Source organism: Pistacia vera, unplaced genomic scaffold (assembly GCF_008641045.1).
Source record: "Pistacia vera cultivar Batoury unplaced genomic scaffold, PisVer_v2 Contig603, whole genome shotgun sequence".
NCBI lineage: Eukaryota > Viridiplantae > Streptophyta > Magnoliopsida > Sapindales > Anacardiaceae > Pistacia > Pistacia vera.
Window position 1 is genome coordinate 135,840 of NW_022196450.1, and position 71,867 is coordinate 207,706.

At 35.2% G+C, this 71,867-nt stretch overlaps 6 protein-coding genes across 6 annotated transcripts; 3 read left to right on the forward strand and 3 right to left on the reverse strand.

Annotated features, from left to right (window-relative positions):
* The first annotated feature begins 5,706 nt into the window (after window positions 1-5,706).
* Window positions 5,707-8,827, forward strand: LOC116110490 (GDSL esterase/lipase At5g03820-like). Its single transcript, XM_031396703.1, has 5 exons — window positions 5,707-6,854; window positions 6,943-7,073; window positions 7,171-7,404; window positions 7,633-7,888; window positions 8,315-8,827. Exons 1-5 carry the CDS (start codon window positions 6,614-6,616, stop codon window positions 8,506-8,508), a joined length of 1,056 nt encoding a protein of 351 aa, XP_031252563.1. The 5' UTR covers window positions 5,707-6,613; the 3' UTR covers window positions 8,509-8,827.
* On the reverse strand, window positions 7,768-16,634 carry LOC116110479 (E3 ubiquitin-protein ligase UPL7). The gene is made up of 12 exons (XM_031396695.1): window positions 16,026-16,634; window positions 14,835-15,818; window positions 14,425-14,759; window positions 13,403-13,681; window positions 13,032-13,284; window positions 12,204-12,374; window positions 11,992-12,084; window positions 10,454-10,561; window positions 9,933-10,049; window positions 9,473-9,562; window positions 9,232-9,339; window positions 7,768-7,901 (listed from the first exon to the last, which is right to left on the reverse strand). Exons 1-11 carry the CDS (start codon window positions 16,632-16,634, stop codon window positions 9,256-9,258), a joined length of 3,123 nt encoding a protein of 1,040 aa, XP_031252555.1. The 3' UTR covers window positions 7,768-7,901; window positions 9,232-9,255.
* Window positions 16,635-18,160: 1,526 nt separating this feature from the next.
* LOC116110480 (E3 ubiquitin-protein ligase UPL7-like) lies at window positions 18,161-26,144 on the reverse strand. Its single transcript, XM_031396697.1, has 10 exons — window positions 26,031-26,144; window positions 25,802-25,924; window positions 24,739-24,979; window positions 22,222-22,814; window positions 21,031-22,014; window positions 20,621-20,955; window positions 19,599-19,877; window positions 19,228-19,480; window positions 18,400-18,570; window positions 18,161-18,280 (listed from the first exon to the last, which is right to left on the reverse strand). The coding sequence occupies exons 1-10, from the start codon at window positions 26,052-26,054 to the stop codon at window positions 18,161-18,163; spliced, it is 3,123 nt and encodes a 1,040-aa protein (XP_031252557.1). The 5' UTR covers window positions 26,055-26,144.
* Window positions 26,145-40,991: 14,847 nt separating this feature from the next.
* LOC116110474 (pentatricopeptide repeat-containing protein At5g03800-like) lies at window positions 40,992-44,073 on the forward strand. The gene has a single exon (XM_031396690.1). It carries the CDS (start codon window positions 41,012-41,014, stop codon window positions 43,676-43,678), a length of 2,667 nt encoding a protein of 888 aa, XP_031252550.1. The 5' UTR covers window positions 40,992-41,011; the 3' UTR covers window positions 43,679-44,073.
* A 2,062-nt stretch (window positions 44,074-46,135) lies between these two features.
* Window positions 46,136-51,138, reverse strand: LOC116110493 (beta-galactosidase 15-like). The gene is made up of 18 exons (XM_031396705.1): window positions 51,132-51,138; window positions 49,915-50,012; window positions 49,731-49,826; window positions 49,527-49,639; window positions 49,356-49,422; window positions 49,142-49,234; window positions 48,905-49,048; window positions 48,733-48,821; window positions 48,531-48,636; window positions 48,245-48,451; window positions 47,999-48,160; window positions 47,707-47,915; window positions 47,502-47,605; window positions 47,302-47,411; window positions 47,000-47,221; window positions 46,712-46,923; window positions 46,344-46,620; window positions 46,136-46,243 (listed from the first exon to the last, which is right to left on the reverse strand). Exons 2-18 carry the CDS (start codon window positions 49,978-49,980, stop codon window positions 46,136-46,138), a joined length of 2,385 nt encoding a protein of 794 aa, XP_031252565.1. The 5' UTR covers window positions 49,981-50,012; window positions 51,132-51,138.
* Window positions 51,139-57,031: 5,893 nt separating this feature from the next.
* LOC116110470 (probable glycosyltransferase At5g03795) lies at window positions 57,032-60,085 on the forward strand. The gene is made up of 4 exons (XM_031396685.1): window positions 57,032-57,394; window positions 57,611-57,867; window positions 58,665-59,013; window positions 59,402-60,085. Exons 1-4 carry the CDS (start codon window positions 57,032-57,034, stop codon window positions 60,083-60,085), a joined length of 1,653 nt encoding a protein of 550 aa, XP_031252545.1.
* The last annotated feature ends 11,782 nt before the right edge of the window (window positions 60,086-71,867 follow it).

Consider the following 71,867-nt stretch of genomic DNA (forward strand, 5'->3'; position numbering starts at 1 on the left):
AAAAATTTCAAATCTCATTACACCTAACTTTTACTAAGTTATAACAATAATATAGCAAAAAACAACATTATACCAAAATTTCCTTAAATTGTTCTCATTTCTATTTTGATATTAAAATATTATTGATTTTTGATAATTTGATTGAGTACTTGGGTTTTGCAAATGAAAAACAGAGATAGGATAAATATTTCAAAATTGCAATAAATTAAAAAACAAAAAAATATCATTAATCTAAAAGTACAAAGTGTTGGGATAGGTGCACTAGAGCCAATAATATTAGGACATTTATAATAATATTATTGAATATCAATACAGGCATAACTTCTATATCATAACATTCATTTATATCCTCGTATATATATTGATATATGTCCTTAGAATTGTTGAACCGTGATGAGGGAATTAAGTATTTTAAATCTTAATTGTGAGAACCCTATGATCACATATGGTGTTCATTCTAGAATTGTCCATAGCCTCAATATTAATTTGACAAAGGACACAGATTATACGGTAAGACTATCATAGCGTTGAACAACCCTACCATAAGGTAGTGATAGTTCTCACATGTCAAGATTGTTAGGTGACAACTTGGTGTGACGCATGGGTGTTTGTTAATGACAAGTTCACTGGACCGAGTCACCAGAGGATTCCACACAAGATGGTAACGCTAGTGTCTGTGGAATATATCCTCCAACAGATGGTGATGCATGTGATCTCTCGACTTGAGATCACCAGAGCACAATGTGTAATTATTGATGTGATTTGACACTAGCCTAATGTAATCCTATTTAGGGTTATCAGTACAGTAGTCATTGGTTACATAGAGAAGTACACTATGGCTATGGTGGATCAATAAAGGATTCATCACTCCTGGTTACAAGAGAAACTATCTCGTTGAGATATTCGGTTAGGAACTACGAACGCAAAATCTGTGACCACAGTGGAATCGAGTCGGTACTCGAATCCAATTTATATGGTCGTTGATTCGATAACCGAATATAAACATATCAAGATACATTCATTGAAGTTGACACTACTTCTGTACTTCAGACCTTGATGAGATAAATGATGATGAAATGATTGGAATTGCATGGTAACCATACTGTTGAAAGGTAGCCATTTGGCTGAATCTTTATTTGTTAGGTAATCATGATGCCTTGCTAGAGGTCAATCTTGATTGGTGTACAAAACACTAATTAATTTATGCTCAATTATAAATTCGATCATTGCCAACATAATAAAGAGCCTACGGGTCACACACATTAAAGGCAATTTTATTGAGAATGAAAAATAAAGGGTAATTTCGTCTTTGGATGACAAGGGTATTTTGGTAATTTTGTTGTGGAATTAAATTCGCTAAAGATCGTAGCCAACATTCAATATTTATATTGAAGTTAATTTAGCAAAGTTGTAATTATATTAATATTAATATGGATTAAATTTATATCCCATCAATTAAATATATGGATAAATAAATATTCATATTTATTTATTAGGAATATATATTTAAATTGGGAATTATCGTATTGCAAAATAGGAATATATATTTAATTGGAAAATATATCCTATTGCAAAAATAGGAATACATATTTGATTGGGAAATATCCTCTTCCAAAATAGGAATAGAAATAATTATATTCTTAATGGGGAATATTTTATTCCCACTATAAAAGAAAAGGAATGGGAGAATTAAATCATAAGTTCATTATTTTCTCCCAAGCAAAAACCCTAGCCGCCTATTGCTTTTGAGAGAGAATTTCTTTCTCTCAATTGTGTGTTGTCTCTTCTTGCACCCAACGATTCTAGCAAACTTCCTTGTGTGTGGATTAGCCTCCCTACCTTTGTGTGGACTTCTCAAAAGTGATTTCATCTTGAATCGACAAGCAAAAAGTAAATCACATAAACCTGAAGAAGCCTTCAAACGCAGATAATAACAACAAACCTTGTATGGGTTGTTTTATTTTTTAAACAGATTGCATATATCAATCTGGATCATGGGATTTACAGGTTAAATTGAATAAATTTTTGTTTTATATTCCTCGTATTATTCAACCATAACCCTACACAAAGGTCCTAAAGTTGAAATCATTATTTTCTATTTTTAATCGAAAAATATATATCATTTCTTTTTTGAGATTTTATTTAATAAGAAAAGATATAAAAAGAATCATAAAATAAAGAATTTCATAAATTTTTTATTACAAAATCTGCATACTTACATAAATGTTCTTAGGGTTCGATTGATACAACTTCTTCGAGTAGAACTAATGACAGAAGAGCTTATTTGAAAAGACTTCATAAGAGTGGAGCTTTCGTGAACAATTTGTTAGTTGGTTAGTCAAGAAATTGTCAAAAAGCTTTCTCGTAGTATTTTACCGAAAATGGTTTTGATATACTAGAATAGATTAAGTCAAATATATAAAATATGTAAGGATATTTTTGAAATATAAATATTTTATATACACTCAAAAAGAGTTTATGGTAAAAACTCCAAATTTAAGTTTCTCCTATTAGTCTGAAAATAGCTTTTTTATAATCCTATAAAATTAAAATAAAAATAAAAAAATACCTAAAAAAATTTCAAATTTGCTTATAGATTTAAATAAGCTTTTTGAGTTAGTAGATAAGTCCAACCAAACAAGCTCTTAATAGTAAAGTTGTGGAAATCTGGTTAACTAAACCGGATTTCTCCCTTTTTGAACCGAACTGATTTTTCAATTCAAGGGGTAATCCAAATCGAAACCAGACCGGATTACCTCTTGAATAAGTTTCTAACCGACCTAAATTATTGGTTCGGTTGATTAACTGATTTATGAACCCCTTTTTTTTTTTTTTTTTAAAATCCCTAAACCTAATTCTAAAAATAATTTTTCTAAAACGAATCAGAGACAAACACATCTAAAACAAATCAAATCAAATAAGAAAAGCCTTCTTCTTCAACTTCTTAGCCTCTATAGTGTGCTTGTATAGAGTAGGTTGCTCTAATCCCGTTGGGGATTCAATAATAGGGCGCTTCACAGGTTCCTTAGACTCAGAAAGCTTAGTATCAGACTTCTCTTTCTCATATTCTTCTCTATCTCCTCCTTATTCATATTATCTTCGATTTTTAGATCTATAAACTCTTTATCTTTACCACCTAAGTCACTTACAAACTTAGGTTTTGTGTTTACCCAAACATTGTTTTCATCATAGACAGGCTCCCTTTTGGTATTCTTGGTGAAGAAACAAAAGATTACCTTTTTTCTTTCACTATTCTTTACTTGTGCTTTGACTGAGAAGTCAATAGGAGGTCACGATCTCTAACAGAGATAGACCGAGATCCGACGATGATAGATGTTGAAGATCGGCGACGACAACGGTGAATGGTGATTACGATTGCGAATTTGCGATTTGAGGGAGGAGTAAAGAAGTTTTGGGGTTTAGAGATTTAGTTTAGGAGTTAGAGTTACATGGTTAGACTTGGATTACAATTAGAATTTGGAAAAAAAAAAACCGGTTTGTAGAAAAGGCTGAACCGTTAACTGAACCAATTTTTCGATTCTTTTAATTTTGTAAACTGGAACCGAACCGGTTACTCCAAAAAAACCTGTTTCAGTTTGGTTTTCTAGTTCGGCTCGGCTTTTGTATTATTTTTCGCAGCCCTACTTAGTAGCTTTAAATACAAAAATGACTTTTTAATTAAAAAAATTAAAATCTTTATATTCAATCTTAAGGCAGCCAAATTAAAACTAAAATGATATATTACTTAATAAATTTTCATAAGGGAAGCGATTTTTAGCCTCCAACAAATTGATCAATACTCCCATTGTTAAACACATCTCTACTAATATTTATAAAAAAAAAAAAAAAAAAAAAAAAAAAAAAAAAAAAAAAAACTCTTTAAACCCTATTTAATATTGAAAATAACTTTGCCTAATTAAGATTTTTGTTTGCACCTCTTGTCCCCAATTTCAACTTAATTGGGGTTTTTCTTTATACTTTCTCAATTTCAAAGCTTAATTAAACTTTCCCCAATTTCTTAATTAACAGAAAACTATTTTTTTCCCAATTTTAAATTCAAAATTTATTTTTTCTTCTTCAAATTCAAATTTATCTATAATTATTTTCTCCATAATTAGTAATATATTTTCAACGAACAAAGAAATATTTGAAATAAAGAAAAAAATTAATCAAAGATTTAGAAGATTTAGAGTTAGTTTTATGATTAAGAATTAAAGTAAAAACTAAAAGAAAAATATAAAAAAGAATATGAGTGTATTTAGAAACTATTGTATCATTTTTAATAATTTGAATTAAGGTTAAACTTTTCAAAACTAAAAAAAAATCAAAAGTGGAATATATTAATTTGATGAGAGCTTAAATCACTTATAATTACATTTAATTTGATGAGGCACGGGTTGGCTCCACCGCTGAACCTGGCCACCTGGCCCCTGGGTATAGCCGAGGCCAGATTTTCCATCAACAATTAGCTGGACTCAGACCAGTCAGATATTTTTGACATCCCTATCAATAATAAAAATAACTATGCTAGATTAAAAATTAAAAAATCAGTATACGTCTGGTTGCCTACATTGCAATTTTTTTTTTCTCTGAATCAATTAGTTTTTCAAGGTGGAGGACAATCAAATTTGAGATCTTCTACAGCCTCACACAAAAGGGCTAAACAATTTAAGCTGTATTCAAACTTTCTCATTTTAAATAATGTATATTTTCATATAGATAGATAAATAATAAATTAATATGATATTATAGAAAATAACTCACCACGTTACATGGAAAATTTTGAAATAAGTTTTAGTAAAATATAACATTAATTACCTATAAAACTTTACACGTAAGGCTTCCGGTACAAGAAATTGGAATTGGAAGAATATTTTAAGTACTAGAAAAGCTTCATGACCATTTTCTTTAACACAATTTATTTTGCGAAAAGAGGAAAAGAGAAAGCAAACAATGAATCATCCCTAATGCCAATTTAGAAAACTATAGTTAAGAAGATGGATAATTGATCTAATCTAAGCTAGCTTTGACAGTGGTGGTGGGTTTTTGGCAGGGCTCAAAAATGGCAACTGGTTCAGTTGGACACCTCGATTATTTTTTTTATTTGAATAATATTTACACATAAAATTGTGGCGTAATTCTTATACCGCCAAATTATTTAGCAAAACTACATTTAGCGACCCACATAAAAGGCTTGATATATTATTTTTCTTAGGTCATTAACATACCCGATATTTGCAGCAGTGTATAAATAGAGTACCTATTTTTTCATTAAAACTTTCTACTGAAGTGGGTGGTCCTTCATAAAGATTTATGTTCATTGCTCCCCAGACATGACACTGAGAAATTGCCAGAAAAATGCAAGTTTAGAGTGTGTGACTTAACTGAAGGTAGATATTCACATAAAAGGTTGAAGTAATTACACTGACTGATGTTCAGGCTACCATCAATGATACCATTGAATTCAAAGGCATAAGAATATCAAAATTTTGGTTGGGGAGAATAAAATTCATAACTGTTTATTATTTACATTTATGTTAGAATTCTAACATAATAAGTGGATTAAAGGCATTAAAATGACAACTTAAAGGGTCCCTTTTAGGTAACCTGCTAAATTTGGCGTAGGGTTAAAAACATACACACCCCTGAGGTTTGCTGAAAGGAACTTCCCCATAATTAATTATGGAGACTTACAGTTACACCGACACACCCAAAGCCCTTTGATCCTAAACTTCCATTTGCAGTTAACTAACTTTGACCTACCCTTACCCTTTTAGCAAAATTCCAGTTTTACCCCTTCCCTTTTGGGTTATGAAATAATTGACCAGCTTTGACCAACAAAATTCCAGTTCTATCCTTACCCTTACGAATGATTATTCCTGCAAAGCGTGTATGTTGAAATGAAGCTGCAGATGAAGTGTCAAATATTTTTATGTCTAGCACATACAAATGCACATCTGAGCTGACAGTCGCACCACAACAGAAAGCTAAATAATTATGTAACCCATTTACCACAAAGTTAAGAAGTATGTAATGCTTTCTTTAATGGTGTATTGGGTTTGTTATCTCATTTCTCCGTTGCCATTTGCCGCCACCATACCCAAAGATAGCAAATGCGAAAATACCACCTCTCTCTCAGATATTTAATAATTATCTAAAACTATGGGGGTCTTGAAATATTTCCGATTCAACGAATCCTTGGATTTAGATGGCAACGTACAACTTGTTCAAGGCACGATACTTTAGCACATTATGTAAAACGTGAGAGATGCTATTGAAAAGGAACTAACCTCTTGAGAAAGTAACCGAAGCTTTAACTAAATCCTTTTGTCATCTCCTCCAAAGCAAATTCAGTATCCATAAACATAAACAATAACAAAAAAAATTACACTTTTGGTTAGCCTAATAAAGATAAGAGTAACAAAGAGGACAAAAATCATGGGGTGCTAAACATGCATGCTTTACAGGAAAGGTTCAGCTTTATTGGAACCATACTCACCCAGACAGTTTTATCAATTTGACCAGAGCTCCACCTATTAAATTCATCCCCATCTGCCTCCCTTCACTTCATTCACTATAGCCTGTGAGAGGTTTTGGTTTTTCAACAGAGAAAATGAAGTTCTCAAGTAAGTTTCTGGGTTGGTTTGTGTTTCTTGTTATGGTAATCACATTTGCTAATGGGCAGCCTCTTGTTCCTGCACTCATCATTTTTGGGGACTCAATTGTTGATGTGGGGAATAACAATAACCTCAATACACTTATCAAGGCAAATTTCCCTCCTTATGGAAGAGACTTTGTTACACACAGACCAACAGGAAGATTCTGCAATGGAAAGTTAGCCACAGACTTCACTGGTAAAACTTTTTGAAGACCTCACTTTCTCTCCTTTTTCAACACCAACTTTTCTTTCTCTAATGATATGTTTGATTCATTGATTCACAGCTGAGTTCCTTGGATTCACCACATACCCACCACCTTACCTTAGCCAAGAAGCGCAAGGGAATATACTCTTGACTGGAGTCAACTTCGCGTCTGCTGCTTCTGGCTTATCTGACACTACAGCTCAGTTATATGTAAGAAATAAGATCCAAAACTCTCTCTGATATAATGCAAGGTTCTAATATTACTACTTTCTCTACCTTAAACATTATACTTTTGTTGGTTTTGCAGAATAGCATTTCATTGACTCAGCAACTTAGATACTACCGGGAGTATCAAACAAAAATAGTGAATCTGGTAGGAAAAGAAAAGGCCAATCCCATTTTCTCTGGTGCAATCCATCTGTTCAGTGCAGGAAGTAGTGATTTTATTCAGAATTACTACATTAATCCCCTCATTAACAGAATCTACTCACCTGCCCGATTCTCAGACATGCTCATGAATTCCTACTCTACTTTTGTTCAGGTATCTCCATGCTATGTGCTCGACTCATAAACAGGTGTCTAGGCCTTTGTATTTGTGAAACAATATCTCCAGAGTGGATAATCTTCATGACTTTAATATACACATGTGATTTCTCTAAGTAATGAATTTATACAGAAGCTCAAGTTAAGTGCTTAAGATGTAAAAAAAAAAAAAAAAAAAGAAATTTGCGCCAATCATTATTCTCTTTGGTTTTCTTCTTTCTGGCAGAATCTATATGGACTAGGAGTAAGGAGGCTAGGAGTAACAAATCTACCTCCAATAGGGTGTCTGCCAGCAGCCATCACTCTGTATGGAGCAGGAAGCAATCAGTGCGTCGCAAGGTTAAACCAAGATGCCACTTCATACAACACGAAACTGAACAGTACATCTCAGAGCCTTGTTAATAAGCTCCCCGGTCTCAAACTTGTAGTATTTGATATCTACCAGCCTCTCTTGGACATGATCAATAGCCCTAGTGACAGTGGTATGTGCCCATTCTGCAAGTAGTTAGTCAATGTGTCACCATAAAAAATGCACATTTACTTGTGAAATAAGAACTTTAAACCATAATTTATTTATGATAATGGTGGCAGAATGTGTGAATCGAAAATCTACAAAATATTGTCTTGAATTTTATTTTCTTTCATATATTTTTTTCCATTATAATTAAGTAAAAGATCCCCTCCTCTTTCTTCCTCAAGCAAAAAACTTTTTCCTTTAGAGTAAATGCATGTACAGAAATTTATTGGTGATCTTTTCTCCATCCAAAGTCCAAAAGACAAACACAGATCAAACAGCATCAAAGCATCCATTAATCATGAAAGGCATGAATAAAATCATATTCATACATCGACTATGCAGAGACTGATATCAGTGTTTGTTCAATGTAAAACTGTACTTACTACTACAGGATTCTTTGAGTCGAGAAGGGCTTGCTGTGGGACAGGTACCCTAGAAACATCTGTGCTTTGTAATTCCAGGTCTATAGGGACATGTTCCAATGCCACAAATTATGTGTTTTGGGACGGATTCCATCCATCTGAAGCTGCCAACAAAGTCTTGGCTGGGGATCTACTTGTACAGGGAATTGACCTCATCTCTTGAAAGTTACTTATTACTATTTCAGCGCTCTATTTTTCGTATAAACGTATTATATATGTTATAGAAACAGATATGAACTTCAGCAGTTTTAGTAAGACAGATTTGGAACCCCATGTTGGGATATTTGTAAAGCCTCCTTGGTTAATCAAGTGACACGGGCTGCTTGTTACTTCTCCTACACTTTTATGTAGGATCAATAAGATAATCATGCTTAGCTTTCTAAGTAATTTATATATTTAATTTATGTTATGATTGCAACTGGATGCAAATCACGAGATGTAATGACAATTATGACTGATCTATTCTATTAATGTCCTAATTTGCACACAGCTTTTACAATGAGTTTGTAACCTTATTTCTCCTTATAAATTATTTTGTGAAATTCACAAATTTTAAGAAATGTAAGAAAACCTTTTATTGTCCCAAACAAGCATTACTTTTCATGATATTCATCTTATTCTCCTGATTGTAAGGTCCTGTTTTTCCACCACAAGGCAGTTTCAATACTTCTATAGAACAGCATGGATACGAAAATAAATGATGGCTGTGCTTTGTGGCAATCCAATAGCATAACTAGAAGTTTAAATGGGTAACAATCACAACCATTCTTTCTTGCTTTTGGGGGGGGGGGGGGGGCTGTGGGTTGTTGTTCAGTAATCAGAACCACTTTCATTCAGGGTAGAATTAAGGATTTAGTAAGACAAATGAGAAACAAATCAAATTCACCTGAAGCAGAAATATGTCAGATCCCTAAGAAAGTTCAAATCCCGCATTGGAATTGATTGCATAAAGAAGCTTTGTTCTCAAAGTGCTTGAACGTTTGTATGTTGGAAGCTGCAAGCACCCAACAGAACAAAAAACATGCATGTGATTTATGGGTAAGATGAGAGATGAAAGAGGCAATCAGAAATATCAATGTACTTGGTTTTAAGTTCTGCAAAATATGTTACATCACGACTAACAGTACCTTGAGAGTATTGTAGCATGTAGAAGCTGATGGAAGCCGCTCCACGTCCTGTCCTCCAATTGCTGCCCAAAGAGAGGAATCACATGCAACCTGAATAATCCAACCAAACTGGATATTGTTAAAGTGAGTGAGAGAGAGAGCGAGAGAGAGAGAGAGAGAATTGGCAATAACTCATTGCCTTAAAAAACAATTCAGTGTACAATGCTTAAAATGGATAAGACGACTAATGGGCAATTTAATCTATAATCCATTTGTATTGCTCGGTGAAATTACATCTTACCTTAGATGTCAAGAAACAATCAAATTCTTATATCATTTGAAGCTTTTCTATATATAGGAGGAACTTTACTGGCAGGGGCAATGACCAATCACAGAGATGCCAAAGAAGAGCCAGATTGTACTCATCTTAAGAAATAAAATAAACAACTTTTCTGAAGAAGCAGCACAATCAAGAGCATACCTTATGAATGGTAAAAGATGGCTGCAAGTGTTTGAATCCAAGCAATGGAGCTCGAGAACAACTGGTTACAAATTTAAGCAACATACAGCGTTCTTTAGGTTCAAATCCCTCAATAACCTGCATTAAACAACCAGAAAAACTGATTGGAAACTTTAAATCAAGATGAGGAACTTTAAGTAAATTGTCCAAAATCAAATGGTCTTTATATTTGTACCAAGGGGGTGACAGGATGTTAAACAAACTAGAAAGCCAGATGCCAATGATGGTAAACATTTACATCTCAACAGAATAATACAAGTCTTCATGTATAAATTGCCGATACACAGAGAAGATATTAGAGGCATGAAAAGGTTTCAAACTAGCTTATACAAGAATTGGAAAGATGAATTAATCACTAGACTGGTGCACAGAAGATGAGTCCATGCCAAACCTAGCCAATGGATTTCTTTTCCTTATGGTAGAAAAGAGCCCATGCACAAAAAGAATTGGATCGTTAAACTTCTGCAAAGTGGGTGCAATACCTCCCAAAAGAGTTTAACAGTCCGACTCCCTTCAGAATAGCCGCCAGTGTACCTTGTGTTATTTCTCAAATCATCTACGTCAATGTCATGTTTGCCGCCTGAAAGTAACTGAAAAGAGCAATGTGCATCAGCATTTGACCAACATGACAAATTAATGCAAAAGATTAGTCAAACAAAATTTAGCACCACCAGAAAGAGAAATCCTAAAGACAAGGAATCATGATCATTATACCAATCCAATCACACTCAGAGTTATATAAGTACTATAAACTGTTCAAAGATGGCAGATTTCTAATTACCAAGGAATGAAACCCCTTTCCATTTGACTAAAGTAGGCATTAAGCAGTGTATGCTTAAGCAACATGCCCATTGCACAATCAATATGCTTTATTCCCCAGTAACCAAATGCATAATTGATTTTAACTTCCTAATGTAATTAAAGGCACGTGAACCAATCAAGTATATCTTGATTAGAAAATGCTGCAAGTGAGCTGCCAAATTGAACACAGGAGAATTAGCTCTCAGTCTGCTGCAGAAAGTTTGAAGGTCAAATTGACATTGGATTTTCTTTTCAAGATCCAACAAGCATGTAACTCTTTTGGCTTGAAAGGATTCTGTACAAATTCATGAGTTACTACGTCCATTATGCAATAAGACCTGATAATTCAAGTGCTGGATGGCAACTGCAAGGGAGAATACTTGAAAGCTTGAACCTAGTGAACAATACACCATTTCAAAATCATAGTCCACCCACACTTACCAAATAATAATAACGAGTCTTTTGCTATAACCTTTACAAAATAAAGAGAAAACATTCTACGTACAAGTACAACAAGGAACAAAGAAAGAAATTAAAATACAAGTCACAAAATTGAGTTACTGATTATGATTTCCTAAAAAATGTGATTACATGCCCAAAAGAGGAAGTAGCAGGTATTAGATTTATATAATTTTTTTTTTTCTCAAAAAGAGTACATGGGGTCAGTAAATATAATAGTATAAGGTTTATTAGTATTAAAAAAGCCACTTAAGACTCCCAACAGAAATCCTGATCTTACATAAAATGAAAGATTTGAAATTTGTTACACACAAGGAATATTTTTATTTTATGTTTGAAGCTGGAATTCTCTCTAAAATAACGACTAAATAATATATGCGACATAGGAGAACAAAGTTTAGGTTCATTAGTCAAAATAAAAGATACCTTTCTATCTGCACTTGGCACAGAGCACACTAATCTAAGGACAAACATGCCACATATCTGTTTCTAAAACTTCCATCCCTTTTCCGTCACCACACGAGTACACCACCCAAAATGTTGGAAGTAATAAAGTAAGACCAGACCAGAAAACTAATCAATATGAATGTCGTTTCCTCTTAACTTCCGATATTGACATCATTGTCATATTGACAAACAAAATTAGTGGTAAATGAGGTGAGTAAATTCAGTTTTTATTTATAAGCAACTGCACCAATGCTTCAATGTTATTGACAGATAAGAGAAAGAAACACTAAATGCATGCATAAAGGGAAAATACCTGATTGAATTCACTTGCATTAAATAACTTTAACCAAGATGGTTGTATGAGATCAGTCAACCCTCTGTAAAATGCATTGGAGAAAGGCAGTATCTGCAATTACACATTAGTAAAAGAAGGAAATCTAATTATTACACAAGTAATTCATTTCCATATCCTAGTGTCAGAGCAAATGAAGAAACATTCTTAAGATTTCAGAACTAATTAGAGACCTGACGGTTGAGTTTATAATCTGCCATTGCATGTACATACTGCATCTTGTTCTCATTTGTCACAGACGTATCCTTGCCACCAGGTTTAAGCGGAATAACATGGTGTTTACCAAATGATTCTTCTGTAACTGTGAAATCCAGACAGAGTTCCTTGATATCGCCTTCATAATGCTGTAGTAACAGAACCAATAAACTGTCACAATTTAAGGAACTTTTAAAGTAATCAAAATGCATATACAATTAAACAAGTGCAAAATTTAAACCGCAGAACAAATCCATATATTAAAGGAAAAAATGCAAGACTAAATAAAACACTCACAACGAATCAAACAAGCAAGCTAGAGGATAAAATTTCAAACAATCCAGTTCATGATGCAAAATTGAATTTACACAAATTTTTGAAGAGTGTTCATAATATGTAAGCTATCTTGCTAGTTCTTTTTTTTTTTTCTAATGATAAACTACCGAACTAGCTGGTCCTGTTAGTATATCATGGAAGATTACTGCAGTATCCTTATTTCAAAGGTATTTAGGATTTAAAATGGGAGCTTGAGTCTCTGTTATTAGTATGTGGTGATAATGTGATAGAGATCACCGTCCTGTCAAAGCATCTCACGATAATAGATGGTTTGGAGTACAAATGGCACCTTTAACGTCATCAGCATACTTCCACCTTTACCACTGACATTAACCTTATAGAGTTCAATGCGTATTTGTAAATTAACTAGTAATGCCATATCAGCGATTCAATGAATAGTAAACAAGAATATGAAGAATAAGCAAGTCAATACACATACAATCACAAAAGTATCCATCACAAGGGGTTACCTTGACATACATGAGATTCCTGTACAGCTCTGGATCTAGTGTTGATAGTTCATCAAGAAAGCTATATCGACCTAAAAGCTTTTGTACGAAGACATGTGAAAAGGAGTAATCAAGTAATATTCCTTCGTAGAGAGCTTTTCCAACAACTCTTCCAAGGAATTCAAACATCCGGATACCATTCTCTAAATATCTTGCAGCTGCATTAGGTACCAGAAGTCTGTCGGAAGTTGAGGTTTGAGAAAATAGCCCGTACCTTAGACAATAGTATTAAGAAAAATAAGCTCATGAATAAATAATCAACATATATGTTCTGAATGAGCAAATGGAAATATTGAAAATCCAAAATAACAAAACCATCTTGTAAAACTTACTCAGGAGCAAAAGCTGACTTTGATATATCAGTTAAAAACTCTTTTGATAGTCCACCATAGTCCAGGCCAGCCTCTGGAAGGCCACATTCACTAACAAATGAAACGTGAATGGATGACTTCAATCTTGATCCAAGGGAATTTAATTGTCTAAAGCCATCTTCAACAATATGACCTCTCCGAACTACAATCTCAATCGACCGAGAACCAGGTCCAGTTACTTCTCCAGCCATTTTACGGGAGACTTTATCCATATTGATGAACTCTCGAAACATCTCAACTCTGTTAACGAATAAATTTAACTCAAAAACAGTATTTTGCTAGTCTAAACAAAACTAAAATAGATATCAAATAACTTAAATCAGCTTGAAAGTTTCAAAAATAATCCACTTAAAAGAAATAAAAAGGAATGTCACCTCTTATTTTCAAGATAATCAGGCAGCAAGATTTTAGTCTCATTATTCTAATATCAACAGATAATAGGCACAAATCTCCAAGGTAAAATGAAAAGAAGCTAATAATTAACAAAATTTGGTATAAACAAAAAATTGCCATATACACAAGTAAAAAAGTGATCATGGCTCACAGCCCACAAGAAGCACATGTATTCTGCATTGTTTGCATTAGTAAAGACACAGATGGAGAATTCACTGTTGCAAGGTCCACTAACATCTGCTCCAGTCAAAAAGAAATATGAGTTATGTTTCCTTCGCACTCGCTACAACACATTCTTTACCGCAGATGTCATACAGATGTTCTGAGTGATCCTTGGAAGTACATTATGTACAAGAGAAGTTTATAGATCTCACTGCATCATGCATTAGGACACCAAAGCTGATTCAGAGGTAAGTAGTAAGCTGAAGTTTTTTTTTCATAAAACTTGGTCCCTTAGAACAAAGAATATTAGGAATGCGTATCTAAAGAATACCCTGCTTAAAGGTTACATAATTACATTTTCACTTGCAACTCTGTGGTGAGTCAGAGCAATAGAGAGGTATTGAAGATCTTAAGCTTGATATACTAACCTTTCTTCAAATGGAAATACATGGGGAGTAGTAGTGATAACAGAACCCATGCTTGAAACAGTGGAGACATCATCTGATCTCGTGTTAGCAGACAAAATTTCATGAGTTCTTGCAGCAACTGCAATTGGAAGCCTGCTTTCTTTAGCAGGCGATAGCCACAAAACAGGTGGGCAAAACCGGTGCCTGCAATCCCTTTCATACATCAGATGCAAGCATCTGATTGCAGAATCCATAAGGGGCCTATTCTGATGACCGATACTTTGGTTCAAGCCATTATAAACCAGTGTATTAAGCATAGATGCAATTCTTCGCTGCTGCTCCAGCGTGAATGGAACCTAACCCAAGTCATGAAATGCTAAATAAGTAACACAATAACTCCAAATGGCTAGAAAAACCTATAACTGGTTTACCTGTTTCTCATAGAACTCTATGTCATCAAGAACTAGCAGCAGGTGTGAATAGGTGGCACAGAACAGATGAAGCAGACATGACATATCTTTTGAAATTCCTGGTGGCCCGTGTTTCAAAGGTTTTACATCCCAGACATCAGAAGATTCCTCATCTACCTGTACTGTCTTAGGTCGACCATCAACATTATCTGTATAATTAACCCCTGTCTGTGACTTCCCAGTAAGTTTATGCAGTGCATTTACAAATTTATTAGAAGCGTCCTTATTGATTTGTTTTTGTTTTCTCTCCAAAACCCCATCTTTCTTGTTTCCTGAGCTTCTACTTGTAGAAACATAATTATCTTCAGTAAAGTGACCATTTCCAGGGAAAAGGGAATTTTCAAGTTGTCCCCATAGATCCACAAGATATCCAGGTGTAAAAGATAGCAAGTTAAGAACAGGCAAAGACCCAACTACAGGATTGAAGAGAGAAAATATTCTAAGCATGTAAGAGTAAAAATATGCAATGTCGAGCAACTCCAACTTCACAATGTACTTTGAACCTTTCGTTGGTAGTGTCTCAGTCCCATGAAAGCTAGCATCTGTTTTTGCAATTTCCAGAAGCTTTACAAGATGCCACCGCTGGCAGACAGGTCTAAACAGGTCCATAAATGTCATCTTTGAGGACCCACAGAATGTCTCACTCCCATGTAAAACTGCACCAATGCTTGCTGCGGAAGTTTCAATATTACCTTGAAGATCTTGAATCTCATTTTTAATCCATCCAACACTGTCAAACCAAGTTAATAAATTCTCTGCAAGAGTGATAACAACCTGGACATAGGATGCATAGTCAACAGAATTCACAAAGTCATTCTCACTTCCTGTAGCTAGACACATAATGTTTGCAAGAGCCCAACCAACAGGTGGAATTTCTTCTGAAGAAAGGTGTTTTTGCAACTGACCCATCTCCTGCATCTCTTTGAAGATCTTATCTCTCAGAATCTGCCATCACCTGCCACAGTTTGATAAGTCTCCACATGTTTTGAAACATCAAAGTGAACATTGAAATCTTAGTACCTAGAGAACGAACTAATAGAAAATATGCACTAACATCCCATCAAAAAATTACAACCATGAGAAAATATTTTATCAGAACTTTAAATTAGAAAAGATTGCTAAAGAGTTTTGTTCAAATTTAATGAGCCTTACCAGCAAAACCTGGAAGCATGGAGACATAATAGACTTATGCTTCAGAGCAGGTATAAAAACAGCAGGTAGACGTTGAAGAAGCCAAGGAATAGTCAGTAGAAACAAACAGTACTGCTCAGCTGCAAAATGCACATCCACTGGGCGAGGGCTAACAACACTATAGTCAATCAAATGAAATGGCCTTACAGCTAAAGTTACAGCACTTGCAGTAATCAAGAACCGATCATCTTTCTGGATAATACTGTTTATTTGAGAAGAAGAAGGAACACTTAATTTGTCAAAGTATCTTCTAATAGATATGTACAGACCACTATGACAGCTTCCCATAAACCAAACTAAATCCTTTACTGCCATGTCTGCTTCCTGAAGAGTATCATTACTAATGCTCTTCCAGCCTTTCACATCAGTTAAGACAACAACGAGACGCAATGCAATGGAGGTGAGAACAACAATACATTGATTCCCTGAATGGGATTTATCACACTCTGAAAGAATAAATGAGCAGAGAGAAATCAGCTTCTTTGCTTGATAAGTCCATGTAATTCTCTCTTCAAGTGTACCCACTGCCAGGGAGCAAAAATTCTTCCTTGAATCTACGCTTAAAAACATAAGATCAATAAATTAGTTATTTGTCAAGGGATAGGATAAAATTAAAGATAAATTACTAAAAATGCACGGTATGAAGCAGGTGCTTCAAAGAAATTAAACAGAACAGACAACATCAAGCAGCTCTATGCTCTGTAGTTTTCTTCTATAGTTTCTCTCACAAAAAATTTAACTCAAAAAAGTATTTTGCTAGTCTAAACAAAACTAAAATATATACAAATAACTTAAATCAGCTTGAAAGTTTCAAAAAATATCCACTTAAAAGAAATAAAAAGGAATGTCACTCTTATTTCAAGATAATCAGCAGCAAGATTTTAGTCTCATTATTCTAATATCAACAGATAATAGGCACAATCTCCAAGGTAAAATGAAAGAGCTAATAATTAACAAATTTGGTATAAACAAAAAATTGCCATATACACAAGTAAAAAAGTGATCATGGCTCACAGCCCACAAGAAGCACATTATCTGCATTGTTGCATTAGTAAAGACACAGATGGAGAATTCACTGTTGCAAGGTCCACTAAATCTGCTCCAGTCAAAAGAAATATGAGTTATGTTTCCTTCGCATCGCTACAACACATTCTTTACCGCAGATGTCATACAGATGTTTGAGTGATCCTTGGAAGTACATTATGTACAAGAGAAGTTTATAGATCTCACTGCATCATGCATTAGGACACCAAAGCTGATTCAGAGGTAAGTAGTAAGCTGAAGTTTTTTTTTCATAAAACTTGGTCCCTTAGAACAAAGAATATTAGAATGCGTACTAAGAATAAATAATAATAACGAGTCTTTTGCTATAACCTTTACAAAATAAAGAGAAAACATTCTACGTACAAGTACAACAAGGAACAAAGAAAGAAATTAAAATACAAGTCACAAAATTGAGTTACTGATTATGATTTCCTAAAAAATGTGATTACATGCCCAAAAGAGGAAGTAGCAGGTATTAGATTTATATAATTTTTTTTTTTTTCTCAAAAAGAGTACATGGGGTCAGTAAATATAATAGTATAAGGTTTATTAGTATTAAAAAAGCCACTTAAGACTCCCAACAGAAATCCTGATCTTACATAAAATGAAAGATTTGAAATTTGTTACACACAAGGAATATTTTTATTTTATGTTTGAAGCTGGAATTCTCTCTAAAATAACGACTAAATAATATATGCGACATAGGAGAACAAAGTTTAGGTTCATTAGTCAAAATAAAAGATACCTTTCTATCTGCACTTGGCACACAGCACACTAATCTAAGGACAAACATGCCACATATCTGTTTCTAAAACTTCCATCCCTTTTCCGTCACCACACGAGTACACCACCCAAAATGTTGGAAGTAATAAAGTAAGACCAGACCAGAAAACTAATCAATATGAATGTCGTTTCCTCTTAACTTCCGATATTGACATCATTGTCATATTGACAAACAAAATTAGTGGTAAATGAGGTGAGTAAATTCAGTTTTTATTTATAAGCAACTGCACCAATGCTTCAATGTTATTGACAGATAAGAGAAAGAAACACTAAATGCATGCATAAAGGGAAAATACCTGATTGAATTCACTTGCATTAAATAACTTTAACCAAGATGGTTGTATGAGATCAGTCAACCCTCTGTAAAATGCATTGGAGAAAGGCAGTATCTGCAATTACACATTAGAAAAAGAAGGAAATCTAATTATTACACAAGTAATTCATTTCCATATCCTAGTGTCAGAGCAAATGAAGAAACATTCTTAAGATTTCAGAACTAATTAGAGACCTGACGGTTGAGTTTATAATCTGCCATTGCATGTACATACTGCATCTTGTTCTCATTTGTCACAGACGTATCCTTGCCACCAGGTTTAAGCGGAATAACATGGTGTTTACCAAATGATTCTTCTGTAACTGTGAAATCCAGACAGAGTTCCTTGATATCGCCTTCATAATGCTGTAGTAACAAAACCAATAAACTGTCACAATTTAAGGAACTTTTAAAGTAATCAAAATGCATATACAATTAAACAAGTGCAAAATTTAAACTGCAGAACAAATCCATATATTAAAGGAAAAAATGCAAGACTAAATAAAACACTCACAACGAATCAAACAAGCAAGCTAGAGGATATAATTTCAACCAATCCAGTTCATGATGCAAAATTGAATTTACACAAATTTTGGAAGAGTGTTCATAATATGTAAGCCATCTTGCTAGTTCTTTTTTTTTTTTCTAATGATAAACTACCGAACTTGCTGGTCCTGTTAGTATATTATGGAAGATTACTGCAGTATCCTTATTTCAAAGGTATTTAGGATTTAAAATGGGAGCTTGAGTCTCTGTTATTAGTATGTGGTGATAATGTGATAGAGATCACCGTCCTGTCAAAGCATCTCACGATAATAGATGGTTTGGAGTACAAATGGCACCTTTAACGTCATCAGCATACTTCCACCTTTACCACTGACATTAACCTTATAGAGTTCAATGCGTATTTGTAAATTAACTAGTAATGCCATATCAGCGATTCAATGAATAGTAAACAAGAATATGAAGAATAAGCAAGTCAATACACATACAATCACAAAAGTATCCATCACAAGGGGTTACCTTGACATACATGAGATTCCTGTACAGCTCTGGATCAAGTGTTGATAGTTCATCAAGAAAGCTATATCGACCTAAAAGCTTTTGTACGAAGACATGTGAAAAGGAGTAATCAAGTAATATTCCTTCGTAGAGAGCTTTTCCAACAACTCTTCCAAGGAATTCAAACATCCGGATACCATTCTCTAAATATCTTGCAGCTGCATTAGGTACCAGAAGTCTGTCGGAAGTTGAGGTTTGAGAAAATAGCCCGTACCTTAGACAATAGTATTAAGAAAAATAAGCTCATGAATAAATAATCAACATATATGTTCTGAATGAGCAAATGGAAATATTGAAAATCCAAAATAACAAAACCATCTTGTAAAACTTACTCAGGAGCAAAAGCTGACTTTGATATATCAGTTAAAAACTCTTTTGATAGTCCACCATAGTCCAGGCCAGCCTCTGGAAGGCCACATTCACTAACAAATGAAACGTGAATGGATGACTTCAATCTTGATCCAAGGGAATTTAATTGTCTAAAGCCATCTTCAACAATATGACCTCTCCGAACTACAATCTCAATCGACCGAGAACCAGGTCCAGTTACTTCTCCAGCCATTTTACGGGAGACTTTATCCATATTGATGAACTCTCGAAACATCTCAACTCTGTTAACGAATAAATTTAACTCAAAAACAGTATTTTGCTAGTCTAAACAAAACTAAAATAGATATCAAATAACTTAAATCAGCTTGAAAGTTTCAAAAATAATCCACTTAAAAGAAATAAAAAGGAATGTCACCTCTTATTTTCAAGATAATCAGGCAGCAAGATTTTAGTCTCATTATTCTAATATCAACAGATAATAGGCACAAATCTCCAAGGTAAAATGAAAAGAAGCTAATAATTAACAAAATTTGGTATAAACAAAAAATTGCCATATACACAAGTAAAAAAGTGATCATGGCTCACAGCCCACAAGAAGCACATGTATTCTGCATTGTTTGCATTAGTAAAGACACAGATGGAGAATTCACTGTTGCAAGGTCCACTAATATCTGCTCCAGTCAAAAAGAAATATGAGTTATGTTTCCTTCGCACTCGCTACAACACATTCTTTACGGCAGATGTCATACAGATGTTCTGAGTGATCCTTGGAAGTACATTATGTACAAGAGAAATTTATAGATCTCACTGCATCATGCATTAGGACACCAAAGCTGATTCAGAGGTAAGTAGTAAGCTGAAGTTTTTTTTTCATAAAACTTGGTCCCTTAGAACAAAGAATATTAGGAATGCGTATCTAAAGAATACCCTGCTTAAAGGTTACATAATTACATTTTCACTTGCAACTCTGTGGTGAGTCAGAGCAATAGAGAGGTATTGAAGATCTTAAGCTTGATATACTAACCTTTCTTCAAATGGAAATACATGGGGAGTAGTAGTGATAACAGAACCCATGCTTGAAACAGTGGAGACATCATCTGATCTCGTGTTAGCAGACAAAATTTCATGAGTTCTTGCAGCAACAGCAATTGGAAGCCTGCTTTCTTTAGCAGGTGATAGCCACAAAACAGGCGGGCAAAACCGGTGCCTGCAATCCCTTTCATACATCAGATGCAAGCATCTGATTGCAGAATCCATAAGGGGCCTATTCTGATGACCGATACTTTGGTTCAAGCCATTATAAACCAGTGTATTAAGCATAGATGCAATTCTTCGCTGCTGCTCCAGCGTGAATGGAACCTAACCCAAGTCATGAAATGCTAAATAAGTAACACAATAACTCCAAATGGCTAGAAAAACCTATAACCAGTTTACCTGTTTCTCATAGAACTCTATGTCATCAAGAACTAGCAGCAGGTGTGAATAGGTAGCACAGAACAGATGAAGCAGACATGACATATCTTTTGAAATTCCTGGTGGCCCGTGTTTCAAAGGTTTTACATCCCAGACATCAGAAGATTCCTCATCTACCTGTACTGTCTTAGGTCGACCATCAACATTATCTGTATAATTAATCCCTGTCTGTGACTTCCCAGTAAGTTTATGCAGTGCATTTACAAATTTATTAGAAGCATCCTTATTGATTTGTTTTTGTTTTCTCTCCAAAACCCCATCTTTCTTGTTTCCTGCGCTTCTACTTGTAGAAACATAATTATCTTCAGTAAAGTGACCATTTCCAGGGAAAAGGGAATTTTCAAGTTGTCCCCATAGATCCACAAGATATCCAGGTGTAAAAGATAGCAAGTTAAGAACAGGCAAAGACCCAACTACAGGATTGAAGAGAGAAAATATTCTAAGCATGTAAGAGTAAAAATATGCAATGTCGAGCAACTCCAACTTCACAATGTACTTTGAACCTTTCGTTGGTAGTGTCTCAGTCCCATGAAAGCTAGCATCTTTTTTTGCAATTTCCAGAAGCTTTACAAGATGCCACCGCTGGCAGACAGGTCTAAACAGGTCCATAAATGTCATCTTTGAGGACCCACAGAATGTCTCACTCCCATGTAAAACTGCACCAATGCTTGCTGCGGAAGTTTCAATATTACCTTGAAGATCTTGAATCTCATTTTTAATCCATCCAACACTGTCAAACCAAGTTAATAAATTCTCTGCAAGAGTGATAACAACCTGGACATAGGATGCATAGTCAACAGAATTCACAAAGTCATTCTCACTTCCTGTAGCTAGACACATAATGTTTGCAAGAGCCCAACCAACAGGTGGAATTTCTTCTGAAGAAAGGTGTTTTTGCAACTGACCCATCTCCTGCATCTCTTTGAAGATCTTATCTCTCAGAATCTGCCATCACCTGCCACAGTTTGATAAGTCTCCACATGTTTTGAAACATCAAAGTGAACATTGAAATCTTAGTACCTAGAGAACGAACTAATAGAAAATATGCACTAACATCCCATCAAAAAATTACAACCATGAGAAAATATTTTATCAGAACTTTAAATTAGAAAAGATTGCTAAAGAGTTTTGTTCAAATTTAATGAGCCTTACCAGCAAAACCTGGAAGCATGGAGACATAATAGACTTATGCTTCAGAGCAGGTATAAAAAGAGCAGGTAGACGTTGAAGAAGCCAAGGAATAGTCAGTAGAAACAAACAGTACTGCTCAGCTGCAAAATGCACATCCACTGGGCTAGGGCTAACAACACTATAGTCAATCAAATGAAATGGCCTTACAGCTAAAGTTACGGCACTTGCAGTAATCAAGAACCGATCATCTTTCTGGATAATACTGTTTATTTGAGAAGAAGAAGGAACACTTAATTTGTCAAAGTATCTTCTAATAGATATGTACAGACCACTATGACAGCTTCCCATAAACCAAACTAAATCCTTTACTGCCATGTCTGCTTCCTGAAGAGTATCATTACTAATGCTCTTCCAGCCTTTCACATCAGTTAAGACAACAACGAGACGCAATGCAATGGAGGTGAGAATAACAATACATTGATTCCCTGAATGGGATTTATCACACTCTGAAAGAATAAATGAGCAGAGAGAGATCAGCTTCTTTGCTTGATAAGTCCATGTAATTCTCTCTTCAAGTGTACCCACTGCCAGGGAGCAAAAATTCTTCCTTGAATCTATGCTTAAAAACATAAGATCAATAAATTAGTTATTTGTCAAGGGATAGGATAAAATTAAAGATAAATTACTAAAAATGCACGGTATGAAGCAGGTGCTTCAAAGAAATTAAACAGAACAGACAACATCAAGCAGCTCTATGCTCTGTAGTTTTCTTCTATAGTTTCTCTCACAGAGGTTTCCTCCAATATATATATATATATATATTTTTTAATCATGCTAGTAAACAAAGAAGAATTTGTATTATATCAAAGAAGATAGAAAAAAGGACAAGCCGACTTACAAACCATGAAAGGGTTCAAAAGCTATGCAAAATTATACTGATTTCAACTAAGAACAGACAAAGACCATAAATCAGAAAATAGAAAAGCCTTTCAAGATAGATCATTGAAATCTCCCAAATTTGATTTAAAAGGGAGATCCTTAAACTCTGAAGAAAAAGAACCCCAAAATGTTTCTTTATCCCATAAGAAACAAACATCTTCTCCACAAAAATCTTCAAAACTACTCTTGTATCTTCCTCTCTACAGGACCCAAAATAATTGCCATAACAGCACCCACCATATGTTCAATAGAACATTCTGCCCATCAATACCCTATCAAGCCTTGGAAATAGCCAACAACTAGCTGCATCACCCATCCAAATGTCTTCCTAGAATCTAATTTTCTGACCATTATCCACCAAAATACGTTTCTTCATCCCATAAGAAAGAAACATCTTCTCCACAAAATCTTCAAAACTTCTCTTGTATCTTCCTATCTAAAGGATCCAAAATAATTGCATAACAGCACAGTCCCAATTCCTTCAATTCTTGAGAGAAGTGCCCTTCAACAACGGGAGAAGCTCAGCAAATTGAAGAGACTCTCCATCATTTTAATATCTAAAACATTTGAGGTTTCAATGTCTATGAGAAGGGGCAGCATCCACCATATGTTTAATATAAAGATTATACCCTTGAATAACCTATAAAGCCTGGGAAAAAGCCAACAAATAGCTGCATCATCCATCCAAATGTCTTCCCAGAATCTAATTTTCTCACCATTATCCACTGCTTGTTTGACATTAGGGAAAAAGAAGCTACTGCCTGGGAAATGATTGTCCAAGGACATATACAAGAACCCCTAACCGCTTCCTCAAGGTCCCAGTCAGTTTTATGAATCCCACATTTGGTTTTAGTCACCATTTACCAAAGGGTATCAGCTTCCAAGGGGAATCTCTAGCAATTTACCAAGCACAGCTTGGTTTCTTTTAACTAGGTTTCCTATTCCTAAACCTCCTCCAGAATAAGGTTGAGACGAAACTCCAGCTCACTAGAAATCTCTCTTACCTTCTCCAACCCCTTCTCATAAAAAGTCTCTCATGGCCTTTCCAACCTTTCAGTGCACACCCTAAATAAGGACAGAAAGAAGGTGGGAAGACTAAATACACAAAAAGGATAAAAAGTCAACTTCCCTTACTTGGATAAACTAGATGAGAGCACAAAATGCTTAAAACACCTTAATAAGGTCAAAAATTTTATCTTCATCACTAGATGAAGAAAAAACAACAGCAAAACTAGTATTATCTATAAATTGTAGATGGGAGACCAACACTTCTCTAATTTCACCTTGTTATATTTTCAAGGAGTTACCCAAAAATAAAAAGGTAAAAAAAATAAAAAGAAGTAAGATGTCTAGTACAAGCAGCGCTTATAAGTTATGTTTTTGCTTATTTGGCCAATGCATTACTGTCTCCAGATAAAATAAAAACTTGAAAAATAAATTGGTAACCATAAAGGAAATTTGTCATCACAGAAGTCTCAAATTTTTTTGTTTTTATAAAATCTTAAATCACATCACAAAAATAACTCAATAATTGATAATGACTATTAAATGTTCAGAACAAAATAATGAAACAAAGTTAAGATTTAAAAAAAGGCATACCGTTGGAATTTATGCTTTCTAGCAGAATTTTAAAGCAACTCTGCATGCACTCTGTGTTTCTGGGACTGATCTTCTGATGCTGAGTTGATAAACATGTAATAAAGAAGAGAAAAGGTCTCAAAAGACTGCTGGAGATCCATGTTGCAGTTAGTACACTTGCATGAGAATTCACCAAAGTTTCCCATTCGTCTAGAAGCTGAATGGCCACCTTCTTTTTCATATAGTAGCACCTCCAAACACTCTGAATTTAAAAAAAAAAAAAAAAAGTCATTATCCCATTTTATGGATCCCACTTCATTTCTTGCAATGTAGTACATGCAAAAAGATACTAAATATTTAATGTTGGATTTACTATTGTTTGGGTTTCAAGTACAAAACATAAAACTATTGAACAAAGAAAGTTCCTGGCCACTGATTTATCAACCAGAAAAGTGAGAGTAGCGAAAATTAAACCTTTTCTATCACTATTATTTTACAAAAAACATTTCCCTTTAAATTCAAGTAAGCAACTTTTATACACATCCAGTTTGTTGATCTGACAAGCTTCACCACCACCAGTTGCTGCGTTGACCGCTAACTGCTTCTACCAATAAATAATTTCACTATATTCTTGCTTCTTTGTTTTATTTCTTGTTTGAGTCCAAATAAAGTCAACCTCTTTTCTTTCACGCACAATTGATTATTGAACCATCCACTTTCAGATACACCCTTTTTTTTCATTTTTTTCTCCTTGACAAAAATAAAATCTTAAGCTCAAATCATCCACATAATTCGGACTCTTTTATTAACAAATATTTCCTTTAACACGATAGCCAAAAAGACTTTTCACTTTACCCATCAAGTTAAGTAGTACTCGAATAAACAAACAACTACTTTAACCAGGCTTCCATTGCATTGATCAAATGTTTAACACTAACAATATACATTTCAGCAATAATTGACGAAATGACAACATTATTTTCACCAATTATCCAAAATTAACAAAAAAAATTAAATACACAACCAAAACCTAAAAACAACAAAAAGCAAAACAAATAAAAATAAATAAATAAAAAGAATTGACCTGAATAAAGATTGCAGCGGCTGTAGCTCGTCTGGCATAGTTACGCAACTCTCTTTCCTGCGAGACCTTCTCAAGAAGCGCTTCTCTGGAAATCTCTTTGGCACTCGCTCCTCTCAAGGACACCTGATCAATCAAAAGACTCAACAATTAGTCAAATTCTGTGGCCAGTTAGTGTTGAATTAAGGTTAAAATTAGAAGAATTTGGAATTGGATCGAGGAAAGAGAGTACTTGATGCTTGCGAGAGGGGTCCATGGGAGATCAAGCCACGATCATCGAAGCAAATTGATGAAGAAATGAATCTGATATTTGGCAATTCAAATTATTTAACTGAGATAGTGCCGGTTAATTAGCCTGTTTTATTTATTATCATGGGCTTCGCTTTTACACGAATAAATAAACATAACGGGAAAATTTTAAAAATACCCTGAGGTTTAGCTAATAGTCAAGTTTATATAAATTATATCAGAAATTATCTCATCGCATCCCTAAATCTTAACGGAGTGTAATTATGCAGAAATTTTAAGTAAATAATATTTTTTCCTTATATAAAAATTTTTAATTACCAACCTATTGTACCAATCCCTTATCCATATGTGATGAGAATTCTAAAATATCGAAGAAATGTATTATGCTTAATATTGTTTATAAAAAATATGAAGCTAATTAGTTTGAGTCCAAATAAAGGATAATACATTAGCAATGCTTTCTAATTTTAAAACATGTTATTGTTGTTGCCAATGATTATAAAACAACATACAAATGACGCTCTAAAATTTGTTGCTTATGATAGTTTTTTTTTTACGTAAATATTATGTAGATTTGAATAGACACGTTTTTGGGATTTAAAGATAAGCATTACTGGCAAAATAATTATATAACTCTAATTATATCAATACGATTTATTTACAAGAAACTAAAAAAATCCATAATTTTAAGGTGGCAAGCTTGGTTATAATTTATAAATAGCTTACACAGCTCATTGTGTAGTGACATTGAGAATTGTGAATGAAATTGACATCCACATATGACTCCTTCCTGGTCTCACTTTAGTACCTCTTTTATTTTATATCCCATTTCCACCCTTTTATTCAATATCATTTATTCACCCTTTTAATTTATATTTTATTTTATTTTATTCTATTCTTCCATACTCTTTTAAAATATATTTACTTAGGGCTCGCTTGAGAGTTTTATGATAGCGGTTATGAGGGTAAACCACCATAGCAGTTTTGAGGGTAAACCACCGTAGCGGTTAGTAAAGGTTTTTGAAACACTCAACCTATGCTTGAAGTTTATTTTTAGTGATTGTAATAGTCTTTTAAAATGATAAATTTACATATATGCCCATAAAAATACTTCAACTTCAACCAGTACTTTGGAGTTTTGTTTTTTCAATTATAAGGTAAAAGATCTTTATTTGTATTCTACTTATTAGTATTTAATAACTTCAAACGTAATAAAGTCTCTTTATCTTTCTTTGTCATTCATTGCAACATTTGGAATAATTGAAAAAATTGTAGCTCTACTTCTTCGAGAAAACATCTAGAAATGAGATTTTCATATTTTTTTTTTTTTATGATAGCTAAAATTATTTTATATTTAATATGGTTGGAGACGCGTATAATATGGTCAATTTTTTTTTTATATAATTGGGATAGTTTTGTAGTGGATAGGGTATTTATAAAATTAAATTTTAAAACCAACCAAAACACCCCGATTTGGGGTGTTTTATAAACCCTCAAAAATACACTACACTAGTTCTGGGAGATTTTTGAGTTAGTCAAAACCAGTGCATAAAAAATCTGGCAAATAATGGTTTTAGAACACCTAAAAACCAGTTTAATTAAAAACCCTCTAAAACCAGTGAAAAAAAAAAAAACTCCCAAGCAAACCTTAGTATAAAAGTTGTATTTGCCATTAATTCGTAAATTTCAAATTATCATCTGTAAGAGCATCTCCAATGGTACTCTTCATTTTGAAGAGCATCTTTCATATAAATAAAAAGCATCTTCATTAATTTTTAAATATAAAGAACATAATTTTTATTTAAATCCAATACTCTTTAAATTTAATGAAGATGCTCTTTATTTTTAAGGAATAGACTTAATGGGAGAGAGAATTAATAAATAAAATGCATAGCAACTTGTAGTTTATTAATTAAAATTAGGATAGAGATTGAAATTTAACTCTCTAAATGTAGAGAGCTAAACCCACTCTCTTATTTATATTTTAAAGATAAAGAGTCTATTGCTCTTGTTTTTATAGATAAACTCTTTATAATAAAGAGTTTTTGTCATATAAAGAGTCATTTAGAGATGCTTTTAGATGGGTGGATGATTTTGAAAGTAAAAAAATTAAGATTTCCTTGATATTAAACCAAAATTATAGTAAAAAAATTAAGATTTCCTTGATATTAAACCGAAATTATAAGGACTAAAAAATAATAAACCCTGTTAGTCGTTAGAGGATTATCACAACTATTTTAAGGGAACGAGGACTAAAGGTATTTAAAAAAAATAGGGGGTCAGGGAAATAAGCCAAACACGTGGGTTTTTCGAAAATAACCACTCTACACAACAATTGTCTTTTTCATTGTCATAGCATAGTTAAAAAATATTGAAGTTTATTTAGAATATTATTTTCACCTCATGATTAATAAATTGATTTTCTTAGATTATAATAAAAAAAAAAAATCATTATTTTAAAGAGGTATAATTTATATATAATTATACATTTTCGACTTTTATAGAGTTTTCAACTTGTTAACTCAGTTTGGAATTTGGATTTAAGTCTGGCATCATTAAATCGGAACCTTTTTTCAAGGTAAACGAAATTTGTTTTCCTTTTCAAAACTCGGTTAGTGTTTTTGTTTTTTTTTTGAAACATTTTACTTTACCCTTGGATAATAATGTATGCGTTTGGTTTATTATTTTGGGTAGGATTTTAGGGATAGTATTGGATAATTGAATATGGGAGTATTACGAGGTAAAATTTAAAAATTTATGAAAAACCCCCTAAGTTTGCTAATTTCATAAATACCCCCAACATATAAATTGACAAAAATACCCCCACCACCTGCAGTGCCAGATTCTGGCCACCACCTGCAGTGCCAGATTCTGGCCACCACCGCCGGAATCTGGCCAGAAAATCGCGTTACGACACAGACCGGTCGGATCTGTGTCGTAACGAGTCGTTATGGCCTTTTCCGGCCAGATCCACCACAGATCTGGCCGGAAAAGGCCAGATCTACGGCCTGTCGTGGCCGTCAACGGCCGAAAAAGGCTAAAACGACTGCCATCTTTGGCCTTCAGTGACGGCCAAAGATATGGCCGTTGTTTTCGGTCAACGATGGCCAAGATTTGGCCGTCGTTGAGGCCGTCGTTGACCTCAACGACGGCCATTTCTTTGGCCGTCATTCACGGCCAGATCTGGCCTTTCCCGGCCAAATCCATGGTGGATCTGGCCGAAAAATGCCAGATCCGTGAACTTCCGGCCATTTATGGTCAACAGGTTGGCCGTTGTATAGATTTCGGCTACCACCGACGGTGGTTGCCGGAATCTGGTGAGTATGGGTTGTGGGGGTGTTTTTGATAATTTTTAAACTTTTCTTTTAGGGTGTATTTGATGAAATTAATAACCTTATGGGGTCTAAAAGTAATTAAAAAAATAGGGTAATATTCTTGGAATAGTAAGCCAAACGTTATTTGGAGAATAGGATCCAGAATCTGGATAAAAATAGTAAGCCAAACATAGTGAATAATTTTTCAGATAAATCTAAATTATTATAAGATGTTAGTGATACACATTAAAAGAAGATGAGTTATAACCCATTAAAACAAAAAACAAAATAATTTTATTTCAATGTAGGAAATTTTTTAAACGTTAATAATAATAATCCTTCTTACATAAAATTAACTAATAAAAATACTTCTTACTGTTATAATAATTAAAAAAAAAAAAAAAATTATCAGTCAATTTTTTATGCTAAAATTAACTATTATGCCTAAAAAATCAGGGCTGATGTAAGCTTAAGACAGCAAGGGTCAATCAGAGTTCAAGAAGGTTTTGTGCCGTCTAAACGCTGCTACGTCGCACAAGGACGGAAGTAGTAAGGTTGTCATCAACGTGGTAGGTGAAAGCTTGGCTTGTGAGTGGCTAGGAATTGTCCACTTGCCCAAGCCCTACGTGATTTAAGGATATCTCTTGTATAGTCGGCTAATGGGAAGCAAGGTAGGAATTGTATCACACCAACCCGACTGCAAAATCATGATTATTACCTTGAATCCATCGACTATAAATAGAGGGCTCCTCTCTCATTTATAGGATCCGGACATTTTTAATCTTCTAAGAGCAGACTCTCTCTCTCTCTCTGTATTTAAGTTCTCTCTAGATTGTAACTCAATTCGTTGCCCGCGACCTGACTGTAGTCATCCATCAATACAAATATAGTGGGCGTAGGATTCGCTTTTTAGCATCTGAACCACTTTAAAAATTGTCTCTTGTTTATTCTTTCATTGCACATTTCCATATCAGGTGTAATTTCTAAGTCTGCTTAGCACTTTACACGTGCAAGTCGTTGGTGTCAAATCAAGCATCAATAGTTTGGCGCTAGAGGAAGGGCCCTGATTTAGTATTCGCTCTTCATTAGGAATCTCTGACCGATCGGTCCTATCTATCAGCAAATGGCTCGTGGTTTTGAAACTGAGCGAACTAGTCTCGACAATGAGGAGATCCCTCGGGTACAAGATGACACTTCTCCTGAAGTGCCTCCAATCTAGTAGAGTATCATGGCGGATATTCCTTCAAGCTCACAACTCGACCCATCTGTGATGGATTACCTGGAGAGGTTCAACAATACTCTCCAAATTGTTAGCCAAAGGTTAGACCGTTTGGATCAGGTCGTACCACCAGAGTCTAACGAGGCGGTGCCACCGCCAAAGACACTTGCAGGTCGCGGGAAAGCGCGGAAACAGGTGAAAGCGCGTACCGCGCACCCTACAACGCATAAAAGTTAGTGAAAGCAAGTGGCGGAAAGTGGGTCGAAGGGCTCTGAGAGACTAGCGAACACCGGTCGTGCAACTGGTAGAATACCCGTGGCATTGTGACTTAGCGACATGTCGCAGCATGAGCTATCCCACGCCACGTCGCATGGGCACCCCCACAAGAGTACAAGGCAAGGAGATTCCTTGTATCACCGAAATGATGATCTTGACCGTCATCATGTGGGAAACCCCTGTCATCCGCAGGTTGGTTCTGACCACTGTAGAGGTCGAAAAAACTCCTCGAGCCATTCGTTGCCTTCACACGGCTCTAGCTAGCGTGTGTCAAGGTTCGCTGGAGCTTCCGACTGACTTGAGAAAAAGCCCGATTTGCGGTCTTTCCTCAACCGCAACTGTGAGGGTCGAACCCACGTTGTGGAAAGTGATCCTCAGGTAGCTCCACTACCTCAGATTGAGGAATTACAACGAGCTTTGGATCACCTTAAAGCTCAGCAGAATGGGCGTGGGAAGGTCACCGAGGTGTCTCTCTTTTCTCCAACAGTGTTAACTGCTCCTCTCCTGTCGAGATTTAGAATGCCCGATATGTGAGCGTTCTATGGAAATTTTGATCCGCAGGATTACCTTTATGAATTCAACGACCTTATGGAACTCCACCAAGTCTCTGACTTGGCCAAATGTCGTTGTTTGGTAGTAACTCTGATTGCCCATGCCAAACGCTGCTTCAGATCACTTCCCGCATGATCTATCAGCTCGTGGCAACAAATGAGCTCATCATTCTTGAAACACTTCTAGGCGAACAGGAAGTTCTCGATGCCGTTGAGCTATCTAAGCAACATATGCCAGGAGAGGAATGAATCCCTCCAGTCTTACATATACATATTCCACAGGGAACTCCACAAAGTGGCTCACACTCCCGAAGAGTCCGTTCGGACTCTCATTATTGTGGGGGTTCTCCTATAGACTAACTTGTGGAAAGAATTGCAATCCGAGGACAATGTTTCCCTCACCCACTTCTACGACCTTATTGAGAAGTATCTCTGAATTGAAAATTCTGTGGCCACTTTTAATCCCCCCGACCCTGGTCTCTCGACCAGTGCTCCCGACCAGTGCTCCCGACCGAGGGGAAAACAATATAAGGGTTGATCGTAGATGGGCTAATGACGATCAGCGAAAAGGAAAGAAGCAGCGATTTGAGCCCAAAAAATCTTATGCCCAAATTCCCCGTCACGATCGCGACAAAAGTCAATACACTCATTTGAATGCCTCAGTGTCGGCTATTCTGGATAAATCAGAGGAGGCCAGCCTGCTCGGAGACCCAGAGCCCATAAAGAATCCCCCCTCAGCTAGGAACAGCAAAAAGTATTGTCGCTATCATCGGAATAATGGGCATCACACTGATGAGTGTCGGGCTCTGAAGCAAGCTATTGAAGATCTCATCAAGTAGGGGCACTTCAAGGAGTATGTTGATGGTCCGACTTCCATTCAGGAAAAGGATCAAGAGGAACAAAGGAAGAAGTGTCGTGGTCGTAAGGGTCTCTACTATGTGGGGATTATCTTTGGAGGACCAATCCTCGCAGGGAATTCTTGAGGTGCCCAGGAAAGGTACGCTCGAGAAACTCGTCATGACCCCATGAGTGTGATGAGCACGGCGACGCGACCCGCTAAGGTTTGCAAGGAAGAAGAGATTACCTTCTCAGAGAAAGACACGGTGCGATTGCATCATCCCCATGAGGATGCACTCGTCATCGTGCCTGAAATAGGTCGGTGCGAAGTCCATAGAATGTTGGCGGACAATGGAAGCGCTGTGAACATCCTGTTTCAGCGAGCTTTCGAAAAAATGCAATTGGACGAGGCAGACCTGAAGCCTGCCTGACGATCGCACTTCCCCTCACTTTGGGTGAGACCAACGAAGTGACCAAGATGACAGAGTTCTTGGTAGTAGACTGTATGTCCGCTTTTAATGGCATTCTGGGACAACCTCTACTACAAAGTTTCAAGGCCGTCACCTCTATCTATCATCTAAAAATGAAGTTTCCCACTCTGACGGGGATTAGGGAAATAAGAGGATCTCAACGCGAATCTCGCGACTGCTACATAAGAGCAGTGTAGATGGCATGCAAGAGAAAATGAATGTCAATAGGCATCCCCGAGCAGGCTATGACGATCAGCAAAATCGAGCCACAACCCGACCTAGTAAAGGAAAACATGGATCCTCGCATCTAGGAATGTCCTCATAGTGGGCCAATTGAGGATCTATATGAGATATCAGTCGATCAAAATGAGCCGACTCGAGTGTTGAGAATTGTGAGCAATCTCAACCCCCAACTTGCCAAAAGCGTGACGAGCTTCCTCAGAGAGAATGTCGATGTTTTTGCATGGACTCATGCTGATATGATCGGGATCAACCCGAATGTGATATGTCATGCACTTAACATTGACAGTGCAGTCAAGCCGGTTCACCAGAAGAGAAGAGACATGGACTTGGAGTGCTATGTTGCCTTGAAAAGTGAGGTAGATAAGCTCCTTTCAAACGGGTTTATTCGGGAGGTGCGTTACCCAAGTTGGTTTTACTAAAAGCCCAACGGAAAGTGGGGAACCTCTATCGATTTCACTGACCTCAACAAAGTCTATCTAAAGGACAGTTTTCCCTTGCTAAGGATCGACCAGCTTATTGATGCCACCTCCGGGCACGGGTTGCTAAGCTTTATGGACACCTACTCAGAGTACAATCAGATCCCGATGTACGCACTTGACGAAGAGCATACCTCGTTCATTTTAGATCGAGGATTGTATTATTATAAAGTCATTCCCTTCGGCTTGAAAAATGCTAAGGCAACCTACCAGCGGCTGGTTAACTGTATGTTTTCCGAGCAGATCGAAAAGTTGATGGAAGTTTATGTTGATGACATGCTGGTCAAGTTGCATGTCGCTTCAGATCACATAGCGTATCCCGCTGAGATGTTTGACGTACTCCGAAAGTACAGGATGAAGCTCAATCCTCTTAAGTGCTCATTTGAGTATCCTTAGGAAAGTTCTAGGGTATATGGTTAACCAAAAGGGAACTGAAATCAACCCCGAGAAGTTCCAAGCTCTCCTAGATATGAAAAGTCTGACCAACCGAAAACAAGTTCAGAGCCTAAATGGGAGGATAACGACTCTCAGTCACTTCATATTGAGGGCAACAGACCATTGCTTGCCATTCTTTAATGTACTCAAGGCCAACAAGAAGTTCGAGTGGACTCCAGAGTATGAGCAGGCTTTTCAAAGTATAAAAGAACACCTCGAAAAACCGCCTCTTCTATCCAAGCCTCTTCCCAAGGAAATTCTATTCCTCTACCTGTCCGTCTCTCAGTATGCGGTTAGCATAGCTCTCATTCGGGAAGAAGGCAGAGTTCAGTGGCTAGTGTATTGCTAGAGTAAGCGACTACTGGACGCTGAGATGTGATATCCAAAGATGGAGTGATTAGCTTATGCCCTGCTGATCACCTCCAGGAAGTAACAACCCTATTTCCATGCCCACACAATCCATGTTCTGACTAACTACCTGCTAAAGCAAGTTCTTTAAAAGCTGAAAGCTTCAGGTAAGTTACTCAGATGGGCAATGAAATTGAGTCAGTTCGATCTGCATTACACAGTTCGATCTGCATTACACAGTTCGATCTGCATTACAGACCGAAGACAACAATCAAAAGGTAGGCTGTTGCCGATTTTATTTCGGAGTTCTCATACCAACCAAATCGAGAATCCGAGCAGTTAGCCAACAAAGTCATCTACGAAACCATTCAGAACTTATCAACTTGGAGCCTCTATGTCGATGGTTCCTCGAGCAGAAAAAGAGTCGGAGCAGGTCTTCTACTTCTCAGTCCCAAAGGGACTCACATTCTTAGAATTCTTCGATTTGGGTTCTAAGCTACGAATAATGAGGCCGAATATGAAGCACTGCTTGTTGGTCTACAACTAGCAAGGGAAATGGGATCGGATGCGACCAGCATTCATTACGACTCCTAACTAGTTGTTAATCATGATCAACTATCTGAAGAAAGCTAAGGTCACACTCAAGCCTTTCAAGTGCTTTACGATCAAGCAAATCCTAAGAGACGGTAACTCTGTCGCGGATGCCTTGGCAAGGATAGTCTCATCGCTAGACTCTCATGTGCCGGAAAGTGTTCCAGTTTAGTACATAGAGATTCCTAGTATTAGCTCGCTTGAGCAGACCGTAGCTACAACAAAATCTACCTCCTAGCTGACTCCAATCATTTTGTATCTCCGAGATGAGACTCTACCCGGAGACAAGACTGAGGCGAGAATCCTGCACACCAGAGCTGCTCATTACACGCTTATCAGAGATCAACTGTACAAGCAAGGGTTTGGCACCCTTCTCCTCTGATGTGTAACCGACGAACAAGCAGACTACATTATGAGGGAGATACATGAAGGGATCTGTGGTAATCACACCGCCACACGATCCCTCGCCAATAAAATTGTCCATTAGGGATATTATTGGCCTCTACTTCAGGAGGACACTTTCAACTTTGTGAAAAAGTATGACAAGTGCCAACGGTTTACAAACATCTCGCGAACTACTTCCCACTAGCTGACAACAATGACCAGCCCTCGACCATTCTCTATGTGGAGAATTGATCTCATCGGACCCATATCGACAGGAAAATGGGGCGTCAAATATGTTGTGGTCGCAGTGGATTACTTCACCAAATAGGTCAAGGTCGAGCATTTGGCCGCGATCACTACCAAGAAGCTTAAAGACTTCGTCTTCAAGAATATAGTGTGATATTACGGGATTCCCCATACACTCATCTTCGATAATTGAAAGCAGTTCAACAATGAGGAATTTAAGTAGTTTTGCGATGAGCTGAGGAACTATAAGAAGTTCGCCTCAGTCGCAAGACCGCAAGCCAATTATTAGGTTGAAGCTGTCAACAAGACCATCAACACACACTAAAGGGCCAAGCTTGGCGCTGCGAAGGGCAATTGGGTTGATGACCTCCTAGAAGTTCTATGGGCATATAAAACAACTCCAAGAACCTCTACTTCGGAAACGCCCTTCTCGCTAGCATATGGCTGCAAGGTTATGATTCCAATGGAAGTAGGACTGGTTCACTTCGAAGAGACCTATTCAATGAAACAGACAATGAAACACTTTTATGTGCAAGTCTGGACCTAGTTGAAGAACGCTGCGACAAGGCTCAGTTAAAGATATTATCCTATTAGCAGCGGACGAAAAGGTTCTTCGACTCTAAGGTCGGGAAAAGAGACTTTCAGGTCGGTGACCTGGTTCTGAAAGAAGTCCTTCTCAGTACAAGGGAGCCAAGTACGGGGGTATTGGGATCTAACTGGGAGGGCTCATATCGCATCACTAAGGTAATACGACCTGGAACGTATCACTTCAAGAGGCTTAACAGTTTCGAAGTACCACAAGCTAGGAATGCTAAACATCTTCACCCTTATTACTAGTAATTCCGAACCCACTCTTAATCTTGTTCTTTCTTTTGCTTGTAAAGTTTCCCTTGTAATCTTTATGAATAACATCATTCTGCTTTCTCCTGAAGGAATATTTGTGTCATGCTCTTTTGAATGATCTTGTTGATTACAATATTTTTACCAGTAAATATATAATATTAGTCTTGTGAAGTGCTCATATTATAGAAATACTATCGCAAGTGACCGAAAATGTTTCTTTTATATATACATGTCTAAGTAAATACAATGGACAGTAAAAGATAAAAAAAATAAAAAAAAGAGTTAAAAGAAAAGCTATGAAAAACAGAAGAGGCGATCACTGGTCCCCGCCTCCAGGCTCTCTGGGTACGACTTCTATATCCACTGGTTGGTCGCCAACCGCCCGACTAGCTACTTGGTCCTCAAGGACGTGTGCCTCCGGCTAGTCATCCTCCAAAGGAGGCTCTTGTCCCTCTTCCTCCTCGACATCATTAGCTTGGGCCATGGAGGCAAGCATGTCCTGGTATTCATTCAGGATGTCGGAGAGGTCCATCCCCAAATTCCTCAATTGCAAGTTGTAGATAGCTTGTATTGCCCAGTCAGCAGCTCTCTTCTCGAGTTCAAGGTTTTGCTGCTTCATCTGTTTAGTTAATGAAATGACTCACCCTTGGAGCAGCTCAAGATCCACCTCCAGAGCCCTCTTTTGCTTCTCAGAGTTTTCCCACAATCGAGCTGTGTCCTCCTCCGCCTTCTTGGAACACTCAGAGTTCACCTTCAGCTCATTCTCTTTCTCGCCATACTCTCTGGTGAGTCTGGCCACTGTCTTTTGGAGCTCCTTGTTGTCCTCGCCTCTCTTCTCAAGCTCGACTTTCTAGAAGTCCACTGTACGAAGGGCATAATTTCTCTCTACCAAATACTAATTCGCTTGAATGTGGACCACTTTCACCTCTGCGTCCAGAGCCACGAAGTCCTATTTCAACTTGGTATTCTCCTCCCTCAGCTCGTGGAATCCTCCAGCAGAGTCCATATTGATCTTTTGTTGGGCCATGTGTAAGGCAAACAGTGACTATATGAGAAAAGAAACAAGAGTTAAGCCTCATTTTTTCGAAAATCATAAAAGTTAGGAAATCAACTAATTTTAAAAAGTCCTTGACGAGAACAAACTGTTTTACTCGGCTTTGCAACTAAAGTGCGGTAGCCACCAGGTCCGCGGGTTGAGAAGCCATGAACTCCTCGAAGGCCGCAGCTAGTTGGCATTCCAACAAGGTATACACCACCAGCTACAAGTGCTCTAACAGTTGCCCTATGGAATCCAACACAAGTGGGTCTAGTCTCGAAGGAACAAGCACCTTGTCGACCCGTTGTTTGCCCGCTCTCCTTTGGGCAATCGCAACCTCCCCCTCTCCTCTGCGCGAGCTCTCGCGGACTGCCAAAGTGCCAGGGGCACTCCTCAAGGGCACACCCAAGCGAAAAGCCTGGTAAGGCTACAATCCCTTCGGTAGCATCCCGAAGCCCTTTGGCTCGGACTCCAACTCCTCCTCGATAAGCAACTGCTTCCTCTTCCTAGTCTTCTAGCCCATGGTTTGCTACTCACGGTAAGCAACTGCTTCCTCTTCCTGGTCTTCTGGCCCATGGTTTTCTGCTTCGCGGTGCGAGTAGCCACGAGCCGAGAAACTTCTCCACATTGCTCCGTGGATGTTCACCTTTTGGCACCAATATGTATCCCTCCTAAGGGGATATCATCGAGGGTCACCTCGACTGGCTTGGTCAGGTCGACCCGAGGAAATACGAAACCCCTAGTCTTCGTCGATGGCTTTGGAACCTTGGGTGGCATGGTCGCTGCGCGCCATGGAAACATGTTAGGGACCTTTACCTAAAAAAGGGACGGGTGGGGGGGGGGGGGGAAGGGGGGGTGTTCCTAAGTGTGAAGATACTTACGGGCTGGGGGTTCTAAAGATGCTTTCGGGTTGAAGAAACCATACTTTCGCAAGTTCGTAGTAGTCACGAGCAGTCTTGCGACAACTCTATTCGGGTAGACGACAAAACGTCACAATGCGGTTAAAGTCTATCAGAGCTGTCGACTTGGTCGTCTTATTTTCTACAAAGAGACAAAAAGTTCGTTAATTTCACCTATCGAAGAGGAGCTGAAGAAAAAGGGGCAGTTCGCAAATCAAAGGGAAGGAAAACCTACTCAGCTCCCTAAATTGACAAACACCATCGTATACAAAAAAGAAAAATTTGGTCTCATAAGCCCTGACATTACTAGGGTAACCAAATATTCCTCCCTCAATCGAAAATGGCTTTGAGAGGTAAAAAGAGTCTTTATCTTTACTCTTCTTCAAATAGTAAGCACTGCGAGCTCCAGAGCTGTCAGCTCGCCAAGACTATTTTCGCCACATGCGATATATATAGCAGCCGCTATCATATACACATTAGGCGTCAATTGTAATGGCGCGACCTCGAAGTGGTCAAGGATCAATCTGATGAAGGGGTGAAAAGGTATCAACACCCCACACTTAAAGATTGCCTCGGAGATCGCAACCATTCCCTCTGGGGGATTCCCAGCTGTGTACGTCTTGTGCTGATAGACATCTACGCTAAGCATGAACTAGTCCACCGCTTTCTGTATCTCGTCCTGGGTGGCCATTGATAATGTTTGTTGCACGAGACCTGCTGAGGTGCCTGGCGCCTGCTAGCTCATCCCCTCGGCTGCTCTAGTCTCTAAAGTGTCCATTGCTCCTAAAGTCTGAAAAAGGGGTGACATGCAGAGATGACTTAGTCTCCATACAATATCCCGTATGATGACGTGGAAGAGCAAAAGGAACCCTAATTTACTTTCCTTAACCCATAGAAAAGCCCTAAAAATCCTTGAGAATGAATTCCCAAGAATCCATGCCCCAAGTTTTCACTTTTAAAAAAAAAAAAAAAAGTTTTTTGTTTTTACCATTATCTAGAAACATGCATCGTGTAGGTACCAGGCAGTTCATACCCACCATTACTGTAAAGTCAAGCTTTTAACAGAAATAAAAGAGGAAAATGAAGAAGAGTCCTCCTTCCCTCTTGATTGCTGGGGACTAACTTCCTATCGTAACGACGAGTGCGCATCAACTGGAAGAAGAACATACTGATTTCACAAGTGCAAGAGTTTTGTTTTTCTCTCTGAAAATGTGAGTTATGTGATAGAACTTGAAGCGAACCTAAGGTTTTATAGGGGGAAAGATGACGATTGGTTTTCCTAGCAAGCGACGCTTGGGCGAGATACATTTCTCGCCATTGATTATGACCATGTGTCGTTAATCCACGTGAAGAGTAACCTTCACACTTCGTAGATGCCAATTGACGTTTCCCTCTATTGGAGTAACCAAGCGTCGGCACGGTTATTTCCCCTACATTAAATGCGCCCTCATTCGCATTTAATGCTCTGAAAGGGAATGTCATTTCAACATAGCTTGCATTTAATGCGCATGGCTGACACTTATTGCACAAGAGACACGTCTGTCAGAATAAAGTTTACTTTATTGACTAGACCAACTATCTAGCGCAACGGATAACATTTGAAGAGGTTGTTTAAGTAAAACACTCTTCTCCATGTATCAATTTCGAGACAATGTGACCCCTTGTTTTCGGCAAAAGTGTGCTAAGTATTTTCAGGTCGTGAGCGACGAATGAAGTCCAAAGCATGTTGGTATAGCATTGAGCAAGGTCCAACCCACGTCACTGAACTTGTGGGGAAAGGTCGCCTCAGGTCGCTTGTGCTATTCTTAGAGACCTATGCTACGACCTCCTTACAGCTCGCTGGTCGGGTTGAACCACTAGTTTCACATCATCTTAACTGTTTGTCTCATATAGCTCAATCAAGCATCACTCAAGATAAGTCAGGTCACAGCATAATCATGAAGTTCTCAGGGTTCAATCCTTAAACCTTAAGAACTGGGGGGCTTCTGTTATGCCTCAATCAAAGTTTAGGAAGACTTTGTGCCATTTAGACGCTGCCATGTTGCACAAGGACAGAAGAAGTAAAGCTGTCATCAGTGTGGCAGGTGAAAGCTTGACTTGTGAGTGGCTATGAATTGTCCACCTGCCCAAGCCCTACGCGATTTAAGGATATCTCTTATACAGTCAACCAATAGGAAGCAAGGTAGGAATTGTATCACACCTACCCGACTGCAAAATTATGATTATTACCTTGAATCCCTCGACTATAAATAGAAGGCTCCTCTCTCATTTACAGGATCCGGACATTTTTAATCTTCTAAGAGTAGACTCTCTCTCTTTGTATTTAAATTCTCTCTAGATTGTAACTCAGCTCGCTGCCCGCGACATGATTGTAATCATCCATCAGTACAAATATAATGGACGTATGATTCGCTTTTTAGCATCTGAACCACTTTGAAAATTGTCTCTTGTTTATTCTTTCATTGCATATTTTCATATTATGTGTAATTTTTAAGTCCGCTTAGCACTTTACACGTGCAAGTCGTTGATGTTAAAATCAAATATCAACATTAACTATATATAATTATAAACATGGAAATAAAACATTTATTAACTCATTATATTATTAATTTTAAGAAAACGCTTACAGTCCATTACGAAGAAACAAAATTTACTTCATTTCTAAAACTTTAGTTTAGGGAAGTTTTATTATCTAATTAAACCGGAGGGGTCGAGACAAAACCCGTATATAAAGATAACATAACCGGAACCAAAATGGTATAACAGAGCTCCACATATGGTTGGCGCCTTGAGTTCATGGCCACGACCACCACCATTATCCAACCCAAAACCCCCTTTCTTCACTTTTTCTCTGCAGCCCCACCACCGAAACCCAAACCCCACTTCCTTCCCTTCTCCACCGCCGCTTCTGAGCCACTCCTTTCCTCACACCACCAACCACTTCTCTCTTCTTACCCTCTCAACACCCACAGCTCATCTTTGCTCAATTACACTACCACCAATATTGACCTTGACGTTGAGAGCTTCTTCACTTTGCTTCGCTTGTCCGTTCAATACGATGACGTTCCACTTGCCAAAGCCGTACATGCTTCAATCGTAAAACTTCAAGAAGAAGAGTATACTCGTCTCGGTAATCCTCTTATTTCAGCTTATCTCAAACTGGGTCTTACTTTTGATGCTTATAAAGTGTTTAGTGCACTTTTAAATCCCAATGTTGTGTCTTTTACTTCTTTGGTTTCTGGTTTTGCGAAGTCGGGTCGAGAGGAGGAGGCGATTGAGCTGTTTTTTAGGATGAGAGATGAAGGTATTCAGCCTAATGAACATAGTTTTGTTGCTATTTTGACTGCTTGTATTAGACTTTTGGAGTTAAATTTTGGTTTACAAGTTCATGGTTTGATAGTCAAAATGGGTTATTTGGATAGTGTTTTTGTTGCTAATGCACTTATGGGACTTTATGGTAAATTTAGTGGATTGATGGAGTGTGTACTTAAAGTGTTTGATGAAATGTCTCAACGAGACATTGCGTCGTGGAATACTGCGATTTCTAGTCTGCTTAAGGAGCTTAAGTATGAGAAAGCATTTGAATTGTTTCGTGATATGAAAAGAACTGATGGTTTTAGAGTTGATTATATCACAATTTCGACCCTTTTAACTGCTTTTTCTGGGAATTTTGGTTTGACGGAAGGCCGAGCCCTTCATGCTCATGCTATTAGAATCGGGTTAGAGGGCCATTTGAGTGTCAACAATGGGCTTATTGGGTTCTACACTAAGTGTGGAAGTGTAAAAGATGTGGAAGTTATATTTGAGAGAATGCCTATTAGAGATGTTATTACATGGACGGAGATGATTGTAGCGTACATGGAATTTGGGTTAGTGGATTCTGCTGTGGAGACATTTGATATGATGCCTGAGAAGAATTGTGTTTCTTACAATGCTCTTCTAGCTGGATTTTGTAAGAATGGTAGAGGCATGAGAGTGATTGATTTGTTTGTTAATATGGTGGAGGAAGGTTTAGTTTTAACAGATTTCACTTTGACTAGTGTTATTAGTGCTTGTGGGTTGCTCGCAGAAGTAAAATTGAGTGAGCAAATTCATGGGTTCCTTTTGAAGTTCGGTTTTAGTTCAAATGCTTGCATTGAATCAGCATTGCTTGATATGTTGACAAGGTGTGGGAGGATGGCAGATGCTGATAAGATGTTCCACCAGTGGCCATCAGACCAGGGAAACTCTATAAATTGGACATCAATGCTATGTGGGTATGCTCGAAATGGGCAGCCGGAAAATGCAATTTTTCTTTTCCACCGTGGCCAATCAGAAGGACTAATGGTTATGGATGAAGTTGCAATAACTTCAGTACTTAGTGTATGTGGAACTTTAGGGTTTCTTGAGATGGGAAAACAAATCCACTGTCATGCTCTTAAGACTGGTTTTTCTTCCGATGTAGGAGTGGGAAATTCAATAACTAGCATGTATTTTAAGTGTTGCAACATGAATGATGCCATTAGGGCTTTTCATGCAATGCCCTCACACGATATAGTTTCTTGGAATGGTTTGATTGCAGGCCATCTTCTCTACCGACAGGGTGATGATGCCTTGAATGTTTGGTCAAGGATGGAGAACGCAGGCATAAAGCCAGATGCAGTAACTTTTGTTTTGATTATTTCAGCTTACAGATACACTAACTCAAATTTAGTTGATAGTTGCCGTAAATTGTTTCTCTCCATGAAAACCATTTATAACATTGAGCCCAGTTCAGAGCATTATGCATCCTTAGTTGGTGTCTTGGGATACTGGGGTTTCCTTGAAGAAGCAGAAGAAATGGTCAACAAAATGCCTTTTGAACCAAAGATTTCAGTTTGGCGAGCTTTGCTTGATAGTTGTAGAGCCCGCAAGAATACTACCATGGGGAAAAGAGTTGCGAAGCATATACTTACTATGGACCCACAAGATGCCTTTACATATGTGCTTATATCAAATTTGTATTCTGCATCTGGTAGATGGCGTAACTCTGAAATGGTCAGGGAGGATATGCGAGAAAAGGGGTTTCAGAAGCATCCAAGTAAAAGTTGGATTATTCATCAGAACAAGGTGCATTCATTCTACACAAGAGACAAGTCCCACCCACAAGAAAAAGAGATATATAGTGGATTAGAAATACTAATCTTAGAATGCCTCAAAGCTGGGTATCTACCAGACACAAGCTACGTTCTTCATGAAGTTGAGGAGTACCAAAAGAAGGATTTCTTGTTCTATCATAGCGCAAAACTAGCAGCAACCTTTGGGCTTCTGACGACCCAGCCCGGAAAACCCATTCGGATTTTGAAGAACATCCTTGTTTGTGGGGATTGCCATACGTTCTTGAAATATGTCTCAGATGTTGCTAGAAGAGAGATAGTTCTCAGGGATGCTTCGGGATTTCATCATTTTTCAGATGGACAGTGTTCATGTAAAGATTTCTGGTAGTTGATCAATTTACTAATCATCCAAAGCCAATCCCCTTCTTTGTACAGGCACATTATTGAAGTTTTGACATTTTCCCCTTATTTTTGGCAAATCGAAAAGTTTCAAGCTGTGTAGTGTATAGCTTAGATGTGTTTCAATAATTAAATTGTGTAATTCTTCATAATATTAGTCAATACAGGTATTTTGTTGAGGTCTTTCAAGGCTGTTGGGTAAATTGTCATTAATGAAAATTTTGTTCAAGCCTATAAACAGAATGGAGTGAATGTTATCATAGTGTTAGCCTTGGATCAGAGAATGCAAAATAACAATTACACTTCAGGTGTAATTTTAATTGAGTTTAAATGATCTATTAATTCTATTTAAGGATCTCTAACTAGAGAAATGAGTTCTTCTTATGCTGGCCATTCTGTTCTTCTATTTGTCACATTTACACGCTGCGGTTACCTTCTTAAAATTGTCAAAATGAAGCTATAAACCAATTTGGGTGGCTCATGGAAGATGAGCTTGTTAGACTATCTCCAACCCATTGCACAAATTTGGTGCAAATTTTGGTATAAAACACTATTCCATCTCCAACCTACAACACCAAAATTGCACCAAAAAGAATATTTCTTAAAATATTCTTTAGAATATTCTTTTTTTTTCCTTTTATTGTAATAATCAACAATTAATCTATTTCACTCATTATTTTTGTATATATTAATTAAATATTAGGAGTGATATTTTTATTAAATAATAATTATTTTAAAAATTATATTAATTTAATAAAATTAAGCATTTATTTAATCAAATAAACATTACATTTAATATAGAAAAACATTACATCTAATATAAAATGATAAAATTAAACAGTTATTTTAGTTTATGTTACATTTTCTTTTAATTTTAGTGTTTTTAAATTAGTGTTAATTTTTATTTTGAGTTATTGTAGTTTAACATTTGCTTTGAATAAAGTTTTATTTTTAATTTTTCATCATTTTTTTAGTTTTATCATTATTATGAATTTATTATTATAAATAATAATCAAATTAAATTAAATACAAATAATCAAATTTGGTGTGATTTTTGGTATAAAATTTAATACTCAAATTAACTTCAAAAAAAAAAAAAAAAAGCAAAATCAAAAAAAAGAAAAAAAATTATTAGCGCTACAGTGCCACACCAAATGGCGTGGCGTTTGGCGTGGGTTGGAGCAACAACCCACGCCATTTGGCGTGGGTTGGAGATGCCAGTAGGGTTTTTGTGAAAATTTTGTTACTTGTTTGGTTAGGAAAGCGTAGAAGAGTTTTTTAGTATTAATTTAGCAAATATGGCTTTTATATATAAGAATAAATCAAATTAAATTTATAAAATATAATAAGGACATTTTTAAAATTTTAGTACTTCAAATAACCTTTAAAAGAGCTTATGGGAGAACCTTACGTTTGAGCTTTTCTTATGAACCATAAAATATCTTATTTAAAATCCTATAAACATTTTTTAAATGCAATCAAATAGCTTAAAACAAAAGTGTTTATAGCTTTAAATAAACTTTTTTAATCAATATGTAAATAGGGGTGTAATCAAGTCTGAATCGAGTTTTATCTTAATCGAGTTTGGCTCAAGTTGAATAGTGTTGAGCTCGAGCTTGACAAGTCCAAAAAAATAAAAATTATGCTCAAGCTGGAGCCCGGGTAAAAGAAGAATATATAATTTTGTCACGAGGTTCAGTTGATTAATAAGATTGGATCACACTTTGAGAAAAAACAAAAAAAAATACATTAATATAATTATAATAAATAAGTAAACATACATTAGTATAATTATATGTTTTGGAAATTGTCATGAGGTTCAAAGGATAAATTACACAGCAAAAGAACAAACCCGCTATTAGAAAACAATTTCCAAAAACAAAATAAAATTTCGATTACAGAAGATACATTAAAACACAAAGCGATACACAAACAGATGATAAAAGTACAAAAGCCAGAATTAGAAACGAAAGTAGGCGAACAAGGAAGCACGGGAGAAGAGAGTTGTTGTTACCTCAGATCATGGGCAAATCGAAACAACAGAAGGAACCGAAAAGTTAAGGAAAGGAAGAGAGAAAGGACTTGAAAGAGAAGTGAAACGCGGCTTTGAATGTCGTGAAGAGGGTGCGTGGTGTTGCAGAGAAGAGGAAATTGAACAGGGGAGGTTGCGTGTGGGAAATTTAATTATATCTTCCGAGCCACGTATTAAGTTGAATTAATATAATTATAATAAACAAGTAAAGCAGAGGTTCTACTCAAAACCATTAGAGGATATAATTAATTATAGAGGGAAAGAGAACAATTAGGAACAGGAACTAAACAAAATACTTTCTTATTGTAACCGAATCCAAATTTAACAATAATCTAATATCATCAATAAAAGAACTTCCTATGCTGAATTGATATAAATTCTAAACCTAACTGCATAAAGGAAAAGATATAAATTCTAACAAACAGCTTCAACAGCTAATCGATATATCTCAGAATGGCAACCGGTTGGCCCCAAAAATGCTTCTGTCACTGGAATGGAACAACTCTCTTTGCCAAGACATGCCTGCCATTTAATGAGTGCATTTCCATCAAAACAATCTAAACTTTGAAGAAATGAAATAAGGTAATTGGCATAGTATTAGTATTAGTATTAGTATTAGTACCTGTTCAATCACTGATAAAGAGTTGGCTGATTCACATCTGCCTTTCCTAAATGATCCACAAGTACCCTCAGTTTCACCAAAGCTAGCAAATTTAATTTCGGAAAAAACTTTTCCTCCCTGGCATGATAGTTTCAGGGTGCTTCCCTCAAAAGCATTCGCACAAACTTTCCCTACAGTTATGGTTCCGATGTTCACAAGACTAGGAGTGCCTCCAATTTCCTCAAACAAAACCAGGACATTCTCTTCATTGTTGAGAAACTCTCGCGGAATATGGTACCTAAAATTGTCAAAGGAAATACAGAAGTGAGGCTCCAGATATTGTCACTCGAATGCGAAAACATATTAACATGATTCATAAACTTGATTACCATCGCATAGAGGGTTCTCCACAGTTCGTTCTGCAGTTCTCAGCTTTATAAGTCTGGTTGTAATAGCAAACTGAGGGACATCCATCTTTACCAGAAATATAGCTAGGCCAATACCGCCCGATGCTTTTGCCATTCACCCAAGCTTCTCCCTTGCCTAAGCCAAGCAAGTTCACCACTACAGGCTCCTCGCCGAGAGGGGATTTAAATGTAGTCTGAAAGAAAGTAATGTCAAGTCCAAAGATTTGTAATGAAATGAAGAGTTAATATCATACATGAAGAAAATATTACCTTGTACCAAACAAACATCTTATTCGTTGGCAGTCCTTCAGAACTCCATTCAGCTTCGTTTAGCTTTTGAGGATTGTAGGATTCTAATTTTTGACCTTGCAAACCAACCTTATATATCCATTCATTTGAAGATATGTCTTTGGTGTTGTTAGTGCTATGATCAATCAACTTAACAGGACCAAGAATTCCATCTGCTCTTTTATCAAAGTTGGCACCGTAGTTCTGAACAAATTCAAACATCAAGAAAGGTAAATCTTACATGAATTTCCAAACCGAAGCTTGATAATGTAATTGATGCTTACCGGCAATCCCACAGTAGCACTAAGCAGACTGAGTTGATTAGTCCCAAGAGTCAATTGAACATCTTGTTCAAAAACAAAGTCATAGTGACCATTTTGAGCCAATTTTGATCCTGAACAAGAGTTAATGTGATGTTCATGTGTTAGTTCTAGAAAATTGAAAAGCCAAATAATAATGAAATATTAATGCTCTTCATGCTTACCAATGTGCTTTGAGTTGAAAAAGGCATGAAGGATATGTCCACTGGTATTAACTTGCAGAGTAACGTTCTTGCCGACAAAAGCATCTTTCTCATCAACAACAATACTGAAAATATGAAAGAATTGAGAAATAATTCGCTTTTACTTAACCAAATATATGAAATAAATGAAAAATCAGTAGCAAAGCAAAGACAGAAAGACTATTACCTAGTCATATACCACAAGTAGTCACTGGTATCATTTGTTACAGCCTTTTGATCCAACAGTTCGCTTGTAGTCAAATCACTATCAACAACAGTGCCATACTTAATTTCCTCAAAATCCTCATTTTTCCAATCCCATTTCAAATTGGAGGGTTCCTCAGCATCATCAGCTGCATTAGGTTTCTTGACCATTATGGAGGTTTGGCTATTGACCTATTGATGAAACAAAACACAATTCATTCATTTTGATATCATCTTAGTCACAAGATGACTAATTTGACTGTGGAAACATTCACCTTAGCAGTGTTGTAGGCTTCTGTGAAGCAATCAGGAAGAATGGTAACAGACCACGCAGGAACCGTGTAATTTGTGTTCTCAAATTCAACAGTAAATGCATTTGATGAATTTGCATTTCCCAGAAAGCAAACTGATTTTCCTTGATAACTGTAAACAGTGGCCTACAAATAGAAAGGAGATCAATGTTAAGACTGCATAGCATATAACAATCCATATTAAAAAACACTACAAAAACTAGTACTTACCGACATCATATTTCCATAATCAATATCTCTTCTCTCACCATTCAGAAGAGCCTTCTGCACTGATATTAGGACTTCATGAAGTTCTTTAAGATGTCCCCATTTGGGTTGATTCAAATTTCCATATTCATCAAGGGGAGCATCATAGTCATATGAAGTTGTGATGTATGGACCCCCAGATGTATGGCCAAAATTGGTGCCTCCATGATACTAAAAGCATGAAAAAGAAAACATTAGCATACAAATTTCATAGCAAAATATTGTGATTTCTCTTTCAATATATGCTAACCATATAATAATTCATCAAACTGCCGCCATATTGGAAGAAACGACCAACAGCGAAAGCAAGATCTTCAGCAGGCCTGTGTGGATAAGAGTCACCCCAGCCCTTAAACCTGCAAAAGTTATTAACAAAATCAAGCCATTCAATTCATTACAACAACAATAATTTTAAGATTTTCAAGAGATTGAGAGGAAGAAAGTTAAGTTACCAGCCACTCCAGTTCTCAGTCCATATTTTAGGGCTATTTTTTCTGTTGGGGGAGAATTGATCACAGTAAAAGCCATTACATGTGTTAATCTGTATGAAAAATAAAACTTAATCAGATAAAGCTCTAGGAAAAATTAAAATAATGTGATAGAAAAATAAATGAAGTAGAGAACCATTGGCTCTGGAGCATCATCCTGTTGACACATGATCCAAGGAACACCAATGTTATAACTTTGAGCCAATTCAGCACACCAATTTACATAAGCCTTTCCATCTTCTCCATATTCCCACATTATATTTCCATATTCATTTTCAATCTGTACCAGAAATTTTATAAAATAAATAAATTTAATATTATTATGAGACAAACATATACAGAACAGGGAAAAATGGAAAAGAAATGTAGAAACCTGAGCAAGAATTATAGGTCCTCCTTGTGAAGCAAATAGCTTCTCATCCTTCATCATATTCACTATTAAGGTTGTGAAATTTTGCATCTCATTCTGAATGCAAGTTAAAAGAAAAGTACAAAATTAGTTTTAAAAAAAAAGATTATATATATATATATATATTTTTTTTTTTTTATAAAGAAATTATATAAACTATAAAGCAAAAATTTTGTACCTTAAAAACTTCATTATTTGTTCTAAGAGTAATGTTTGGCATATTATGCAACCAAACGGGAAAACCTCTGTAACAAATTGAAAAGAAAAAAAGAATCAAAATAATTATAAAAAAAGTAACAAATTATATAATGAATTGTAACTTATTATTATATCATAATTAATAAATCACCCAAAATTCCACTCAGCACAAACATATGGTCCTATGCGAAGAATAGCATGAAGCCCTTGATCTTGAATGGTTTTAATGAACCTAACAAGGTCAAGATTTCCTGAAAAATCATACTAAATCAAAGAGGAAAAAAAAGTCAGAAACCCATATTATAACCCCCAAAAAAAAAGGGTTAAAACATTGAAAGCAAGATAATTAATAAACCTCACGACGAGAAGGCTCATGAGCATTCCAAAATACATAAGTTTCAATGGCATTGAGGCCACCTTCTTTTGATTTCTGGATAAGGGATGGCCACATCTATATAGCACATAATGTATGCATTTAAAACATTAGAAAAGACAAAATAAAATTCTATAATGAAATAATAAGCTGAAAAAGTGATTACTTGAGGAGTGCTTCGAGGGTAATGAATGGAACCAGATAATATAAGTTGCCTTTCTCCATCAATCATCAGACTTGAACCATCATATGTAATCTCAGAAGCTGAAACAAAAGAAAAAATGGCACACAGCAAAAGAACAACAAGTGCATTACAAGGACTCATATTTCTGGACATTTTCAGAATGCTGTGAAAGTGTGAATTACACACTTATAACAAAGACGTAAATATCATCTCAAATTGTCTTACTCTATTAATACTTTACCAATATGATTTCAACCACTTTGTCTTTCTGATTACTATGAATAGTCTTAAATAGAGGTTCAAGAAAATTGTAAAAATATCAATAAATAGAAATATCATTCGTACTTAAGTCCCCGCCTCCCACCCCCCCAGTTCCTCCCAGTTGAACTGAAACTTTTTAAGTACGAATGCTATTTCTATTTATTTACTAGTTTGAAATATTAATAGAATTTACTTTTGACAAAGAACTATCTCTATTTAGGGTATTTAATAGAGGGACATTTGGATCTGATATATATCAAATATAATAGAGTAAAAGTGACTTTTATAAATCATTATACCATAATAACAAAACGTATTTTACTCTACTGAGGTTAGAGATTGCTGGTGGGAAGAATTAATTAGTTTGAAGAACAGATTTTCCTTTTAAGATATTATAAGAATTATCATTAACTCTATATAGTGATTTGGTACCATTTTGTTTCGGTATTTTTTATTTCTTTTGTTGATAATGATGAAGGTTACATTTTGATGATCCGTTATCTATAATTATTAGCTATCTACACAACACCCGAATACATGAATTTATTGATAGCATTAAAATTTAAAACTCTGTATAAACCTAAATAAATAAATTAAAATTATTGCTTTAGTCTCTCTCTCTCTCTCTCTCTCTCTCTCTCTCTCTCTCTCTCTCTCTCTCTATATATATATATATATATTAAGATGTTAATTTTATTTCATCAATGATAATTAAGTGAACCAACTAAAATAAAACAATTAAAAAAAAAGAGAGAGAGAGAATTTCATATTAAATACAAAACTTTTTTTTTTTTTTTTTGTCAACGGAGTGTTTAGACCAACTTATGTGCATCTTGACTAGTCCCTCGACTCCAAACAAGGCTTTAAAAATAGTACAAACTTGCAGTCCATGATCAACAATATTAACAACCGTTCTTGTGATTTGAACCTGAGACCACAAAGAGAGCAAACCCCTTGTCTCCAAACCTTTACCACTCAGCCAACCCATTATGGGTTATTAAATACAAAACTTTATATGGGCAGTTGTATGTATCCATATTAATTTGATTCTAAATTAAATAAATTATAATTAAAGTTGAATAGGACTTGTACAAGTATCATTTTACGTAGTAGAGTTTTTTATTTGAATGTCTCAGTACTGATAAAATACCCAAAATAAAAAATAGAAAGAAAAGGAAAACATACAAAAGGATATAACTATAAAATTGATGTTATATTTTAGAAGTGGTATATAATAGGATAATTATTATAAGGCTTGAAATATTTACATTTGTTTCAAGCAAAACTCAATGTTCTATTTAATTATTGAAAGTTCACTTGAAATTAAAATTATTTATTTAGTAAAAACAATTTGGCTCACGGACTCTAAGACCATCTCCAACCCATTGCACCAAATTGGTGCAAATTTTGGTGCAAAACACTATTCCATCTTCAACCCACAACACCAAATATTACACTAAAAAGAATATTCTTTAGAATATTCTTTTTTTCTTCTTTTATTGTAATAATCAACAATTAATCTATTTCACTCATTATTTTTGTATATATTAATTAAATATTGGGAATGATATTTTTATTAAATAATAATTATTTTGAAAATTATACTAATTTAATAAAATTAAACATTTATTTAATCAAATAAACATTACATTTAATATAGAAAAACTTACATCTAATATAAAATGATACAAAAAAAAAAAAAAAAAAAAAAAACACACAACACAAAGGTATTCATTTGATAGTAATTTAATTTTCCGAATTAGTATGTTCTTCCCACAAATGATCAATTAATGCATTTCGAAAAGCATGGTGAACCTCTGTATCCTTGATTTGTTTATGTCGAGCAACAAAATTTCGAAATCAGCTTCTCAATTTGGTGTTAATTTTATTTAAGTTTTTGTAGTTTTATATTTGCCTTGAATAAAGTTCTATTTTTAATTTTCATCATTTTTTGAATTATATCATTATTGTGAATTTATTATTATAATAATAATCAAATTAAATTAAATACAAATAATCAATTTGGTGTGATTTTTTGTGTAAATTTAATACTCAAATTAACTTAACAAACAAAACGAAAAAAAACAAAACAAAAAAAAAGCAAATTAAAAAAAAAAAAAATTATTGGGCGCTACAACACCACAACAAATGGCGTGGCGCTTTGGTGTGGGTTGGAGCACCAACCCACACCATTTTGGTGTTCTTTATACTATTTTTGTGTGGGTTGGAGATGCCATAACTCTCTACTGAAATGGGATTTATTGTAAGTAGACTCAAGACTTATTATAAATCTACTTACAATAACTCCATCTTAATTACAATTATTTTTAAAATTGTTATAGTTTTGGTGTATTATGTGGCCCTTATTAAAGTTCTTGGACGTACATTAAGTAGACTCAAGACTTATTATATGTATGTATGTATGTATGTACATAGTAAGCATGATCAAGGGCAGAGGGAGGGGAAGTCAAACCCAACCCGACCCAGGATATTTACCAATTGTGCTTTTCATTTTGAAGAGTATATTTCATATAAATAAAGAGTATCTTTATTAATTTCTAAATATAAATAAGACAATTTTTATTCAAATCTAACATACTCTTTAAATTTAATGAAGATGCTCTTTATTTTCAAGAAAGATACTTAATGAAAAAGAGAATTAATAAATAAAATACATAAAAACTTATAGTTTATTAATTAAAATTAGGATATATAGTGAAATTTGACTCTTTAGATGTAGAGAGTCAAACTCACTTTTTAATTTATATTTTAAAAATAAAGAGTCTATTGGATTCTTATTTTTATGGATAGACTTTTTATAATAAAATGTTTATGTCATATAAAGAGTCATTTGAAAATACTCTTAAATGCCTTGTTGTATGTTGATGTAATTTAACACTTGGCCAATAAGTCCTTAAATAATACTTTAAATCTCAAAGACTCTACATTCTAAAGAAGAAGAAGAAAAAAAAAAAAAAAATGAGTAAAGAGAGCGCTTATATTCATATGAATATGCATCGTAAATCGATCAGCTTAGGCTGTGGAAGACAACTGTTTCTGCTTGCACAAACCATTCACTTCGACAATTGGCTACATTGCCGGATATTTATTGCTTCAATTAATCAAATATTTATCATAAGCCTTTGCTTTTTTCTTTATTTTTTATTTTCTGATAAGAACAATGCTTAACGGAGCGCTGATGAATGAATAGAGACAACGAGAAGACACGTACATAACTTAATCAATGTTTTGTTTTGGGACTCACCATATAAAGTTGACCGTTGTTTTTATTTTTATTTAAATTGTAATTAAACCATGTGAATCAGTGATGGGTTGAAACCATAAACTTATCAAATTATTACAAAATTTGGATATCAAATATGGAAGAATAATGTATAATAATTTGTGCTAAACTTTTATAATTAACAACTATTACTTTTAGTCTATTTGATAGCCGTAATATAGTTTAACATGAAAAATATAAGAGTATTTCATATTTATTTGCAAGTCTTTTAGTAATACATACTTTATAATATTTACTTTAAAATTGTCTTAAATGTTCAAGAGAAAAATATTTCAAGATGCTAAACATCTATAATGGTCAACCACATGATCAAGATTCAAGAGAGGTTAACATTAATATCCAATTAATGGTAAGTTGGTAATCTTTAATATGGAAAAAAATTATATGAGATTGCATTAATTACTTTTCTATTATCAGGATTGATATATTGCATATCCAAGGTTTAATATATTTTTTTGTACTTTGGATTACTCTCTTTGTTTCTATATAATTGTCGTTTTAAGTCTCTGCACAGTTTTTAATGAATCAATTTTATATTTTCTCAAATTGATTTTTTTCTTTGATATTGCAGGTGGGAAAATTTTGTTTTTCCGATTGCACACGTGTAAAATATTAAAAGAGGGAGAGGAGATGTGGGCCATAGAAAAAAGTGGAGAGAGGAGATAAGGTTCAAGAGATGTGGGCGATGGAAAAGATAGATAAAGAGAAAGAAGAGATGTGGGCCATAGCAAAAAGTGGAGAGAGGAGATGATGGGCAAAGTAGAGAATGGAGATGTGAGTCAGAAAAACATTGAAAGAGAAAAGACAACGTCATTTATTTTAAAAAAAAGTTAATACCCTCAAAATGACATTTATAAAGAAACAGAAAGAGTATTTATCATTAGGTTTTATCGAATTGATCTCATATTATGTTATATTTATTTTACGATAATTCTTTTTAAATCGATTACTGAATCTTTAATAAACCAAGATTCTTATATATATAGGCTTACACAGAGATAAAAGATGGATGTGGTGATGGGGATGATCCTTAAATTTGGTGGAATAATGGAACGGTTACACGTGAATATGAGATCACATTCAATAAATATTTTCTGAAATTAGAATGCTGAGGCACCGTAACATGTTCTAATTTGACAAATATGTTGCTAGGCGGTTGGACTTTATATTATAATTTATATATGTTACAGCCATCCATAATTTATTGTGCTGACTTTTATTTATGATTATATGCAGAGAAACATTTATTGAAATTAATCTATTTTCGATAATTTAAAATTATGTTCATTCAATGTCATTCATGCCAAAATTTAGACATAAAATTAGATGATAGTATCGAGTTCTTTAACTTTTTGAATAAAATGAAAAAGAAAATAGAAAATAGAGGAGAAAATTGGTAAAAATGGAATAACTGAGTTGCCCGTTGCCGAATTAAATGAGAGGTGGCAACTGGCAATAAGCACGAGAGTCCATAAAGAAGACAATGCATAATATCTGAAAGACAAAAATGCCCTTCTGTTTTTCGTTTATGCTCATCACTTAAAATAAACAATGGTTTCCAAGAAGAGAAAATAACAGCTCTTTATACCTGTAATGTTCACTCTCGCGAGTACCCAAAGAAACTCTACTGTCTTTACTTTAACTGCCACATAGCAACAAGAAGTCATTCTTAATAAACGTTTTGTCTTATTATATGCATCATAAAGTATATCCTATACATTTTTTTTTTTCTGTTTTCTTTTTTACACATTTTATTTTGTGCTCAGCTATGTATTAATAAGTATTTTTTTTTTTTTATATGGAATTTTGGGAAAAATAAAGAATGATATTTGAAATTTTGGTGTATATCTAAAAACTAAGCGTAAAAACACTGTCTATAATTAACCTCAAGGTTTTAATAGTGTAAAAAAAAAAAATCAAACCGTATCTTTATAAGCCATTACATAAAAATGATTAGTTATTAAAAAAAAAACTACATAAATTATATCCTCTTAATATGGAATATTAACCATATTCCAATATTATATAAGTATATAACAAACATCAAATTTATAATGTTAGATTCTCGTTATTATTATTATTATTATTATTTATGAATTATGGGGTAAATAACTGGAATTCCCTGAGATTTAAGAAAATCTCCAGAACCCCACGGGTTTGGGTAAGTTATAATGACCTCCTTTCAAGTTTTGTGAAAAACCACCACTAAACTTATATTGGTGATCTCTATCAAATAATGATAAAATGAAATTAAGAAGGAAAAAATACAAAATTGACCTTCAATGCACATTATTAAGAACATTTATTTTTCGATTGCTCATATTTTATTTAATAAATATAACAAAAATTAATTCAAAATAGGAAGAATATTGGTGAAGAACAAAACCTTCGTTCAATAATATTTATGACTCTTTTCTCATTCTATAGCACATAAAGTGTTTTTAATTATTAATTATTTTAAAATATCATATAAACTTATTGTTAGTTAATATGTTTGAGGTGAGGCAAACGATGGTATTCAAAATCTTAGGGGAGATAGGGAATTTAGTATATTTTTTGAAATCTCATGAGTACTTAAACATTACAAAAATTATTTTTTTGATTTCTTATTTTATAATTCACGTTTTAGTAATATGTATTAGGATTTTAATTCATTATTTTAGTAGTCATTGCTACAATTAGACAATAAAAGAAAGGAAATAATCATGAAGATGATAGTACAAAAATAGAAAAAGTATCCTGCAAAAAAGCTTTAAATATGCTTGAAAAGTTAGAAATATTTTAGCTTAAACAAGAAGATGTTCATGCTATCGAGTTATTATGTACTTACAAGTTAAAATAAGTGGTAATAATTCTAAAATATAAATCATTATCCCAACCAACTTTAAATAAATATTTTATTTCATCTTAAATTTTTAGTGTAACATAAATTTTTTTTTTTTTTTTTTACAATATATAGATAATTATTACTATATGAAGACAATTTTCGTAAATAGGAATTAGAAAAAATATAACTTATTATAATATAAAATTTATTCTTATTTATAACTATGCTAAATTGATAATATAATTTTTAAAGGTTATTCTTATAGAGCATAGTACAAATGGATTTTACCGTATTAGAAATAAGACATCTTAAACATGTATATTATTTCACAAAGTTTGATGCTTGTTGCATAAATACCGGAACATAGTCAAAGCCAATGACCTCACGGCAACAATAAAAATGTGAAGCGCGTGCAATAACATTGGCGTATGACGCCGCTAGTATTTAGAAAAAAAAAAAAAAAGGTGGGTGCCAGAGGCAGTGGGGGGAAGGGTAAAGTGGGAAAGTAGTAAAGTTTGCATGAGGAACTCGCATACAGAGGGCACTACGAGCGGACGCTTGGCGTGATTCTGAAACCATTAATCTCCAGATGTTCCAAAAACTCCCCGGCCTCTCTTGCTTTTATTACTTTCAATTGCAGAAACAGAAACAAAATCTCAAGTCATAGTCACTGAGAAAGAGAAAAGAAACAAAAATCTTTGATAAAAATGGGAGAAGGTTACAAAAACTGCTGTACATGGTGGTCTTCCTCATCGTCTTCAATGAAGCTGTTGTTGTTTATGGTTCCATTAATGATAGTTGCATCTGGGTTTGTTTCTATTTTGGGTTCTAAAACTTCCACTTGGGTTGTATTTCCAAACCATTCTTGGTCATCTTTTTCCTCTTCTTCTTCTTCTGAAACTCGAGAGAGTTCTGCAAAAGAGAGCGAGGAGATGGTTGATTTGCATTCAAGAATGGTAATGGTAGGCGTTCAGGATAAGGAAGAAGCTCTTCTAAATGTTGATCAGCCTATTCTCAACAAATCGTCTTCCCCTCCTCTTCCTGTAGAAGCCGTGCAAGTTCAGCAATCAGTAAGACCATTTTTTCTCTTTTTGTCTTTGGCATGTGAAATTAAGTCTGTTTCTTGAGAACATCAAATTATTAATACTTTTCATTTAATACAGAAACTTTAGAGGTAGTTAATTTATTATTAAGTTTGTTTATTTATTTGGCTATATTATTCTTTTATTTAACTTTTCTGGGTGTATATTAGCAAAATAATAATTTATAATTAGTTATTTAAACAGGATGGTTCAGTGTTGGAAGATGGCTTGAAAATTTCAATGGCTGAGACTCCCAAGGTTGCTCCCATGAGTGAATCTGTGTCTGTTCCTATGAAAGCAATGCGACCAAAAGTACTTACAAAATTGGAGAAGCTGGAAGCTGGTCTCCAGAGAGCAAGAGTTGCAATTAAAGAAGCTTCAAATGGAAATCAAACTGATCCTCAAGACCCTGATTTCGTCCCTCCAGGCCCTATGTATTGGGATTCCAAAGCCTTTCACAGGTATAATTGTATACACCATTTTCAAAGATTATCCTAATTTTAAACCGTGGCAATTTGAACTACGTACATCTCATATCTTGAATTGCTGTTAAGAGGATCACTGGTTCCAAATATGGAATGCGGCATGATGTGCTAGGCCAATGCGTGGGAATGAGGCAAGATGTTATATTGTTCAAAGAGTTCAGAAAACTATATAAAGGCTAATTAAAGAATTTGATGAACTAAGAATAGTAAGAGATATTATCAATTGCTTACTTGATTCTTGTGCATGAGATGGTTGCTATAATGTAGCTTTCCACTTCAAATCCGGTCCGTCCAACAATCAAAAGCATACAAATAGAGGCTTGATCGAGACATGTTAGAAGAGATAACATAGTCTGCTTCTTAATGTTAATCATAGCCATATCTGCATCTTGCAACCTATTGATGTATATTCACATATTTGTCAATAAGCTTAAGGGACCCTTGATTTTGCTTTTATTTTGTTTTTATTTACTGTTTTAGTATTTTCCGATGTTAGTGGGATATGTTTAATAATTCTGCAAGTGCCAAATTGCATATTTGGAACAACATATATGTTTTAGTGTTCAGAGCAGACACTTTAGTTACTTAAGAAGGATCACAAAATCTTCACAATTTGAGAGCAATAAGCTATCATAACAATAATAGTATGGGACTTATGCACTTTATCCTTGGATCAATTTGATAGAAATTGATCCTTCTTCATTCAGATTTTTACAATTTTGAGCATGTGGATTACAATTCTAAGTTCTCCTTGTTGCTTCCTCATATTACAGGAGCTACTTGGAAATGGAAAAACAGTTTAAGGTCTTTGTTTATGAAGAAGGAGAACCGCCAGTTTTTCATGATGGTCCTTGCAAGAGTATATACTCCATGGAGGGAAATTTTATCTATGCTATGGAGGTTAGTAGACAGTTCCGGACCAAAGATCCTGAGAAAGCACAAGTTTTCTTCCTTCCCTTCAGTGTGGCGAAGATGGTCCAATTTGTCTATGTGCGCGATTCGCATGATTTTGGTCCCATTAGGAAGACAGTCGTTGACTATGTCAATCTTATTGCTTCAAGATACCCTTACTGGAATCGAAGCCTCGGCGCTGATCATTTTATGCTTGCCTGCCATGATTGGGTAAGTGGTGACAGCTTTATACCTTATATTCTGCTGCATTTGCAATTTCCGAAATAGACATCAGTAGAAAGGATAACAATTGATGCCTTATTTTATCTTGAACTCTGTCTAAACCTAATTTGGTCAGTTTACATCACGAATTGTTCTAATTTGTAACATGTACCCATCTTATAAGTAATCACTTACTAAGTCTAATTAGTCTAATTAAGTAAGGTCAATATTGTATCACATGGGAGATTATATATACTTCGAATATTATTACGGGCATGCTTTATTATAATTAATTTTACAATTCTCTTAAGATAATGAATTTCTATAGTATTCAAATTGTAGTCACAAGCATTTGAAACAAAAATGTGTAATATTTAAGTATTTATAATGGTTGCAGGGGCCAGAAACTTCTTTTTCTGTACCTAACCTACAGAAAAACTCCATTCGAGCCTTATGCAATGCCAACACTTCCGAAAAGTTCAGCCCCATGAAGGATGTATCATTTCCAGAAATCAATCTCCGAACAGGCAAAATAAACGGCCTGGTTGGTGGACCATCCCCATCTCGACGATCAATCTTGGCCTTCTTCGCAGGAGGCGTTCACGGTCCAATCAGATCTGTCCTTCTCGAGCATTGGGAAAATGAGGACGAAGACATTAGGGTACAAAAATACCTTCCGAAAGGAGTCTCATACTATGACATGATGAGAAAAAGCAAGTTCTGCCTTTGCCCTAGTGGCTACGAAGTCGCAAGCCCAAGAGTTGTCGAGGCAATATACACCGGGTGTGTTCCCGTGCTGATTTCTGAACATTATGTGCCACCATTTAGCGATGTTCTGAATTGGAAGTCATTTTCTGTGGAGGTTTCTATGAGTGATATTCCAAATCTAAAGAGAATATTATCGAGCATATCTACAAGACAATACATAAGAATGTACAGGAGAGTGGTGCAGGTAAGAGGACATTTCGAATTCAATTCTCCTCCAAAGAGATTTGATGTGTTTCATATGATTCTTCATTCTATTTGGCTTAGAAGACTAAACGTTAGAATCCATAATGATCAAAGTGGTGTGACCAATTGATGAATAAAAAATGGTTCAGTTTCTGATTGGTGTTTGGAGTTGGGAAATTCTTTGGCTTTCTGGTGAAGTAGCTAATAAGCTTATCTAAGCAAATAAATGGTTTCTTCTTTCCTTTTGTTTGTTTTTATTTCTTTATGGTGTTGATAATCATTTTGGTTTGTAAACTTGGTAATTTTCATGGAGGAGTAAATCTGTATTATTTGTTGTACTGCCACTGCCAGTAGGCATTATCAACGATATTTAGGAGTACTTTTTTACTTTTAATGTATTTATTATTCAATTTCTAATTTTCCAAGGTCTCTGGTGTATACTGATACCATAATTAACGGCATAATGTACCGTTATTTTAAAACTTAAATAAAAATACGAGCATATTAGAAGCGGTACTGGTTTTTCTCAAGCATTTTCTGGTTGCTTCTAGACTTATTAAAACAATCCAAGGTTGCAAGTTTAAATTATTAATTTGTTGAGAGAGAACAATTAGAATATTCACGCTTCATTAAATCACTTGAGAGTAATGGTGTTATTTAAGTTCCCACTAAATCACTTTCGAAGCAACATTAATAATATTTTTAAAAATTTAATTTATAAATATTTTTATGTTTCATTCTAAGATTATCCTTCTCTAATAGTTTTTGTTAATTCTATCATCCCTATCTTTTTCTCTTGGGTTGATTTCAGTCAGCGTTTTTCTTTGTTGATAAAGTTTGAGTCTGCTTCCTTTTGAATTTCTATTTTCTGTCTTATTTTTATTCTTAGGGTTTGTTTGTTTTTTTAACTTAAGTTTGAATACGATTTAAATTGCATCTTTTAGATATTTCGTAGTGTTTGTTTTTAACTTAATGCCAACTTTTTCTATGAAATTAAGTGAATTGAATAAGCTTTTTTTTTTTTTTTTTTATTAACTTTTCAATTAATGGGAAAATATCTCAATGGTTGATTGTTTTATTTAGACAACATTATCCTTGTATATTATAAATGATTACATCCCTACTAATTCCACTTACATCTTAATATTTTTCATCATATAAATCAACATTATTTATTTTAAAGTACTTGTTTATCAGATGCCATTATGCTAATAATTATTTAAAAAAACTGGAAATGTTGATTTTAACATAAATCATATCATATTTGTGAAGTTATTAGCTTTTATATTTTTTAAACTAATCAAATTTAAAGCATTATTTAACTAAAATAATATTTTATATAATTTACCAAAAAGATAATTTTAGATCTTTTTATTTGCAAAAGACAAACAACTGTGGTGACATGCAAATATAGAATGTTGATATTTTATTTCCTTACCTAGAGATATTACAAACATGAAACATTATTGTGAGATAACCGATCTATTTCCTTACTAGAGAGATTACAAATATTATTGTAAGATATTCTATTTCCTTACTTAGAGATATTACAAACATTATTGTAAGATTATTTTTTCTTACATAGTCACTGCACATTTGTATAAATAAGTGATATGAATACATATAAAAACACAATCCAATAAAATACAATTCTTTCTTCTCAATGTATTTCTTGGGTATACTTTAACTCTATTCAATTGTCTCTCTTGCTCTCTCAATTTTGACATGGTATCAGAGCTCATTTTATAATCAAGCTTCTGTTAATCAACCCACTCTAGCCTTAAGTTCTACTTCAGCCTACAAGACATATAGACACTTGGTTAGATAACCAAACAAGGTCAAACTCAACACTCTCTACATCAGCAACTCAGATGGACACAAGCAAAAATCAACTAGGATAGGAACTAGTTTTGGACAATCCACATTTAGGAGCCCAAATTGAATCCACAACAACTTCGAATGGGCTTACCCAACCAGGCCCAAAACAGACACCTCAGGGAATGGCCCACCAGGGACAAGAAATTGATCAAGCCCACAAAACTAGGTCGAGACCAAATTTTTGATTTGGGTTTACAATTCCAAACTCAAGCCAACTAAGTCCAAGTCCTTTCCGGTTTGCGGGTCAATAATCGGGTTAAGAAGGTCAAAATCCCTACCTGTTCACCTTCCAACTTGTCCTAGCCATCAACAGCCGACCGGAACCTAGTGATGCACTGTACTCTTCGGCTTCAAATGGACCAGAACTCGTCCTTGTCAAATAGCCCCTCACAAGATCAAAGAACTACGCAACTTGGGCTTGTGATTTCCAATGAGCCTTGGTGACAAAGGACGAGGACAAATTCCTTAACGGAACTGTCCCTTTTCCTGTCGAGCGACATCTTTCCAAACACTAGACCCGATGCAATATGTTGGTTCGATCATGGATAAGCAACTGCTTATCCTAAGTTGTTGCTGCCAGTCTTCCACCTATTGAAACCGCCAAGGAGATGTGGGCCAACATCAAGGAGATGTATGACCAACTCGATCTGGCAAAAATTTCCACTTTTCGGCAAAGCCTTGCCAAGATCAAGCAAAATAATTTGACGATCGTGACATGCTTCAATTAGTTGATAAGATACTTCAATAAGTTGAGATGGCAACGCTAGTGATAGCAGTAGCGCGCGACGCAATAGGTGGTTTGTGCAAGCGCACACTCGATCGTGGTTCCTCCAATAGTTGTGGGCTGTGAATGGGGGTGGGGAACAATGAGGGGGCTTCAATGGTGGTTGGGGTGGTGGTTGATGGCAGGATGTGCTGACTTGCTAGAGGTCATGCAACATGAAGGAAAAGGGATCTAGGTGTGGAGAGGATAATTCTGTGATAAAATTTAACATATGCAACATTATTTACCGAGGCAAGGTGAAGAGACCTTTATCCCCATCTCCCCCATCCTCTAGGATGAGGAATTTTCTAGGGATGGGCATTGGTCTGGTCAGAGCTAGGGACCCTTGTCTTTTTGTTCTGCCTAAAAGTCCAAGGGAATTCACCAAACTTGGCCCGATCCATGAACGGGGATTTTGAGGAATCCTTGAAATCCCAGTTGAGATATGGGGAATCTCGAGCACCTCTTGGCCAGCCCCAAATTGGGGGATTTTGCAGCCTTGAGCCTACCTTATTTTTCCTCAAAATTATAATGTATATCATCCAAAAAGAAATGAACTTAAATTTATAATGTATATATTAAACATAAATTTATTGACCATCATAATAAATTTATAATATATCATCCAAAAAGAAATGAACTTAAATTTTGTATTTTTTTTTGTGACTGAGAGTGTTTGGGCCAACTTATGTACGTCTCAACTAATCCCCTGGGGTCTTGAAGTTGATAGCTGCATAAATCCCTTCAATGGCTACCCCTATTGACAACCCATGTAGATTGAACTCAGGATCTCTTGAGTAATATACATAAAAGTCCTATGAACTTAAATTTATAATGTAATATATCATTATATTACAAATTTATACTCCAAATTTAGAAGGGAACTCTAGAATAGTACCCACATCACACTATCAAGTTCACTATAATGTAATATATCATTATATTATAATGAACTTAAATTTGATTCCAAATTAACCAAAAGGAAACAATCATGCACAACTCAAAAGTCAATTGAAAAAAAAAAAAAAGACAAAAAGACAAAAAAATGCCATTCATATTTCATAAGGAGCCAAAAGGACCCCACATCACACAATCAAGATTCAAGATTCAAGAGCAACACCCAGACCACAGCACTTAACATTCCATGTGCAGCCCACAAGCAACCTGTAGACAAATTTTGAATAATTACATACCTAAAAAAAAAATCCAAAACATATTAAATTGCATACTATTAAAATATTGAGAAATAAATTTGTCAAATAAGAAATCCAAAACATTTCACCAAAAGCATAAATATCATCAAAATTATGCCACTTCGATTTCCTCCTAAACAAGCGAAAAAAATAAATTAGATGATATTTAAGTAACATGTACACAAATTTTAACTATCATATGAATTACTAAAGAAGAGGAAAGAAAAAAAAAAAATACATTATGAATCTATAATACCTCATTGTTTGCATCATTGTCATCATAAATTGATGAACAAGATCCATGCCCTGGACCTGACATAATAGTAAACAATAAACATTAAAAACTAGAATATGTTAATAAATTTTTTTAATTTTTAATGTTGAAGAAATAAAAAAAAAAAATTTGATTACATTTTATGTCAACCCATTTCCAATTCTGTAAACACATCAACACCTCTAATGTATCAGAATGAAGCTTGTTGCGATGTGGACTCAGTATGTTGCCAACTATGCTAAATGTAGACTCAGAAGCAACTATGGACACGGGAATAGCTAGGATATCTTGAGCAATCCTTTGTAGGATAGGATATTTAGCCCCGTGTAACCTCCACCAAGTCTATAGATCAAAGTCTGGAGTTCTAGGAATAATTTTCTCCTCTAAGTAACATTCCAACTCAGACCTTTCTTAGCCAATACTAGATTCTTCATCCAAAAATTTATCCAAACTAGCTAGTACCCCCATTCTTTCAAACTCATCCTGAGAAAAGGTACCAAAGGATGCAGTGAAAGATTATTGTGTTTGACAACTTTGATGGTTACTCCAATACTGAACATACAAATCATTACATAATCTTCGGATCCTCATAATCTCATGTGGACCATCCTCTCCACAGATCAAAGGAAAAAAGAAGTCTACAACTTCAATTTAAACCTAGGGTCTAAAACCATTGCAATCCCCATGACACCATGAATCATACTCCAATTCTTGTTTAACTTTTCATCCATCTAAGTCGCCATCTTCCTTATCAAATCATCCCCATTTGTGAGCAACTAGTCACATGAAGTCTAATTTAAAAAATCTTAGGAAAATAAGTACTGGCAGTGGGAAATTTTGTTCTAGAGAATATGAGTGTGGTTTCATAAAATATTTCTAGCTTTTCACAACATCAAAATAATGGAATACAAAGTTTATAGAGGCACTCACAGTCATAGGCTTCACATAGTCCAAACACGACTATGCACTTTTCTCACGGCATCATGGTGAATCTTTTATTAGTCTCATAATATATGTTGATGACAAACTTATTATAGGAAATGATGAGATAGCTATCATGACATACACAACCTTTCATATCAAGGACTTAGGTGCGTCAAAATATTTCTTGGACATTGAAATGCAAGATCCCAAAATGGTATATCTCTCAACCAACGTAAATACGTTCTAGAGCTCATATCAGATTTGGGACTATCAATATGTAGGCTAAATGTCATTTCTGTTGAACAAAATGCCAAGCTTACCAACCAAGAATATGATGTTGATGCATCATCTCCGGAAGTAGATCCAACCCTAAAAATCACCCTAGCTATCAACGACTCATGGGACAACTTATTTACCTTACAATGACGTGACCAAATATCAGCTATGAAGTTCAGACCCCTAGTCAATTCATGTATGCACCAAAACAATCTCATATCGATGCACCAATGAGGGTGTTTAGGTACTTAAAAGGGTGTCCTAGCTTGGGACTTCTCTTACCACAAGAAGGAAAATTAGGCATTACTGCATACTGTGATTTAGAATGGGGACAATGTCCGATGACAAGAAGATTGCTCACTGGTTTTTGCATAAAACTTGAAGGATCACTCATTTTATGGAAAACAAAGAAGTAGTTTATAATATCTCTTTCATTAGCAGTATGGAGCCATGGTTAATACCAAATGCGAGATCACCTAAATTCTTGGGTAGTTAAAAATCTAGATGTACAAGTTGAAAGGAATGTCAACTTGTATTGTAACAACAAAGCAACAAATGACATTGCGTTTCCATGAAAGAACGAAGCATATAGAGATTGACTGCTACTTCATTAAAGACAAAATTCAAAAGACCGTGATCAAAACCATGCATATTCAAACCACGGAACAACCAGCTGATATCTTCACAAAACCATTGTGTAGCAGACAACATTCGCATATACTATGCAAACTTCAAGTTTGTGAGATATACAAACCATAAGCGTGAAAGGGAGTGTTGACATGCAAATATGGAATGTTGATATTCTATTTCCTTACCTAGAGAGATTACAAACATTATTATTAGATATGTTATTTCCTTACAAAGAGAGATTACAAACATTATTGTGAGATATTCTATTTCCTTACTTAGAAAGATTACAAACATTATTGTGAAATTATTTTTCCTTAAATAGTCACTGCACATTTGTATAAACAGGTGGTATGAATACATGTAAAAACACAATTCAATTGAATACAATTCTTTCTTCTCAATAAATTTTTGGGTATACTTCGGTTTTCTTCAATTGTCTCTCTTGCCCTCTCAATTGTTAAAAATTGAACACTTATAATTATACTATAAAAAGTTAAAAAACAAACTTATCAATCATATTCAATAGACTTGGCAAAACAGGTCTAGACCTGCGGGTCAACCTTAAACCCGGGAAAAATATATAGGGTACGAGTCCATGACATTGGACCCGTACCTGGCCCTACCCGTTTTTCCAACGGGTTATGCGAGTTCACCCGTGGGTACTTTTTTTTTTTTTTTTTTTTAAAAAAAAATCTTTTTCATTTTAGGCCAAATTGAAATTGCAATCCCACCCCAGACCCAGTTTCCATTTCCAAATCCCTAACTCCGTTCTTGGCCATCTTCTTCTCTAATGCAACTCTTCTCTCAAAATCAATCCCACAAATGCAGATTGACCATCGCCAGTCTCCACCGTCGTGTCGATTCAGACTCACACTCACTCACTCTCATTAGTCTCCATCGTCGCCGTATCTCCAACCACCGCATTTCCAAACTCCAATCTCCACGTCGCTCATCCAAGGTATGTGTATCCCTATTCCTAAATCCTAACTCACTCACTCTCCTCTCTCACTCACACAATCACCCACTGACCATTGTCATCCTCTACTCCTCTGTTTAGAATTTAGCCATTCACTCACTTTGTCACACTCACTCACTGTCGTCTATGTTTTCAGGATAAGAGCTTCACAGAGATTCTTCAAAGAGTAAAGACGCCTCCTGCTTCTGTTTTGCTACTCCAAGTGAAGGCTATCGGTATGTTTAATTTGTTGTTTTGTGGAAATTGATGTGGACTTTCATATATATTATTTTTTGACTTTGGATTTTGGAAGGATAACCTTTTGCTTTTTGGAAATGAAAACAAAAATGTTTGTTTCCGAGGATTGTTATAATTTGGTTTGGTTTGGTGTAGTTTGGAGTTTGTTTAATTTGCTATATTTATTTATGTGAATTGAATTAAATTTAGAGTAGTTGATTGTGGGGGCGTAATTGTAAAAAATAAAAACTACAGGAATTTTAGGGGTGTAACTACAAAAATTGAAAATTAGAAAGAGAAAAAATGGGTACCTATAGGTCCACCTGTACTCGTATAGGGTAGCGTCCAGGTCCAAAATATTGGACTCGTATAACTCGACCCGTTTTGGACTCGTGCCCATATTGACTTGGCCCTAACCCGGTCCACCAGCCCATTTTACCAGGTCTAATATTTAGTAAACCTGGCAAAATGGGCGGGTGGGCTGGGTTGGAGTTGGTTCAATACGGGTACAAGTCCAACGGGTATGGGCCCAAAATGAGTCGAGTTATATGGGTCTAAAATATTGGACTTAGACCCTACCTTATATGGGTACGGGTAGACCCATGGTACCCATTTTTTCTCTCTCCAATTTTTAATTTTTGTAATTACACCCCTAAAATTCTTGTAGTTTTAATTTTTTACAATTACACCCCTATAATCAACTACTTTAAATTCAATTCAATTCACATAAACAAATAAAACAAATAAAACAAACTCTAAACTACACCAAACTGCACCAAACAAACACCAAACTACACCAATCCTCGGAAACAAACATTTTTGTTTTCATTTCCAAAAAGCAAAAGGTCATCCTTCCAAAATCCGAAGTCAAAAAATAATATATATGAAAGTCCCTATCAGTTTCCACAACACTGCAAATTAAACATACTGGCAACCTTCACTTAGAGGGGCAAAACAGAAGCAAGAGGGGTTTTCACTCTTTGGACAATCTTCGTGAAGCTCTTATCATGAAAACATAGACGACAATGAGTGAGTGTGATAGAGTAAGTGAATGGTTGACTGCTAAACAGAGGAGTAAAGGACGATAGTGGTCAGTGGATAAGTGTGAGAGTGAGAGACGAGAGTGAGTGAGTTAGGATTTAGGAATAGGGATACACATACCTTGGATGAGCGACATGGAGTTGCGGCAACATGGAGATTGGAGTTTGGAAATGCGGCGATTGGAGATGTGGCAACAGTGGAGACTAATGAAAGTGATTGAGTGTGAGTTTGAATTGACGACGATGATGGAAACTGGCGACAGTTGACCTACGTTTGCGGGATTGATTTTGAGAGAGGAGTTGCGTTAGAGAAGAAGATGGCCAAGAAAGGAGTTAGGGATTTGGAAATGGAAATTGGGTCTAGGGTGGGAAGTGGCGATTTCAATTTGCCCAAAAATGAAAAGGGTTTTTTTTTTTTTCTTTTTTTTTTTAAAAAAAAAGGTACCTACAGGTGACCCACATAACCCGCTAGAAAAACGAGTAGGGCCGAGTATGGGTCCGAAAAAAAGGGGTCCAATGTCATGGACCCATACCCTATATATTTTTCCCAGGTTTATGGCCAACTTGTGGGTTTGGACCCGTTTTGCCAAGTCTAATATTCAGTCATTCACATCTCTTTAATTTACAAACCAATTCAGTTTTTGTTTTTTTTTTTTTGTTTTTTTTTTGTTTTTTTTTGTTTTTTTTTGTTTTGTTTTTTTTTTTTTTTTTTTCAGTTTTCAGATAAGAAACAAAACAAATGCCACCTTAGTATCTGTATTCCAATCAACTTTAACAGTAAAATTGAATTTGCTTTATCTAGATTTTCTATTTTCTCTCTAATTTTTATATTCAGTATTTTTATTCCAATCAACTTCAAATTCCATGACACTAAAATAAAAAATAAAAATAAAACACTAAACATGCATATCAATTAGCACAAATAAATGGTAACATATTTATTTTTTTCATCATAAATCTTTCGTAATACCATGTAGTTTCTGCCATTTGCCCATTTTAGAATTTGAGATCTTTTCTTATTTGTTTTAAAAGTTGTTAACCTCTAATTGATAATATTCTATTATATATGCATTATCTTCCGTTTCATCTATCTCAAAAAAACAACTTACAAGTAGGGATGGGTGCCAGCCAAGGGCAAGGCCAAGAATCCTATTCCTCGGCCTTGACCCCAGGGGATTCCTCGAGCCTGGCTCGTCCCGTGGGCCAGGGATGAAGGGGGATCTCGGGCCTGGCCCGTGGGGATTGGGTTGACCCTCGACCCACCCCAGTCAATGGAGTCTTTGCTGGGTCAACAAGGTCAACGTTTATGATAGGTTTTAGGATTCTTGGTTGTGGGTTGGGTTTGGGCTTTAGGATTATTGACTATGGGCTAGGTTTGGGCTTTAGGAGCCTTAGACTTTTTATTTTTTATTTTTTTTTAAAGAACATTAACATTTGTATCTAATTTTTAGAAGTACAAGGGTTTTTATTTGAATACAAAAACATCTATTATTACCCATTTGTATAATTTTATATGATTTAACTCAATGTTACCACAATTATAATCACATTTCATCAATTAATAGTGAAAAAATAATAATTATTAAAGTGGTAATTTCTTGACAAATGTGATTTTTGTTAGAAAAGAAAATGAATAGGAGAATTTCAAGCAAAATTATTGGACAAATTAGTTACAAATATTGTTTAAATGAAACGTCACAAATTAATTATGATATGTAGTAAGACTTGTTAGATATAATCCATGATCAATTATAATATGTAGTAAGACTTGTTAAATATAACATTAAAACTTGTTAGATATGTAGTAAAATCAGATATTAGAATTTAGAAAATAATCAAATATTATTGTCTAAAATTAGTTTTTAAACTTATGTGATAAAATTTATTGTGTCTCTCCATCATTATAATACACATAAAGTTCCTCTTTCTTCTTCTAATTAATTTGTTTAGTATAATTCATTGATTAATTTTCAACTATTCAAATTTATATAAGATTAACAAGATTTATTGAATATCAATAAGATTGCAAAGAAAATATCTTATATTAAATTTTTTTAAATGAAATAATGTTATTTTTTTTTTTTTTTTTATGAAATATATATATAGGCAAGGCGAGGTGGATCGGGGTAGGTCCCCAAAGGTCCTTGTTGGTTGGGGCGAGGTGAAGCCCAACTCCATCCCCGAGACTGAGGAATTATTTTGTGCCCGGCCCCATCTTAATCCCCAACTCTTTCGGGGATTTCCCGACCCATTCGGGGTGGGGTGGGGATCTGCCTAAGCGGGTCAAACGCTCATCTCTACTTATAAGCGATGATTTTTAAGACAAAAACTATATGATTAAATATTATTAACTTTCTATTTTAAATTGTAAGATTGTCATTTTCGATTTTTAGATGATGCTACACAAGTTATTTTAACACAAAAACGTAAAAAAATTTAACTGTAAGGGGGCGTTTGGATCATATAATGTTTTATTATAGAGGTATATTATATTAATGGAAAAAAAGATCACCTTAAAGATTACTGTAAATGTTTAGAAAATGCGTTTGGTTGGTTCGAATAAATTAGTGAATAATATGTTTGGTTGGCAGGATAAATAGGTGGGTATGTTATGTAGATCACTAAATTGCCCACCTTTTTAAATATTAATTTGATGGAATTTTTTATTATTATTTTTTGAATCATTTCTTTAAACCCCTACATTTAAAATTTTTCTAAAACACCCCAACTATATAAAACTTTAATTTGTAGCAAAATCACCCTTACCCACCCTAAGCCACTGTCGACAGCCAGCCACCACCTCCGGTTGTCGTCGGTAGTCAATTGAATGGTGCACGATTGGCTGTATGTGGTCGGGCGTGCATCGGTAAGCCAAAAATGACCATTGATCACAAATCCATGGTTAGAAAACGGTTAGATCTATGGCCATTTCACAGCCACATCTTTGGCCGTGAAATGGCCATAGAAACGCCAGATCTGGTCATATCTAGTCATGGATCCCAGATCCATGGCCGAAAAAGGCCTTAACAACATATGACTGGTCAGATCCGGCCGGTTGTGCACCATTACGACTACTGACACCGACGGTCGACGGTGGTGAGTCACGGCCAGCGGTGGTCTTAGGTGGTTGGGGGTATTTTGTTAATTTTTAAACTTTTTTATAGCTAGGGTGTTATAACTAATTTTTCAAATGTATGGGAGCTAGGTAATTGTTATGTGGTAGACATTTGAGGGCAATTGTGTCCGAAATGGTTTTTAATTAAGGGCAAAATGAGTAGAAAAATCATATTACCCCGGTAATATTTTAATAACACCCTCTAACAAGGTAATAAGATTACCTCCCACATTATCAACAGTAAACACTATTTACAATAAAAGATTATCATAATATTTTATTACTTGTAAATCAAACACATGAATCTTACAAAATAAACGAAGATTATCCCCATTATCTTATTTACCCTCGACCCAAACGGCCCTTAAGAGGGTTAATGCGAATCACATAGGGCATTTAATTATACTAAGAAAGATTTTTTTTTTTTTTTTTTTTTTTTTTTTTTTTTTTTTTTTTTCTTGCTATTAACCTAACTATCTATAACAAAAATAATATGACAATATACTAACCAATAACCATGCTATATATAAGAAAATAATATGATATTATACCAAACTTATTTTTGAATATGAAAGATTTATTTTAGTGGCGACCATAGAGTATAATTAGAAGGATAATAATATTAAT

Coding starts and splice junctions, on each gene's coding strand:
- LOC116110490 (XM_031396703.1), top strand. CDS start 6,614: ATGAAGTTCTCAAGTAAGTTTCTGGGTTGGTTTGTGTTTCTTGTTATG. Junction 7,405..7,632: donor CCTACTCTACTTTTGTTCAG/GTATCTCCATGC, acceptor TCTTTCTGGCAG/AATCTATATGGACTAGGAGT. Junction 7,889..8,314: donor CAATAGCCCTAGTGACAGTG/GTATGTGCCCAT, acceptor TTACTACTACAG/GATTCTTTGAGTCGAGAAGG.
- LOC116110479 (XM_031396695.1), bottom strand. CDS start 16,634: ATGTTTTTAAGCGTAGATTCAAGGAAGAATTTTTGCTCCCTGGCAGTG. Junction 12,085..12,203: donor ATTATAAACTCAACCGTCAG/GTCTCTAATTAG, acceptor GTGTAATTGCAG/ATACTGCCTTTCTCCAATGC. Junction 9,340..9,472: donor CATGCTACAATACTCTCAAG/GTACTGTTAGTC, acceptor GGGTGCTTGCAG/CTTCCAACATACAAACGTTC.
- LOC116110480 (XM_031396697.1), bottom strand. CDS start 26,054: ATGGACCCCTCTCGCAAGCATCAA. Junction 24,980..25,801: donor CCGCTGCAATCTTTATTCAG/GTCAATTCTTTT, acceptor TTTTAAATTCAG/AGTGTTTGGAGGTGCTACTA. Junction 18,571..19,227: donor GGAATCTCATGTATGTCAAG/GTAACCCCTTGT, acceptor TTGTTACTACAG/CATTATGAAGGCGATATCAA.
- LOC116110474 (XM_031396690.1), top strand. CDS start 41,012: ATGGCCACGACCACCACCATTATCCAACCCAAAACCCCCTTTCTTCAC.
- LOC116110493 (XM_031396705.1), bottom strand. CDS start 49,980: ATGATTGATGGAGAAAGGCAACTTATATTATCTGGTTCCATTCATTAC. Junction 49,640..49,730: donor ATGAGCCTTCTCGTCGTGAG/GTTTATTAATTA, acceptor TCTTTGATTTAG/TATGATTTTTCAGGAAATCT. Junction 48,637..48,732: donor ACTGAGAACTGGAGTGGCTG/GTAACTTAACTT, acceptor TAACTTTTGCAG/GTTTAAGGGCTGGGGTGACT.
- LOC116110470 (XM_031396685.1), top strand. CDS start 57,032: ATGGGAGAAGGTTACAAAAACTGCTGTACATGGTGGTCTTCCTCATCG. Junction 57,395..57,610: donor CCGTGCAAGTTCAGCAATCA/GTAAGACCATTT, acceptor TTATTTAAACAG/GATGGTTCAGTGTTGGAAGA. Junction 59,014..59,401: donor TGCTTGCCTGCCATGATTGG/GTAAGTGGTGAC, acceptor TAATGGTTGCAG/GGGCCAGAAACTTCTTTTTC.